General features: G+C 45.7%; 3 protein-coding genes across 4 annotated transcripts; 1 reads left to right on the top strand and 2 right to left on the bottom strand.

The window, feature by feature from the left end:
* Nucleotides 1–31591: 31591 nt before the first annotated feature.
* On the bottom strand, nucleotides 31592–34294 carry LOC103647973 (probable protein phosphatase 2C 74). The gene is made up of 3 exons (XM_008672480.3): nucleotides 33525–34294; nucleotides 32569–32784; nucleotides 31592–32267 (listed from the first exon to the last, which is right to left on the bottom strand). Exons 1-3 carry the CDS (start codon nucleotides 34095–34097, stop codon nucleotides 31767–31769), a joined length of 1290 nt encoding a protein of 429 aa, XP_008670702.1. The 5' UTR covers nucleotides 34098–34294; the 3' UTR covers nucleotides 31592–31766.
* Nucleotides 34295–63130: 28836 nt separating this feature from the next.
* Nucleotides 63131–69688, bottom strand: LOC100216612 (WAT1-related protein). 2 transcript variants are annotated; one of them, XM_008669098.4, is made up of 7 exons: nucleotides 69199–69688; nucleotides 68659–68721; nucleotides 64577–64693; nucleotides 64209–64458; nucleotides 63914–64072; nucleotides 63623–63774; nucleotides 63131–63476 (listed from the first exon to the last, which is right to left on the bottom strand). In XM_008669098.4, exons 1-7 carry the CDS (start codon nucleotides 69441–69443, stop codon nucleotides 63398–63400), a joined length of 1065 nt encoding a protein of 354 aa, XP_008667320.1. In that variant the 5' UTR covers nucleotides 69444–69688; the 3' UTR covers nucleotides 63131–63397. The 2 variants fall into 2 exon arrangements, with proteins under 2 accessions (XP_008667320.1, NP_001136497.1); NM_001143025.1 differs by having other exon boundaries at nucleotides 63276–63774.
* A 637-nt stretch (nucleotides 69689–70325) lies between these two features.
* LOC103649361 (uncharacterized) lies at nucleotides 70326–71478 on the top strand. Its single transcript, XM_008673649.1, has 4 exons — nucleotides 70326–70362; nucleotides 70877–70942; nucleotides 71059–71195; nucleotides 71338–71478. Exons 1-4 carry the CDS (start codon nucleotides 70326–70328, stop codon nucleotides 71476–71478), a joined length of 381 nt encoding a protein of 126 aa, XP_008671871.1.
* The last annotated feature ends 265 nt before the right edge of the window (nucleotides 71479–71743 follow it).

The raw sequence follows: 71743 nt of genomic DNA, 5'->3' as shown, positions 1-71743 counted from the left end.
AAAGTTCAAGGACTCATTTTGCAGAAAAGCTTACTAGAAGTGGGTCCTTAAGCCAAGTTTTATTTCACAAGTTAGTTTATTACCTGAATCTTCTAGCCTGAATCTAGCATTTTTCTAATCTAGATCATTCACTTGACCTACAATAGGTTGCTTTTAAAATCCAAATTTTGTTTCGCTTGTTATCTACCATGAAGGGTAGCGATCCAGTCTTCATATTTGAGAAGTGACGGCGATCCGAATCGATTAATACCTAGCTGGGGATCTCCAACCACACGACATATGTAACACTTAACCCTTGCATATGTCAACCATTCCCACAGATCCTCCACTACATGAACTGGTCCGCGCTACCCGGGAGCACATTACCCTACCATTCAGCTTCTTGCCAGGAGGGTAACTGCTACTCCCACCATCTCCCACACCCAGTGCACGGTTGTCTTTTCACGTATGGAATAGCCGGGTTCAAGCTTACATATGACGAGGTATGTGGCCAGTTAAAATGTCCTAGATCATCAGGCCAACAATCGGTTCGGTCCTTAATCGACACAGACGGGCGACCTTTCCTGCTCAACGTCTGGTCCCATTTTAAACTATTTTAAAACTTTGGCGCCTGACAGAGGGGCCATGCCTGGATAATGAAATTATCAACGTCTTGATGCCTTTATTATCCTAAGCCCATTTTCTTGTTTGTAAAAAAACATGAGTCATAGATCAAAAACATTTTTCTTAGTCTATCAGCATGACTAAGCATCTCTAGCTTTTATAAAACAGGTGACAAGGTATGGTAATCAATCTTTCAAGGATGGTAATGCATCAAATGTTTAATCAATCAACTCCTATCACCTAATGCAGCATATAAGTGATAAAATTTTATAAACACAAGGGAGGTAGCAAATGCACCGGGGCTTGCCTTATTGCAGGAGAAGATCCCAAAATTATCCTACTCTGGTAAGTAGTTAGATGAAACTCCACCATAGGATCAACAGGCACTGGAGTAGACTCCTCTTTAGCAACCACTTCATCTGAAATCTTCACTCTTTATTTTGGGAGCTCTACATGAAATGACATGATCATGGATGCTTATGCTTATGTAGTTAGCAAATAAGGTATTATAAAGCATTACATGATTATACCTACAAGCTATCATCATAAGTAATAGCTACCAGGGAGCTACTTATCCTTAGAACTCCTCTAACCATCCAAAACTTGTTAAACAATTTCATTCTTTACTAAGACATCAGGTGCCTTAATTACCGAGGGGTAAAACTCTTTTCCTTTATAGAGCAATAATTAATTTACTAAGCAAATCTTGTCCAAACAGTTCCAAACTTTATCCAAGGGTTCATATGCTCAAGATAAGCTTACACAATTTTTCCTATAATTTTTAATGCCTTATTTTTAAACACTCCCATCATCCAAAATTAATCGTGTTGACCTATATATCAATATAACCTATCCATACAACATGCTAGCTAGCGGGAATAGCGAACTAGCCAACCACGACTAATTCAGACTCGAAAACCATGAAACGGCAGCGATCTCCAGTTTAGCCAAAACAGCGGACAACAGGTGAGCGATGCCAAAAGCATCGAGTAAAACACAATCTAAATCATTTCTCTACCAGTCCACTAGGCACAAACACGAGATAAGGACGATAGCGCTAACCATAGCTGACTGCAATCACACAAGAACTTATTTTTTCGGACATTCTCCCGCATTTACGTATATATTTGAACCATACTTGCTCTAACACGTGGAAAGCCGATGAAGCAAGAGGAACAAGTAATGCCTCACGGAGAAAGTACGCTGAGCACGACGGCTTGCCGGGCGCGAGGAGCTGCAGGAGATAACGACACCAATAGTACTAAGTACACGGCTTGCCGGGCGCGAGGAGCTGCAGGAGATAACGACACCAATAGTACTAAGTACACGGCCGATAGTTCCAAAAAAAATAAAAATCGATGACGAACCGGCAAGGCAGGTGACTAGGGGCTTCCCGATGACACCACAAGCACGACGAGGTTGGTGGAGAGGCTGTGAGTCGTGGAAATCGACAACATGAAGGAGCTGCGAGGTTGAGCGTGGCCCACGAGGAGACGACAACCATGAGCACGTTGCAACACGCGGCATGGACGGGAAACTGCGGCGAGCACAACAAGCAAGGCTCCACTGCGAGCGTCAGCGAGGTTGAAGCGCACACACGTCTAGTGGCATGACCGAGTCCGACCGCAGCAGGGACGGCGGCGTCCGGATGCTGGAGACCAGGGAATGAGGGCGACAGAGATGTTGGAGCAGGGTACCGATGGGGCCAAATTTTTTGTTTTTTGAGTCCTTTTTGTGTCAAAAATTTTCAATTAGACCCCCAGAAAACTTAAATGCAATTTTGGACCCATTTCTCGGCGCCATGAGCTATAGCGCCGAGTTTACACATCTCGGCGCCATAGATCTTGGCGCCGAGCTACCTGCCGCGCTGTCGTACACCAGCTGACGCGGCGCCAACGTGGCACCGAGCTCGGCGCCAAGATCTATGGCGCCGAGCTCGAATGTGTAACCACAAACCTTGTCTAGCTCAGTTGGTAAAGCGCAAGGCTTTTAACCTTAAGGTTGTGCGTTCGAGCCCCACCGTGAGCGTTCAATATTTTTTGTCTTTGTCACTGATTTGTTTTTTTATTGTGCAGGCTGTAGACCTGTAGTAAGCGCAGGCGCACAGCTATGAGTAAAACTAGAGTTTAGTGAGATCAAACGGATTTAAAATATATAAACTAATTATAAAATGATAAAAGTAATATGCACTAACCACAAGCAAAAGATTTTTTTAAAAAAAGAAGCGTGTTTCGAGAACTGAGATGGTCTAAAAATGATAAGGCGTATTAAAAAAATCTCGCCACACACCGGAAACTTCTCGCTCGACCTCTCTCCGTCTCGACGCGTCTGGGGAAGGACGATTTTTTTCCGGCGACGCGACGGCGGATCTGCCGTCGGAAGGTGGAGTCCTCGCAGATCCCGGTCGGGTGTGAAGAAGACGAAGTGGAGGTCATGAGAAGGCAGTCCCGTTCGCGAGCGAAGACGAAGAGGCCTCAAATCCGCTTCCGCCGAGGCAGTCCCATTAATTTTTCTTTGTTCATTGGAGTGTTAGTGATTGGCCGTCATGGGAAATGAGAATAGTGATCGTAATAATATGTCAATGTAACAGGGATCATCAGTTTGATCGATAGATGTACATATATAGCACAACGAGTCAAAAATTGTACTCCCTGCTGTCTCCCAAATTATTATCAAATATTGTAAGTGGTTCCAACTTTCCTGATTTGATCAAATCTAAGATACTTTGAATGTAAAAAGTTAAAATAATTATAATGAAGGACGGGAGAGTACGTATACACATGCACCATGGGTAGAATGAAAGAGTTTTGATGAAGTTGTTCAAGTTAAATTTGATGGGATCTGTTAGAACTTGCTCTGTGACGCAAGGGGATCCAACGGGAGGTGTAGTGACGTAAACAGGGTTCTCGCGCAAGATGGCAATAGCTCTGTTAATCTAGCCTCTCACGAGCACTGTGCGGGGGTATTTATAGGTATCTGAGTGCCCAGCATCCTGTGTTAAGGACGCATGTGCCCTCAAACACCTAGGTTATCCCCAGAATATTCCCATAAAGCAGGGTTACAGACTGTAATTACAGGGATGCCTTTACAAATTAGGCCCGTAACATGCAGCGGCCACGCAGGGCCCGTTACAATGGGCCGGATCATAAGTGGGCCTCCGTGCTGGACGAGGCCGCACGGTGGGATGACCTCGTCGCAGGTCTTCGTCTGATGTCGTATGGGGCGGAGGGTGTCCCTGCCCGTTGTCTTGTCTCTGTTCGACCAACGACTGCAGCGAAGGCCTCGAGCGAAGGGTGGCGTCTTTGCCTTCGCCCCAACATTTGCCCTCCGAGGGACCAGTTCGACTAAGTCAACTGGTGCCGAAGACGTCGCTAGATGGCGGAGACGCTGCCCTCGCTCGAAGTGGTTCCGCGGGGGTTTTTGACATGACCGTTGATTGACACCGTACTGTTGGACTGCGGGTTTCCCGAAGCGCCGCGCCCTGTGTATAAAAGGGGGCGGGGGGCGCGTTTTGAACTTCATTTTCCGCGCTCCATGAAAACCCTAGCCGCCTTTTCCACCGTCTGGCTGCTCGTCTGCCCTCCTTGCTCTTGTTCGCCGGAGATCTGGCTCGAGTGAAGCAGACCGCCTGCCGCCGCCGACGGTACGTAGCGATGCCGACCTCTTCTTCTTCCGCTGCCGCTACGCCGCCGGCCGACGCGTCGTCTGAGGAAACGCTGAGTACTTTGACGGCGGAGGAGTTGCGCGCCGGCGATACGGTGGATTTTGGTGTGTCGCGGATGTCGTCGGTCCGCGTGCAAGATATGCAGCGACTGGGTTACTTTGGCGGCGGAGTCGCTCGTGTCCCGGGGACGGAGGAAGTCCCCGAGCCGGAAGGCGAGTTGGTTGTGTTCGAGGCGTTCTTCACCGCCGGTCTCCGCCTGCCTGCGCACCAATTTGTTGGAGAAGTCCTGCGCAGATTTAACGTTCAGATCCATCAGTTGACTCCGAATGCCATGGTGGCTCTGTCGAAGTATGTCTGGGCGACGACTTCGTACGGCGGACAACCATCAGTCGAAGTCTTCGCGAAGTACTATTGCCTGCACTGGCAGAAGAGGATGATTGGAGATGAAGTTGCCCAGTTTGGGTCCTGTACATTTACGCCGAAGACCGGCAAGACCACGATGGAGGTAGTTGAGTTGGTTCCTTGTGCCCGCAACAAGTGGGGCAATTAGCATGAGTTTTGGTTCTACGTCGCGGAGGGTACCGTCGAAGACCATCCGGGGCTCCCCGTGTCCGAGATGTGCTCACATTTTTACTCAGCATACCCGCCTTTTGAAGTGGCAGAGGAGGATGCGGATGAAGGGGCCCTTCGGTGCGCCGCCGGCCTGAGCAGTGGGCGCGATTTGGTTGAGGAATTTGTGGCGTACGGGGTATGGCCTTTGGCGCATGGCTAGGCGTTGGGCGAAGTGTGCCCTCGCCAGATGCCTTCCCATGGTGGGAAGCTGGTGCGAAGTCCTGTCTTCGCGCTGGATCTGCAAAGCCGCGATCCGGCCGCCTTTGTGCGTGAGGCGGAGGATGGGGCGGTGCGGATCGTTGGTAGGTACGTGCCGAGGATAGAGGGCCAGCGTAGCTGGGATATCCGCGGGTCGAATGACCGTTTGAACAAGGTTTTTGAATTGAATCAACTGCCGTATGGCGGTTATCCCGGCCAAAACGATGTGGGTCGTCGCGGGAAGAACCCGGTGGTAGAGTCTGGAGACGACCCCGCGCCGGCGGCCGCCCCGTCCTCTAAGAAGAGGAAACTAGGTACTGCTATGGGAGGACTTGGGGTTTCCGATGGTTTTGCTAGAGAATTGATGAAGACATGCGCGGCCCCGGGGGGAAGGATGACTTCGCCCGAGCTCCAGGAGTCTTCGGCGCGGATGCTGAGGGTTACCGGGGGTTGGTGGCCTAGGAATGTTCCTATCCCCCGCGCGGCCGGCGAAGACTTTTTTACATCTCGCATGGTTCGTGAATGGAAAGTGTTTCCTTACGGGCGGAATATTGCTGCTGTTGTGTCGGCAGTGATGGACAAGGATCACCAGGGAGCTATACAGAAGCGCCAGGCGGTCGTCAGGCTTCATGAAGCCAGGCCGAAGAGGCAGCGGGGGGCTGCGAAGGCTGCTGCCCCCGGCGGAGGCCAGCCGCCGCTGGCGGCGAAGTCGGCCGTCCCTGCATCCAGCAGGGCGCCGGAGGCTGCGGCTGCCGCCGGTGGTTCCAAGTCTGGGAAGGCTGCACCGGCGTCCAGCAGGGTGCCGGAGGCCGCGAAGGTGGGCCGAGGTTTGCCGCCGCCGGGCAAGCGCGTCGCCGACTTCGCCACCGACATTAGTGTGGATGACTATCTTGTTGGTAAGCTGTTGGCTCGATTTTCTTTTCTTTTTTTCTTTTTTTTGTAATTTGTTGATACGTCGCAGGGTTGGACGAAGGCCAACTTGTCGTTGTTCCGCCTGCCGCGGCGACCACGGCGGCTGCCGTAGTGCCAAAGGCGAAGGGCGGTGCCCTTAGTGCTAGCGGCGAGATGCCGGCACTCACTGCTGTGAGGGACGAGGCGGGTGCTGTGTCCCGCCGGTTGGTGTGGTGGTGTGGGTGGGGGAGGTACGATTTGTACTTCCTGATGGTGTTGGTAAGCGTGGTGTGGTGGATGCGGGGCGGGGGCGTGGATATATGGTGGAGGGGGTTGCTGGTAAGTGTGCGCGACAACTCTGGGGTTGTCGGCTGGCTGCGCCCGTGCCATCCTGTCTTTGGTGGCCTTCGTTTCTGGGCAGTCTTTGGTTTGGTGGGCGCAGTCTTCGCCATGGAAGAGGCAGTAGAATCGGCGCGGCGGCTGCGCACGCCCCCGACCCCTACCGCGAGTTCCATTTCCGCGGCCCTGGGGGGGATATTCCTGGCGGCGAGGGGCTTCAGCAGAGGGGTGCTGGTTGGCGATATTGTGCACTTGCTGTTGATTGCGGCCGTCTCGACCGGAGTCTTGCTGCGGAGTCCTCGTCCACGTGCGGCTGGTCTGTGGAGCATCTTTGGGCTTCCTTTGAGACTCAACCTTGCGCTGGTGGAGCTCTTCGGATTTGGCGTATTTTTCAAACAGCTGATATAATTCCTGGAGGTTCTTGGGCGGATCTCTGATGCAGTGGCTATAGAGGACGCCGGCGCGAAGGCCACTGATGGCGTAGTGGATGGCGATCTGGTCGTCGACTGAGGGCAGCTGTGACTTGAGTGTTAGAAATTTGCGGTAATACTCCCGCAGAGTCTCCTTTTCCAGCTGCTTGCGGAGCGAGAGTTCGGCCAAGGCGTTGGTGTCTGGGCGGTACCCTTGGAAGTTGAGCAGGAACTTGTCCCGGAGGCTTCTCCAGGAATCAATGGACAGCGGAGGCAACCTGGTGAACCAGGTGAGAGCTGGGCCTTCGAGGGCGATGATGAAAGACTTGGCCATTGTGGCGTCGTCCTCTCCGGAAGATGCAACGGCGACCTGATAACTCATTATGTATTGTGCCGGGTCAGTGCTGCCGTTGTACTTGGGATAGGTCCCTGCCCGGAAGTTGGCGGGCCAAGGCATCACTTGCAGATGTGGCGCCAGGGGACTTCGCTCGTCGAGGTAGTTGACCCCTTGGAATGGCGCGGCGTGCGGGAAGATGTGGTCGCGCTGGGGGAAACGCGGGTCTTCCGGTTGTGCGCGCTGTTGCAGGGGTGGCCCATGCTGCAGGCCGAGGTGGCCTTCGCGCTGCATCAGCGCGATCTCCCGCTCGAGGTCCTGGGCCTTCTGCTCTTCGTCGCGTATCATTTGCCGCACCTTGGCTAGTGCAGACACGCGCTGGCGCTTGGCCTCTAGTATCTCTTTCTGCCTCTGGAGATTGCGGTTCTTGAGGCGCAGGGCGCGCAGCTGTAGCTGTTCTTCCGCTGAGACGCCGAGGACTTCACCGTCCTCGGTGAGGTCCGCGCCCTCCAGTGGGGCAAAGCCTGGGGGAGGCTGCGATTGTCCTTCAGGGCCGCAGGTGCGGAGAGTGTCGTCTTCAGTGGCCTCTTAGTGGGTGGATTGGGTGAGGGCGAGGGCCTTGCCCTTTCTTGCGGCAAGTAGTGCTGCCTTCGCAGCCTCGTCGGCCTTCGAGTTAGCTTTCTTGGGTGCCATCGCGGGTGGTTTTTTCGTAGCACGAACGGTGGGCGCCAAATGTTGGAACTTGCTCTCTGACGCAAGGGGATCCAACGGGAGGTGTAGTGACGTAAACAGGGTTCTCGTGCAAGATGGCAATAGCTCTGTTAATCTAGCCTCTCACGAGCACTGTGCGGGGGTATTTATAGGTATCTGAGTGCCCAGCGTCCTGTGTTAAGGACGCATGTGCCCTCAGACACCTAGGTTATCCCCAGAATATTCCCATAAAACAGGGTTACAGACTGTAATTACAGGGATGCCTTTACAAATTAGGCCCGTAACACGCAGCGGCCACGCAGGGCCCGTTACAATGGGCCGGATCATAAGTGGGCCTCTGTGCTGGACGAGGCCGCACGGTGGGATGACCTCGTCGCAGGTCTTCGTCTGATGTCGTATGGGGCGGAGGGTGTCCCTGCCCGTTGTCTTGTCTCTGTTCGACCAACGACTGCAGCGAAGGCCTCGAGCGAAGGGTGGCGTCTTTGCCTTCGCCCCAACAGGATCCAAATTAAACTTTATACTATTTTATTTCTTTCCATTACAAGGACAATGTAACGCATACCGTACTCATCAACTTCCAAATGAAACAAATGACATGATGCCGCTGGGCCGGGCAAGTCCCTCGCTTTGAGATGACAGATCAGGGGACATTTGATGTGTGCATCCCAAGGGAGGGTTTAACGAGACAGATCAGGGGACATTTGATTTGTTCATCCCAAGGGAGGTTTTGACTTGGCTGAATTTTATTTTTATTTCTTCAAGAAGGAAACTGTACTCGATGAGCGTTAAAGATCAGGCCAGGCAAGCACAATTAAACTACAGATGATCATGTGTTAAGACAGTGAAGAAACAATACTATGATAATTCAAATTCGAGCATATGTTGTACTATTACCAAGGAAATGATATATAGTATATAACCAATCATCAATATTATATAATGTTAAAAAAATCTTTTGCTTGTGGTTAGTGCATATTACTTTTATCATTCTATAATTAGTTTATAAGTTTTAAATCCGTTTGATGTCACTGACCTGCACAATAAAAAAACAAATCAGTGACAAAGACAAAAAATATTAAACGCTCACAATGGGGCTCGAACCCACAACCTTGAGGTTAACAGCCTTGTGGTATACCAACTGAGCTAGACAAGTTTTATGGTTACACATTCGAGCTCGGCGCCATAGATCTTGTTGCCGAGCTCGGTGCCACGTCGGCGCCGCGTCAACTGGTGTACGACAGCGCGGCAGGTAGCTCGGCGCCAAGATCTATGGCGCCGAGATGTGTAAACTCGGCGCTATAGCTCATGGCACCGAGAAATGGGTCCAAAATTGCATTTAAGTTTTCTGGGGGTCTAATTGGAAATTTTTGACACAAAAAGGACTCAAAAACAAAAAAAAATCGGCCGATGGGGCAACGCCAGTGCTCGGACAGGGTCGACCACCGGTGAGGAATAACACACGGCAAAGACGGACAGAGAGTGAAGCAGCCACGACGATATCGGAGGAAACACGTCGCCAAAGGAGGAGTCGAGCGGTGTATGGGCCGACCACCAGACACGGAGAAGACAGCGTGCGATGGACTCATGCAGGATATACTGCGCGCGCTGGGTGAGTACGAGAGTGAAGGCACTGAACCTGGCGCTAGAGATCGACGTGCTGGTGCCAGCAGCTGCTTGGACCTGGACACATGGCTTCAGAGCACAAGCACCACGCGTGATCAAGGGCACAGCTAGGCACCAATGCTCAAATCGATAACAGGCAGACTGGGAGGTCGCCGAGGGTGGATAAGCATCGAGCTCACTGAACTCAGACACTAGAAGTCTCGAGGTCACTCTCAGTTACATCCCTTATTAAATATCCACTAACAATTCCAAGATAAATCGAGGTACGTGGAACCCAGTAATGTTGTTGAGGTATTTTTCAAAAACAATCCAAACCTGTTATGTCCACCCAAAACCTGCCCACACACTGCCCGACTGAACTCTCATCTCCCCACCCCCCGTGATCTCACAATTTTTAACGGCCAACAGAAATACTGAACTGGGTTTCAGCTAGCTGATCAAAGTTCAGTACACAGCTATCTGATAGAAAAATTGGAGCTCAATTTACTCATAAACTTCAGTGATAACAGGGAGATCTCAGTTAATCAAACTTGTTGACAAAACATGGCTCTACAAACTTGCTGCAGCAACCCTATGTCAAAAATTCAGGGATCAAAAGTTATAGTGCTTCAAAGTGGGATGAAAATACTGAAATTCAGATTCAGTTAACTGAACCAAAAACTGAACTCGCACCTGACAGAGAGAGTTTGAGCACAATTTACTCCAAATTTAGTGCAGCCCAAAATCAAACTTATTTAATAACCTTGTTCTCTGTACTATGGGCTCTAACTCTTATATGGAAACGTTAGTCCAAAACCACTTGGATTGATCACAAATGAGCTCCAAATTAGCCACCATTTACTGAATTTCAGTTTTAGTTAACTGAACCAATTTCAGTCACGAGTAACCTAACAGTCCATTTTCAGTCAACTTTTTCTCCACTTTTTGTGTAGGACCATATCCATCACCCTTAAATACATTTGTACACCACCTTATGGTCTTCAATTTCTCTATAGAAACCATAGTTCAAAACATTATGGATTATTTACCACGAAGCTCCAAAATCAGTCACAATCACTGAAATTCAGACTTAGATAATAGTCCAAATCTGAAAATTCAGAATTCAGCCAACACAATTTTGAACCACCTTTACTCCTAGTAGCATATGGGTTTAGGGCATCCCACCTAAGGCCTTGTTCGGCACTTCTGGAAAATTTTCCAGATTGGTTTTTCACCCCACATGGATTGGGTGAATCCAAGCCTTTCACCCAATCCCTTGTGGGATTTAATCCCAAAACTCAATTAACCAATGTTTGTTCGTTTGGTCCATATGGATTATATTCCAAAACCCAAACAACTATGTTTGTTCGTTTATTCCATGTGGATTAAACCCCAAACTTAAATACCAACAAAAGCCAATAAAACCAACAAAATTAAAGCATAGAACAAGTCATTTCTCAGGAAATTTAAGCATGTCATACGATTCTCGATACATATATTAATTTGTTCAAAAAAATTAAGCATGTAATGTCTCTGTGTGAGCTATATTTTGTTCAAAAATTTAAGCATGCCATACAAGTCTTGCAACAACCTGCCTTTAGGTTCTATTACATGATGAGCCCAAACATGGAGAAATGCAACATATATATAGCTCATACTGGTGTGCAAGGCTCTGCCTCCATATGACCAATATTCTCTGTCTGTAAAGTTTAAATAAGGAATAAAGCAGAAATCAACAGATAAAAATTTGAAATTTATGTAGAAAGCAAACCAAAATAATTCAAATGGTGCTAACTGTTATCAAATTAAAAGTGCAGAATAATGTGCTACCATATTAAATGAACTACAATTAGAAAAAAGCTAGCTACTGGACAAAAGCGAAGCTTTAGATAAGAGATACCAGTTTTCAGGTGCCTACACTATTTGACATTGTTGTACCTATTTGTCTGCACTATTAGATATAGAGATACCAATTTTAAGTTTTCAGGTACAAGTTTTCAGCTAGCTTGTTTGCAGATTCTCAGGAAGCTGTTTTGGTTTAGTTACATGTCAACGATCAGCAAAGCAAGTCGAGCTACTGTCACTGCATTAGTGCTCTGCAAGTATAATATAAGTGTTCACTTGTGGATTTCACATTACAGTCTTCAACCTAACAAAGTCTAAAATTAGGCTACAGATCACAAAGTCTAAAATAATTTACTCTTTTGTATAACCTTTTAGCTATTAGCCAGAACAAGGAAAAATGACATCACCTGCGATAGTGAATCATGTATCTAACAATCATAGTCAAGCATTTTTAAAAGAGAAGTTGACAGGTTAACTATGGATCTATGTATTAATAAAAGAGTGGAAAACATAATAAAAAAACATTTAAACACAAAACAAAAACAATATCTGCCAACGAAGACAGGTAGCCATACATGCCGTCTCTTCAATTAATCACATCAGGAGATTGATGTAGCAGCAGAACAGTGAAGTAGAGCCACTAGATATAAACAAGTTTATCTCTGGTTAGATGGTAGCTATTGGATCTGTAATCATGTTTATATTCAGTACAATCGTCAGTACTCAGGAGCAACTATCGGTCTTCAGTGTTCACGGGGCATCCAAAATATGGTCTACTTAAAATATGAGAAGAAACAACCATGCGGCTCGCTCGGTGGCCAGCGGCCCAGAGACTCAACTCTTCATTGCTCACGCTCGGCAGTCAGCATGGCACTCGCCGCCATCTCCGGTGACCGGTGCCCCGCGACCCCCGACCCCCTCCCTCAACCATGGCACCGCCCATCTACCATGAACACCGGGACCAAGAAATGACTCGAAACCCTAGCTAACAAAAGAGAGAGGTACCTACCAGGGAGAAGGTTGCCAACACAGTAGAAGTTGCTGGCGACGCGGAGAGCCGTCACGACGCCGGCATGCCGCTCATCGGCCGGTTGCGCCGCCGCCGTCGCTCGTCACGCGTATACATGTTATCGCTCGCTCTGGATTCGTTTCCATACCCTTCGAGTCCTGGCTCTGTTCCATGACCTCCTCTGTCAAAAAAAATCCAAGCCCATGGGTTAAAAATCCTAGTGGGCTTAACCGAACAGAAAAACGAATAGGATCACAGAAATTTACTGGGCTTGGATTTCAGCCTGGATTGGCCCCCAATCCAGACCCAATCCGGACTGGTTGGGTACAACCGAACGAGGCCTAATAGAGTTTGTTCTACAATACCTACTCTACAAGTTTGTTACAACAACCTTTCTCAAAACACTCGTGGATTCCAAACTACCAAAGTCCAAAGGTTGCATCAAATACCCAAATTCAGACTTGGTTTTCTTAGAAAATCTGACACCCAGAAATAAACATTACATTTTTGAACCACTCTTTCTACCAGTTCCAAATAGTTTCAGGGGTATGACCATTAACCAAACTTATACCCCAACATGTGGTATTCCACTTTGGTACATAAGCTTTAACCCATAGCTGTATGGATCAGCCACCAACAGGCTTTCAAAGTTGCTTCAGAATATAAAATCTTCAGTTTCAGATATTGCAGTCTGAAATTCAGATTCTGACATTCCCACTTTGGACTAGTCTTCCACCTAGTTCCATATGGATTTGGGGTTAAGTAGCTTAAAAAAATTACACATCTAGTGTAGCTCTATAGCTTTGCTACTGTGACCATCTTCAAATTTCCTATAGATCAAAAGTTATGAAGATTCAAAGGCAGCTACTTGATAATGTTTCCAGCCATCCAACCTTAGGTCCAAAAAGTTAATTTTTGAGTGTCTCCACTTCTTCCTATAAAACATGGAAATTTCTATACCTGAAAGTTGTTTGGGTTGGAGAACTCTATAAATTTGGTAATTTGACCTTTTGGCAAATTATTGCCAAATCACAAGTTCCACTTTTGGAGCTCTAAACTGAGATTTTTAAAACCAAGTCCTTCACTCTTCACTAATCACAACATCATACTTAGATTATTTTGGATCCTAGTGAATGCATTCTAAGTGTATCAAGCAAGTCAATGTGAGTGCATATGGTGACATGCCAAATTTTTAGTTCTCGTAACACCAGGGGTGTTACAAAAGCTGTCTTGGAAATATCAGAAGGCCTATTCTTCATTTGATGGTAACCCGATCGGAGATCAATCTTCGAGAATACCCTAACACCTCTCATCTGATCAAATAAATCCTCAATGTGGGGTAACAGATACTTGTTCTTCACAGTAGCATCATTAAGGGATCTATAATCCACACACATCCTTTGCGATCCATCTTTCTTCTGTACAAATAGAACCGGCGCTCCCCAAGGTGAGGAACTCGGACGTATGTACCCAGCCTCTTGTAACTCCATTAACTGCTTCTTAAGTTCTTTTAATTCTTCTACGAACATCCTGTATGACCGTTTAGAAATAGGAGCAGTCCCAGGTAAGAGATCAATGACAAACTCCACTTCCCTATCTGGTGGCATCCCTGGTAACTCCTCTGGAAAGACATCCGGAAAATCCCTAACCACACGGATGTTGTTTTGAACAAACTCCACATCTATGAAGAATGCCGCACGTCGGGTAGAGGCAGTTACTGTAATTTCAACGTCAAATCTTTCTCCTTTAGGGCTGGTGAGTTCTATTGTACCCCTACCACACTGTATAACGACCTTTGCCTTTCTTAACCATGACATACCAAGGATTAGATCTATGCTGCTTGCCTCTAATATTATAGCGGTAGCCCCGAATTCTCTTCCCATAATTGTCAATGTCAATTTAGGTGTCATATGATTTGCCTCAACAGGCCCTTTGGGTGTAATTACTATCTTGGTGTTTTCATAATTTCAGTGGTAACTCATTTGTGTTGGTTTATCGAGCAGACATAAATGAATGTGTAGCACCAGAATCAAATAATATTGTTGCAGGAATTGCATTAATGTAAAACATACCAAGTGTGATGTCATCCGCATCAGGAGTAGCATCAACACTGACTTGATTAACCCTAGCAATAGAGAATCCCTTGCCAGATCCTAGAGTCTGCTGCTTGTTCTGAACTGGGGTAGTAGCAATCCTCTGTGGGCACACATTTGCATAATGTCCAGTCTTCCCACACTTGTAGCAAGTAGTGCCTGCACTCTGTCCTGAAAATTTCGTCGGGGTGCCAGTGGCGGTAGCCTGACGAGTCGGTGGAGTCCCCTAAGGTGAGTGCTGAGTTGGGTGCTGGCCTCATCCAGTGCGAATTGGTGTACCTTACGGTGAACCGTAGCGAGGATAAACACTGCTGCTTCCCTGTCCCTCGGATATCACCTTCCTCTTCAAATCTCCCAGCTGAACACGCTTGTGTTCAATAGCTAGGGATTTATCGAGCAGCCTCTGGAATGATGGAAATGTATGAGCCACTAGAGCATACTACAGAGGTCCATTAAGTCCTTCAATAAAGTGCTCTTGCTTTCTATCATCTTCAGCAACTTCATCCGGTGCATATCTGGAGAGCTGAATGAACTTATCGCGGTACTCGCTTACTGACATGCTTCCCTGCTTCAGCGATAGAAATTCCTTCTTCTTAATCTTCATCAGTCCAACGGGAATATGGTAGTTTCTGAACCGAGTAGAAAATTCTGCCCATATGATAGTATCAGCAGCATCGTGGGCAGCAGTGTATGAATCCCACCAGTCAGCAGCAGGACCTGTCAGACGACCAGAAGCATATAGAACCTTCTCCCAGTTAGAGCACTGAGCAATATTCAGCATCTTCTCTACAGACTTTAGCCAATCATCTGTGTCCAGTGGATCAGAAGAGTTAGCAAATGTCGGTGGCTTATGGCTTATGAAATCCCAGTGCTTGTCCTAGGGTGGAACTGGTAGTGGGGGTGGAGGCAGTGGTGCTTGTTGCTGTTGCTGTTGCGCCCTTCGTTCCTGGCGTATCTCCTCTCGCTCTTGGCGCATCTCCTAGCGTATCTCGTCTCGCTCTTGGCGCATCTCCTGGCGTTCCTGCCTCATCTGCGCGTGCATATCCATCATGGTGTCTGCCATCTGTTGCATTATCTGCATCTGGGCTGCAACTGCGGGATCTGCTCCGGCTGGTGGAGGCTGTGGAGGATCAATCTCAGGTTGTTGTTGTGGTTGTCTAAATATCCTCCGAGTGTGTCGATTAGGAGGTAGATCAATTCCACCACCCTTCCTGGTATTGACCATCTGAGTTAGAAACATATGGTAAGAGAGAAAGGATTATAGACAAGGCAGGTAATTACGAGGCATGTTACTTTGGGGGATTTATTAGCTAAGCAGATTAATGTTTTACCTACCAAAGCTAATTCATTACCTAATGGTGGTACATGCTAAGATGTCCATTTATAATATCTCAATCAATCAAAGAAGCAAATCAGACATTTATCATCAGAACAATCAACCAACATTTTTAAATAGAGAAAATAGTTTTATTTTCGTCTTAGGTTCCCTATCTCTTAAGAATGTCATAAATGTAGGATTCTAATGTGTGAAACCCATCTTGTCTTAGAGTGAAAAAGATAAGAGTAACCAGAGTATGACAACAAAAGGTGAGACAGGATCAAGATAAGATAAGTATAAACTGAATCAGAATAAGGTAAGTAGGAAAGGGTTTTGTCCATTTCTATCTAGGTTTCGTCCTACAATCAACATTTCCTCTGGTACCACTTTTGTCACACCCGGTTTTAAGGGACAAAGCCGGGTGCATCTCATACATGAGCCAAAGAAGACAACACATATAATAACAGAGTGTATAGAAATAAATGTCACAATAACATCATAGTACTTATTACATAGCGGAAGTCTTACAAAAATAAAAGATAAATATAAAACGAACTAAGGATCATCCTTGGCGCAATAAAGTCAACTGGGAGACGCCACCTAGATCAGATCAAACTCCTCGTTGTGTGGCTCCTCTTGAACCACCTGATCTTCTTCTGTGGGGGTGTGAGACATCAAGGGTGAGCTCACACATGGTCATAGCTCAAAAAGTTGTGGGGAAACCAGTGTGCATGAACTCACCAAAGGTGGGAGTTCATGTGAAGTGTAAGGCTGATCAACAATAGGTGTTAAAGCTGAGCATTGCTTTTAATAAGTTGGTCAAGTTTTATTAGCAGTTACTAAATGTAAGTAAATACCAAACCATAATGAGAATAATAGAACAAAATTAATAAATAATCCCATGCAATGCAAATGTCAAATTGAATTTAAGTTCTATAAACTAATCATGCGAGAGTCCTGAGCTGCTCATGACCGTGAGCTTAGCTAGTATACCAGTTTTACACTCTACAGAGGTTGTACCCTGTACCCACAAGTCGTGTATCCCTTGTAGCCAGGGTTTGCAAGGCCCTAAGACACTATTGAGGTGAATGTCTAGGGATCCACTACGAGGCCTTTACAAAGTTCTACTAGCTTCCGAAAACCCGCTACAGTTTATGGGATAGCACTTGTAAGAATCCCCCGTCTGACCGCCATCGCAGCAAAATCAACCCGAGAACCTCCCTGCATGCAACTCTCCAACCGCCCTTGCCCCTTTTTGGTAAGGTAGCCTTCCACTAGCTTTCCTAATTAGTTAGCCAAGGGGTCCCATTCCTCCCTTGTGGAGGCACGTGTTTCTCAAGTTAAGCTCCATGTTCCAATTAAAATTAATGATCTTGACATGAACATAAATAAAATAACAAAATAATTGGAACATGGATATAATGAAATATTAACCAAAAACCATGTAAAGCAATAACATAACTACCCAAATGATTCAGGGGTAAACAAGGTAAAAAGGATAAACAGACTAGGGTGACCTATTGGGTCCCATCAAAATTAAACCTATGCATGAATAATGACATTGAAGAACATTATTGGGTATAAAAGTGGTCAAGGGTACAACATGCCTTCAATGAGCTCCAGCTCAGCAACTTCTATCTGCTGGGCACCAGAATCCTCAGCCACTGGCTCTTATACTCGCCATAATACAAACAAGAACAGTATAAAGGAGAAATTAACATCACACCAAACATATAAACAAAATACATAATAATAATCTACACATTAAAATAAGATCCTAGGAACAGGAATCATTAATTTTGGAGTTATGGATTTTAAACTATGAATTTCCAAAGGTTTTATGTGCTTGATATATGATTAAGTGAGAAATAAATTTTACTACTATTTTCATGTCAAAACAGAGACTCTAGGTGATAGACAATAATATTACAAAATTTTAGAAACCAGAATGGATTAATTTTGAGTTCATATGAATTTTCTATGATTTATACAAGTTCTAGGGTTTATTTTTGCACTAAAAACTATTTTCCCAAAGGGTTTTATCCATTTTCCCAGATCCCTGGATTGCACACACTAAAACAGAGAAAGGCAGGGACTAATCTACAAAATTTCCGAGACTCAGAGCGATGTAGCCCTGGACGGCTAGTTGTTTTAATGGAAGTAGGAGGTCTCTTATGCAAATATGCCGCAGCGAAGGGGTACGGGTGCATTTCGGCCTTCCGAATCGAGATCAAGCGCCCAGATTAGATCGGACTCGGTTACGTATCCTGCTGCGCCCACAACCATTGGATCCCAGATCCACGGCGCATGGTGCACGATCCACTTCACTCTCTCTCGACCACACGATTACTGATCCACGGTTCGGATCAACATCGCGAACAGGCACGCACGATTAGCTAATCTCGACCGCAGGCGCCAGATCCAACGGCCGCGGACCGTCGTCTTCCCCGCGCCTTGGTTCTCCCTGTCAGCCGCAGCCCGACCACGACAAAAAATCCAACTCCGACGAGACGAATCCCCGGTGATGACGCACCTAAACCTAATTAGACTAGTTCTACATGTTATGGTGATGAAAGCGGGCACAGGCTAGGAGTTCATACCAAGAATCGTGGGCGCAGAAGAGCAGACCACGGCGACCGCGAGTTTCTGGTGAGCCACGAACGCCGACGAGAAATTGCGCTCGCTTGGTACGCGAATCCAACGCGAGGGTTGCCCCAATCCTCGCGGCGGAACCCCAAGATGCCCCCGGAACAGTACGCCGCGACTGGAAGGCTGGCCGAGAGCGTATCAATGGCGGCGGCGCGAGCTCTCTGCTTTTCACTGTACTCCCTCAACAGTGCTACGGAAGAAGGGGAAAAGAGGAGAGGTGTCCATCTACTTATCCAGCGGACTACCCCGTCTTACGACCGAGAAGATCGCCCAAGCCGTTGCAGCACGACCCCCAGAATACTAGGCACGGCGCACGGCCATAGCCGCGCGATCCCGACTCTGGCGAAGGTAGGTGCTGACGCATGGGTCCCACAAGACAGCGACGTGCGTGAGGTGGGCGCGACTGGCAAATGGGCCCAATGCGTCGTGGAGGACTCGACCACGGCGCTCTTGATACTGAGACTGACAAAGTGGGGTCGAGGGGTTGGCGCGCGCGGGTGTGAGGGAATTGGGCCGCGCGGTGGGGCAAAGAAACAGCTAGGTGGGCCGAAATGTGAACAGCGAGCCCACACGCCGTTTTTCCCTTTTTCCTTTTATATTTTTCCTTTTTCCTTTTCATTTTAATCTCAAATTTGAATTTGAATCTTGTTATGAGTTTCACCTTTGAGTCATTTATACAAATTCAAACCCTAGTGTAGGAATAATATATTTTTATTTACTTATTTTTATCCACATAATATTTATTTTCTTCTCTTTTCTAAATTTTAGAATTTCTTTTAGATCTCAAATTCCACTTTGGACTTTAACATATTTCTTTTTATGTTATTTTTATATTGTCACAAATAATGCACTCACAATAAAAATTCCAGCATGATGCATAATTTAGTGACATATATTTTATAATTATTTGTTTTTAAATATGGTGTTCACATGTGATGGTACAAAAAGGTCAAACTCACACATAGATAAAGTGAAATTGTTTCTCCTTTTATATTTCCTTACAAATTGGGTTTTACATAACCAGTAGTGCAAGGAGTATGTAAACTTTCCCTAGGGTTCACCTTGTGAACCGCCCACCATGCTTTAAACTTTGGGTTTGGGTACGACATATAGTAGACATGCTCGCACTGGTGTGCAAGGATAAAATTATTATGGCCTCAAAGTAGTTCCTTGTGCTTTACTTCAGTTATGCCAAATTGTCTTTGTCTAATCCCATTATTGTTGTCGAACCAATCACATAGGAAGAATACTACTTTTAGAGTTTTGTTCCCTGCAAAATTAAACTCAAGGATGTTTTATATGATGCCATAATAATTAGTTTCTCTTCCGTGTGCATCGAGTGCCCTAGTCACAATTCTAGTATTACATGAGGCTACACGAGGACAAGACTTTTCAAATTGGTCTGAACGGAAACGGAAGCCATTCACATCGTATCAACCAAAAGTTCTGTAAGTCATCATCCCATAAGATAGTTGTCTCAAGTCCTTTTGTATGTTAGGAGTCTTTGTGCACTGCAAATGATATAGAGTTAAAATGACTACCTCGCTTAAATGATATCAAAGCAAGGGAAATAAATAGTTTACATGATCCCGAAACCAGTCCACAAAATTAGGTCTTCCTTGCCTCCCTTGCTTCCGCATCGTATCTAGCTATTTGCTTGTAGGCTGATGGGAATAAGTCCAATTTTCCTCATCAAACTTATTATACGACAAATAACTAATTAAAGTCCTTATCTAGCAATGACAAAGAAATTATAGGGCAAAAGAAAGACTCCCATGAAATATGACTCCATCTCTTCCATATTCGAGAACATGTATAGCAATGCGAACATTCGTTCGTCCATGCTAAGGGGGAAGAACATGCCTTTACTAGCACTTGTACCTCTCCATTGGAAAAGTTTGAGATCACTAACAGGAGGTTCTTCATTGCCATTGTATCTGAAAGGGAAATATGCTCTTGGGCAATTTCTATTATGTTTTGGTGATTAAGTGCCCAACACATTTAAAATAAGTTCTCATGTGCTAAATGAAGAGAGAGGTGAAAATCAAAGAGAAGGTACGTTTCTAGACTTAGTACATTGTTTTGAGTACTAACATATTATGTCTAAGTGCTAGAAACAGAGAAAATAAAAGAACCAAAAGAGTTGGCTCGGTGCAGCCAAACTCAGCTCAGTCTGGAACACCGGACAGTGTTCGGTGCGCCAAGCTGAACTCCGGTAAATAGGCCGCTCTCGGGAAAGTTTGGCGGCGTACGACTATAATTCACCGGAATGTCTGGTGGTGCACCGGACTGTCCGGTGACCCAACGACCGCCAGCGCAACGGTCGGTCGCGCAATCCAAGGGCGACGCGTGGCCCGCGCCAACGGTCGGCAGGGGGCACCAGACAGTGTCCGGTGCGCCACCTGCCACGAATCTACAACGGTCGTCTGCGCCAAAATAGGAAGGAGATCACACACCGGACATGAACAGTGGTTGTCCGGTGGTGCACCAGACTGTCCGGTGCGCCACCCGATAGAAGGCAAGGATAGCCTTCCTTGTTGGTCTCCAACGGCTCCTAGCTGCCTTGGGGCTATAAAAGGGACCCCTAGGCGCATGGAGGAGCTACCCAAGCATTAAAGAAACATTCTAAGCCTCCAAGACTCCAACTTCGCGCATTTGATTCTTTGAGATAGTGACTTGAGCTCCATTTGAGTTGTGAACTTCGTGGCTTGTGTTTTGAGCTCAAGTTGTGACTTGTGTGTGTGATTGTGCTAAGATTTTAGTCTTGTGTGTGTTGCTCTCCCCTCCCTTACTTCCGTTCTTCTTTTGTGATCATCATTGTAAGGGCGAGAGGCTCGAAGTTGTGGAGATTCCTCGCAAACGGGAGAAAGTCAAAGAAAGGAAAAGTCGTGGTATTCAAGTTGATCATTGGATCACTTGAAAGGGGTTGAGTGCAACCCTCGTCCATTGGGACGCCACAACGTGGAAGTAGGCAAGTATTACTTGGCCGAACCACGGGATAAAAATTGCATGTCTCTTGTGTGCTTTACCTTTGATCATCTGTGTTCACAAGAACTCATTTCAAGCTACTTAGCCATTCTAACTTACATAACAAAGTTTTGTGGCTATTAGTGTTGAATTTTACAGGATCACCTATTCACCCCCCCCTCTAGGTGCTCTCAATTGGTATCAGAGCCGTTCTCTTCATGTAAGGGACTAATCGCCCGAAGAGATGGATCCTAAGGGAAAGGGGATGGTGGTCAACGACAAGGAGAAAGAATCCATCTTCAACGAGCCAAGGGATGACAAGCCCATTGACTCTGGCTCGAGTCATAAGAAGAAGGACGGGAAGAAGAAGAGATGCATCAAGAAGATCGTCTACTACGACAGCGATGAATCTTCTTCTTCACCAAGAGACGACGACGATGACGATCCCTCTTCAAAGAAAAAGACGGTTAATCAAAATTACTCTTTTGACTATTCTCGCATGCCGTACAATACAAATGCACATCTACTCTCTATTTCACTAGGAAAACCTCCACACTTTGATGGAGAGGACTACTTATTTTGGAGTCATAAAATGCGTAGTCATCTAAATTCTCTCCATCCTAGCATTTGGGAAATAGTGGAAAATGGGATGCATTTTGATAGCACTGATAACCTTGTATTCATTAATGAACAAATTCATAAGAATGCCCAAGCTACTACTGTCTTGTTAGCTTCGCTTTGCAGGGATGAATACAATAAAGTTAGCGGCTTGGACAACGCCAATCAAATCTGGGATACCCTCAAGATCTCACATGAGGGAAATGATGCCACCATGATCACAAAGATGGAACTGGTGGAAGGAGAACTGGGGAGGTTTGCCATGATCAAGGGAGAAGAGCCAACTCAAACATACAACCGGCTCAAGACCCTGGTCAACAAGATTAGGAGCTATGGAAGCACAAGATGGACGGACCACGACGTCGTCTGACTAATGCTAAGGTCATTTACCGTAATTGACCCCCATCTTATCAACCTTATTCGTGAGAATCCCAGGTACACCAAGATGACGCTCGAGGAGATTCTTGGGAAGTTTGTGAGCGGGCGCATGATGGTGAAGGAGGCTCGATATGTGGACGATGCACTAAACGGTCCACTACCCGTCTACGAGCCTCAACCTGTGGCACTTAAGGCTACTAGCAGCAGGGAGACGCTACCAAGCAAGGTGGCACAAGTGGAGGTCGCGGGCCTCAACGAAGATGAGATGGCGCTTATCATCAAGCGTTTTCAAGACCGCATTGAAAGGGCGCAAGGAGTATCCCAACAAGAACAAAGCAAAGGGAAAGTGATCCTACTTCAAATGCGGTAAAACTGGTCATTTCATAGCACAATGTCCCGATAATGATAGTGACCAGGAACAAGAAAAGAGCGGGAAGAAGGAGAAGAAAAAAAGCTATAGGATGGCAAAGGGTGAGGCACACCTCGGAAAGGAATGGGACTCGGACTGCTCTTCCTCCGACTCCGACGACGAAGGACTCGCAGCCTCGGCCTTCAACAAATCTTCGCTCTTCCCCAACGAACGCCACACTTGCCTCATGGCCAAGGAGAAAAAGGTAAGTGTTCGAAATACCTCTAAGTATACTACTTCTAGCGATGATGATTCTAGTGATGATGAAGTAGATTATACTGATTTATTTAAGGGGTTAGATAGAGCAAAAGTAGATAAAATCAATGAGTTAATTGATGCTTTAAATGAAAAAGATAGACTGCTATAGAGGCAAGAGGACATTTTGTATGAGGAACATGACAAATTTGTTAGTGTTCAAAAGTCTCTTGCTTTAAAATTAAAAGGAATCAAATGCTATCTTCTGAATTATCTGCTTGCCATGAAACTGTCTCTAGCTTAAAGTGTGTAAATGATGATTTAAATGCTAAGCTAGAGGAAGCAAATAAATCTAGTTCCATGTGTAGAGCATGTTAGTATTTGTAATAGATGTAAATATTTTGATGTTGATGCTTGTAATGAACACCTTATGTCTATCACTAAATTAAATGATGAGGTGGCAAGTCTTAATGCTTAACTTAAGACTTGCAAGGTTGATTTTGATAAGCTAAAATTTGCTAGGGATGCCTACACTATTGGTAGACACCCCTCTATTAAGGATGGACTTGGTTTTTGAAAGGAAAACAAGAACTTAACAAGCCAAAAGGCTCCCGTTCTCAACAAGGGGAAAGGGAAGGCCCCTATGGCTAATAGTGCTCAAAGGAATCATGCTTTCATTTATAGTGATAGAAAATTTTCTAGAAATGCTCATAGGAGTTATGATCATGATGTCTTTAATTCACATGCTATGTTTGCTTCTAGCTCTACTTTTGTGCATGGTAGAAGTAAACCTAGGAGAAATCATGTTGTGCATCATGTGCCTTGGAAAGTATATAATGAACCTTCTACAATTTACCATGCTTGCAATACCTCTTTTGCAATTTGTTGTAAGAATGAAAAAGTAGTTGCTAGGAAATTGGGATCCAAATGCAAGGGAGATAAGACTTGTATTTGGGTTCCAAAGGCTATTGTAACTAACCTTGTAGGACCCAACAAGAGTTGGGTACCTAAAACCGAAGCGTAAATTGTCTTGCAGGTTTATGCATCCGGGGGCTCAAGCTGGATTATCGACAGCGGATGCACAAACCACATGACGGGGGAGAAGAAGATGTTCACCTCCTACGTCAAGAACAAGGATTCCCAGGACACTATCATCTTTGGAGATGGGAACCAAGGCAAAGTCAAAGGCTTGGGCAAGATAGCCATCACCAACGAGCACTCCATTTCAAACGTGTTTCTAGTAGAGTCGCTTGGTTACAACCTCCTGTCTGTAAGTCAATTGTGCCACATGGGCTACAATTGTTTGTTTACAAATATTGATGTTTCTGTCTTTAGAAGGAGTGATGGTTCATTAGCAATTAAGGGTGTATTAGACGGCAAACTCTACTTAGCTGATTTTTCGAAAGAGGAGGCTAAAAGTCGCCTAGAGGGGGGTGGATAGGCGAAACCTGAAAATTATATTTCTAAATACAAACTAGATCCCTTGATGAGTGGTTAGAACAAGAATCACAATTATCAGAGTATAAAAACTAAGTCCTTTACTTGCAACGAGTATTGTTTTCAAAGAGTGCGGAATTTAATCAATAGCAATACTTCTAGAAATGTTAGTGGAGAATAATGCAAGAGGGCTTAGTTAAGAAGAAGAAGATAAACACAAGTTCTTTCTTGTAAGGAGTTGCTTCTCTAAATGAGAATTTAACTTGAAGCAACACAAAATAATGTTAGCAAATAGTAGCGCAAGAGAACTTAGAAAGAGAGAGAGAACAAAGAAATCACAAGCAATAAACACACGAGACACGGGTGATTTGTTTTACCGAGGTTCGGCCCTCGAAGGCCTAGTCCCCGTTGAGGAGTCCACTAAGGACGGGTCTCTTTCAACCCTTTCCCTCTCTCTACCGATCCCAAGATCGGCGAGCTCTTCTTCTTCTCAAGGATCACTTAAGACCCCGCAAGGATCACCACACACTTAGGTGTCTCTTGCTAGCTTTACAAGCCTCCAAAACTTTGGAGGAAGTTCAATGGGAGTCAAAACTCCACGCACAAATGAACGCAAGATGTAGCACACACTTTCTCTCAATGAATCTCACAAGGCACTAGAGCTAAACTCACACGAGAGGCTTTCTTTTGCTTGCTCTCTCTTTTGTGGCACTTGTGTGGGTTGTAGTGGTCTAAATCTTGTGTATAGAATGGATCAATGAATAGAGGTGGTTGGGAGGGCTTGGATATGTCAACTATATGACTTGACATGTTGCTTGGGCTCCCTCTCTTTGAAGTGGCCGGTTGGGGTGGTATTTATAGCCCTCAACCACCCATATAGTTGCTGTGGCGCATCTGCCAGAAATTGCACTGGCGGACGGTCCGCGGCTAGGGCCTGGACGGTCCGCGGCTAGGGCCCGGACGGTCCGCGACCCTCCAACGGTAGATTCTGACATCTCCAACGGATACGTCTGACAGATCAACGGCTAGATCAACGGCTATCTGCCTCGGTGAACCCACGCGGATGGTCTGCCCTTGGTCCCCGGACGGTCCGCGCCAGCTCTATAATTCCTTTTGCACAACTTGTCACCTTCGAGCTGAACCAGGACTTCACATGCGGACGGTCCGTGAATTATAGCCGGACGGTTCGCGCTGTATAGTCGGACAGTCCGCAGTTTAGTCGGACTATCCACAATTTTCAGTTCCTGGCCAAAGTCGAAACGGTGTCGCGGACGGTCCGCCAGAAGGGGCCGGACGGTCCGCGCTAGGCAATTTCAGAACTTGAGTTTCTGAATTCCCGTTGATCTTTGAACAATCTTCTCCAAGTTGCTTTGGCTAAACTTGAGAGAGATCCTATGACTTAGAAAAATATCTCAAGTGGTTTTCCATCAAGTCTAAGTCATGGATTATAAACATTTTGATTCTTTCACTCATATTTCTTCTTTTTCTCAAACCAGCTCCAAAATAGCGATATGTTGATTTTGAGCTTCCCAACCTTTCTAGAAGTGTTGAATACGTTCCTTGGGGTATTTTGAACTAATCCAAAGAGTAGAACTATTGGTAGTTCATCTATCTCATGTTTTACCCCTATTTGGTTGAGTCTGAGCTGATTGTGACTTAGAAACTGAACTGTTGAATCTTATGAACCTGTGAATCAAAGACTGGGCAAACTAGTTAGTCCGAATGGTTGTGATGGTCATCAAGCACCAAAATACAAGAAATGATTTAAGGTCATTTCCCTTTCAGAGGTCGATCTAGATGCATGCTTAATAGCTAAGACTAGCATGGGCTGGCTGTGGCATCGCCGTCTAGCACATGTTGGGATGAAGAACCTTCATAAGCTTCTAAAGGAAGAACATGTGTTAGGACTATCCAATGTCTGCTTCGAGAAAGACAGACCTTGTGTAGCTTGTCAGGCAGGGAAACAAGTGGGAAGCACTCATCACAGCAAGAATGTGATGACAACGTCAAGACCACTGGAGCTTCTCCACATGGACATCCTCGGACCCGTCGCCTACCTTAGCATCGGGGGAAGTAAGTATGGTCTTGTAATTGTAGATGACTTTTCCCGCTTCACTTGGGTGTTCTTTTTGCAGGATAAATCAGAAACCCAAGGGACCCTAAAGCTCTTTCTAAGGGGGTCAAAACAAATTTGAGCTCAAGGTGAAAAAGATAAGGAGCGACAATGGGCCCGAGTTCAAGAACTTACAAGTTGAGGAGTATCTTGAGGAGGAAGGGGTCAAGCATGAGTTCTCTGCTCCCTACACACCACAGCAAAATGGTATCGTAGAGAGGAAGAACAGGACGTTTATCGACATGGCGAGGACGATGCTTGGAGAGTTCAAGACGCCCGAGCGGTTTTGGTCGGAAGCTGTGAACACAGCTTGCCATGCCATAAACCGGCTCTATCTACATCATCTCCTCAAGAAGACCTCCTACGAACTCCTTACCGGTAACAAACCTAATGTATCTTACTTTCGTGAATTTGGGAGCAAATGCTACATTTTGGTGAAGAAAGGTAGGCATTCCAAATTTGCTCCCAAAGCTGTAGAAGGGTTTTTACTAGGGTATGACTAAAATACAAAGGCATATAGAGTCTTCAACAAATCATCGGGTTTGGTTGAAGTCTCTAGCGACGTTGTATTTGATGAGACTAATGGCTCTCCAAAAGAGCAAGTTGATCTTGATGATATAGATGAAGATGATGTTCCAACGACCGCAATACGCACCATGGCGATTGGAGATGTGCGACCACAGGAACGACAAGAGCAAGATCAACCTTCTTCCTCAACGATGGTGCATCCCCCAACTCAAAATGATGGACAGGTTCATCAAGAAGAGGCGTGTGAACAAGGGGAAGCACAAGAAGAACAAGTGATGGAGGAAGAAGTACCACCGGCCCCTCCAACTCAAGTCCGAGCGATGATTCAAAGGAATCACCCCGTTGACCAGATTCTAGGTGACATAAGCAAGTGAGTAACAACTCGCTCAAGATTAGCTAATTTTTGTGAGCATTACTCGTTTGTCTCTTCTATTGAGCCTTTCAAGGTAGAAGAGGCCTTGCAAGATCCGGACTGGGTGTTGGCCATGCAGGAAGAGCTCAACAACTTCAAGAGGAATGAAGTTTGGAGCCTGGTGCCACGTCCAAAGCAAAACGTTATGGGAACCAAGTGGGTGTCCGCAACAAGCAAGACGAGCACGGGGTGGTGACAAGAAACAAGGCTCGACTTGTAGCAAAAGGTTATGCCCAAGTCGCAGGTTTGGATTTCGAGGAGACTTTTGCTCCTGTGGCTAGGCTAGAGTCTATTAGAATATTATTAGCCTATGCCGCTCACCACTCTTTCAGGTTGTTTCAAATGGATGTGAAGAGCGCTTTCCTCAACGGGCCAATCAAGGAGGAGGTGTACGTGGAACAACCCCTGGCTTTGAGGATGACAGGTACCCCAACTATGTATGTAAGCTCTCTAAGGTGCTCTATGGACTTAAGCAAGCCCCAAGAGCATGATATGAATGCCCTAGAGATTTCTTAATTGCTAATTCTTTCAAGGTTGGGAAAACCGATCCCACTCTTTTCACTGAGACTTGTGACAGTGACCTTTTTGTGTGCCAAATTTATGTCGATGACATAATATTTGGTTCTACTAACCAAAAGTCTTGTGAGAAGTTTAGCAGGGTGATGACTCAAAAGTTTGAGATGTCAATGATGGGCGAGTTGAACTACTTCCTTGGGTTCCAAGTGAAGCAACTCAAGGACGACACCTTCATCTCCCAAACAAAGTACACTCAAGATCTTCTCAAGCGGTTTGGGATGAAGGACGCCAAGCCCGCGAAGACACCTATGGGAACCGATGGACATGTCGATCTCAACAAAGGAGGTAAGTTCGTTGATCAAAAGGCATACCGGTCTATGATAGGGTCTTTACTTTATTTATGTGCTAGAAGACCGGATATTATGCTTAGCGTATGCATGTGTGCTAGATTTCAATCCGACCCAAGGGAATGTCACCTTATGGCCGTTAAGCGGATTCTTAGATATTTAGTTGCTACGCGTTGCTTCGGGATCTGGTATCCAAAGGGGTCTACCTTTGACTTGATTGGATACTCAGACTCTGATTATGCTGGATGCAAGGTTGATAGGAAGAGTACATCAGGGACGTGCCGATTCCTAGGAAGGTCCCTGGTGTCTTGGAGTTCAAAGAAACAAACCTCCATTGCCCTATCCACCCCTGAGGCCGAGTATGTTGTCGTAGGGCAGTGTTGCGCGCAACTACTTTGGATGAGGCAAACCCTCCGGGACTTTGGCTACAATCTGAGAAAAGTCCCACTCCTATGTGACAATGAGAGTGCAATCCGCATGGCAGATAATCCTGTTGAACATAGCCGCACTAAGCACATAGACATCCGGCATCACTTTCTGAGAGACCACCAACAAAAGGGAGATATCGAGGTGTTCCATATTAGCACAGAGAACCAGCTAGCCGATATCTTTACCAAGCCATTAGATGAGAAAACCTTTTGCAGGCTGTGTAGTGAGCTAAATGTCTTAGATTCACGTAACTTGGATTGATTTATAGCATACATGTGTTTTAGGCCTTTGATAACGTTACATTATGCATTTATGTGATTTATTACTTATTTATGGTGCTCAAGTTGTGCAAGGGATCCCCGGACCTCACAAGTCCATGTGTGAATGATGCACATATTTAGGGGGAGAAGTGCTACAACTTGACCCTTTGAGACTAACCTTTGTGTTTAAGTGTACTTGATGTAGTCTCAAAGATGAATTGAAAGGGAAAGGTGAACTTGGACCATGCAAAGACTTCCACTACACTCCGGTAATAGTGTACTCACCTCCAAGTTCATTCTTATGATCTTATTGCCTTTTTGCTCTTAATTGACAATTTTGGTGAGGCAATGAGGTTAAAGGGCCAAAAATGATCCCGTTTTGGTGCTTAATGCCAAAGGGGGAGAAATTAAGGCCAAAGCGAATGGATCAGCTACCACTTGAGAATTTTGAAAAGAGTAGAGTTAGAACTTTTGATTTGTCAAAATACTCTTACTGCAAAATTTGGTCTTGTGTGGGGAGATTTGATGATTATGGGAAAAGGGGGAGTTTTTAGATCTTGATCAATTTCTCTCTTGGAATATCTCTCTTTATACCCAAACAAGTGAGTTTGACTTAGAGATAGGAAAATGAATTTGATTTGCAAAAACAAACCAAGTGGTGGCAAAGAGTGATCCAAATATGTCAAATCTTGTCAAAGACAATGTTGTTCTCAATTGCATTAATGTTGCACTTCTTTTTGTTGCTTTTGGATGTGTTGGCATAAATCACCAAAAAGGGGGAGATTGAAAGGGAAATATGCTCTTGGGCAATTTCTATTATGTTTTGGTGATTAAGTGCCCAACACATTTAAAATGAGTTCTCATGTGCTAAATGAAGAGAGAGGTGAAAATCAAAGAGTAGGTACGTTTCTAGACTTAGTACATTGTTTTGAGTACTAACATATTCTGTCTAAGTGCTAGAAACAAAGAAAAGAAAAGAACCAAAAGAGTTGTCTCGGTGTAGCCAAACTCAGCTCAGTCTGGAACACCGGACTGTCCGGTGGTGCACTGGACAGTGTCCGGTGCGCCAGGCTGAACTCCGGTAAACAGGTCGCTCTCGGGAAAGTTTGGCGGCGTACGGCTATAATTCACCGGACTGTCCGGTGAGCCAATGGCCGCCAGCGCAACGGTCGGTCGTGCAATCCGCGGGCGACGCGTGGCCCGCGCCAACGGTCGACAGGGGGCACCGGACAGTGTCCGGTGCGCCAACTGCCACGAATCTGCAACGGTCGTCTGCGCCAAAATAGGAAGGAGATCGTGCACCGGACATGAACAGTGGCTGTCCGGTGGTGCACCGGACTGTTCGGTGCGCCACCCGACAGAAGGCAAGGATAGCCTTCCTTGTTGGTCTCCAACGGCTCCTAGCTGCCTTGGGCTATAAAAGGGACCCCTAGGCGCATGGAGGAGCTACCCAAGCATTCAAGAAACATTCTAAGCCTCCAAGACTCCAACTTAGCGCATTTGATTCTTTGAGATAGTGACTTGAGCTCCATTTGAGTTGTGAACTCCGTGGGTTGTGTTTTGAGCTCAAGTTGTGACTTGTGTGCGTGATTGTGCTGAGATTTGAGTCTTGTGTGTGTTGCTCTCCCCTCCCTTACTTCCATGCTTCTTTTGTGATCATCATTGTAAGGGCGAGAGGCTCCAAGTTGTGGATATTCCTCGCAAACGGGAGAAAGTCAAAGAAAGGAAAAGTCATGGTATTCAAGTTGATCATTGGATCACTTGAAAGGGGTTGAGTGCAACCCTCGTCCATTGGGACGCCACAACGTGGAAGTAGGCAAGTATTACTTGGCCGAACCACGGGATAAAAATCGCGTGTCTCTTGTGTGCTTTACCTTTGATCATCTGTGTTCATAAGAACTCATTTCAAGCTACTTAGCCGTTCTAACTTACATAACAAAGTTTTGTGGCTATTAGTGTTGAATTTTACAGGATCACCTATTCACCCCCCTCTAGGTGCTCTCAGTATCGCATCGTAGGAGCATAGACATTGTGTTCCTTTGTGAAATACACACTCGTGAAGTATAAAACCTCCTTTAGCAAAAAAAAGCTTCGGCGATGCATCCTTCTACTCTAGCCTTATTTCGAACCATGGCTCACAGGTCAGGTCTACCAACCTTTGCCTCATATGGAATGTGAATAAGTAGATGCTACATCGGATTGAACAATCCAGGTGGGAATATTTTTTCTAGTTTGCATAGCAATACTGATATTTCTTTCTCCAACTTCTCCATCATATTTTTACTTATGTCAGTGACCACCGAAAATAAGGAACTATTTTCGACGGTCAGGGCTCGGTCGCCAAAAATTAACATGGCTGCTGGAAATGGTGTACAGTAGTGTTGTATTAAATCGTCCTTCTCCCCCTCGACATTTTTAGAGGAGAGAAAAACTTAACTCCATAATTATTAAAAAAACTAGAGTAATAGTTTTTTAAACTCAAAGTAATAGTTATTTGTCAAAATATAATAATTGCATTCATAATTATTTGGACGCTCAAATCACCGCATTCGTAACTTAACTCTGTGTCAGTAGCCGCCGAAAATAAGACTATTTTCGGCGGCCTCCGTGCGCCGTCGAAAATCAACCCCTAGCCGCCGAAAATAAGGTTGGCCGCCGAAAATCATGTGCAGTGTTCTTGAGGGTCAGAAAAAAAGAGAGATGATTCCAGGAATTAATTTGCTCCCCAGCAGCAGGGATGCAAATAAAACTGCATGTTAAATATCTACAATCAATGAACACTCTGTGCCAGTGTGGTTCACTTTCACCTTCCTCAATCAAAACCCAGGTGAACTTGTTGCTCAATTAGTGTCTCCAACAGCTCCGATCCATCAAATATCCTATCTTACGAACCTCTGGAGGTCGACTACCATGACGGTGACGTCGTCCCGGCTTCCCCTGCGGCGTGCCATGTCCACCAGGTCCCTGCAGGATGCGGCGCGGCTCCGGCCGCCAGAGACGGCGTCTATGGCCTCCTGGTTGCTGACCTTGTCCCAGAGCCCGTCGGACGCAATGACCAAGAACTCGCAGCCGGCGGCGAGGGGCACCCTCGTGACCGCCGGCTCCGAGATGACCCACTGCTTCAGCGCGCCGTCTCCGAACGCGCGTGACACGGCGAGGCTCCCCTGCACCCGCCACACGCCGCTGCCGCTGCGGCTCACGTAGCCACCCTCCCGCTCGATGCGCGCCCTCTCGTCCTCCGCCGCGCAGGTGTGGTCCGCCGTCAGCGCGACCGCCGCGCCCTCGCGGCTCAGCACGACGCGGCAATCGCCCAGGTGCGCCACGTAGAGGTCGCCGCCCTTCACCACCGCCGTCGCTGCGCATGCACCTCCGCTTGCACCCTGACGTCAGTTCAAAAGGTGAAAGAAATCAGACAATGTTTTTACTTTGTTTTTCACATTGAAATTCAAAAGCTTTTCTGGGGGTTTTGTTTTTAGCAGCACGACGCTAGGGACACGGCAAGCAGTGCACGTGTCCGGCCTCGAAACCCTAGTCGCAATCACATGACTACATGAGCATCCAAAATCCAAAAATGAGAAGCTTTTGACGCGTTCAACGTCGGAAAGTGCGTAGACAATAGACCTGGTAAACAAAGGAAGGAACCTATAACGTGCGTAGGCGTCACTGTCGCGCGGTACGCACCTGTTGATGCTGCGTGAGGAGCTCGCTGTCGGTGGCCAGATAGGCCGCTCTGATCGCCGCTGAGACGGCGTCGTCGTCCCCCGACGACGATGCTTCGCAGCGCGTATCCTTTCCTGCGGCGGCGAGCACGGCGGACACGACGTTCTTGCTGAGCCGCTCGGAGACGAAGTCCACGGCCGCGCGGCCTCCGTGGCCGTCGAACACACCGTAGAATGCCTGCGAGATGAAGTTGACAAAGATTTTAATAAAGCTTTGCAATTACATATTATCTGCTCAGTGTAGAGTGCAACTGTAACGTCGGTCTTTTTACTAGGTCAAAACCGAAAACATATAGGATTTGATATACTGTCTTCTAGTGGAGCCATATGCTTCGGTCAGAGTAGTGACATATATATGGAGCTTTCTTTACTGTGTTATAATACTATGTGATATTTGATCATGGAGTGTGTCTGCCGTCTGACTTCCTACTGTTTGGGACGCACATCGATGATTTGCATCACACCTAACAACAATAATTTAATTAAACATTAATTATTTTTAGAACAAAAAATATATATGTGTACCTCTAACAGTACTTCATATATATATAGTTGTGTGCATATATATTTCCAATCAATTACCTAAATGATTAGTTAATTGCAAAATTTAGTAAAATGACATAATCCCACATAAACAAAAAAACAACAGTATAATAGAGTACTAAATGGCCATAGCAAGAGTGGATTTCCTATATTTATATGCACTGATTTTTTTTGTTCTAGTAGTAAATAAAGATATTATTGTTTCTTCTAAAAAACTTGTGAATGAAACCCTAAAGTATTAATTCTTATCTAGACCAAAGTAATGGTAGGAAATCACCTATGAAAAAAATAAGTGTGAGTGGTGAAATTTTGCCCGCAGATATTAATGAACCAAATATTTTTTTCACGCGAGATGGCAAAGATTAATTGAATTACCAGCTGAGAATCTGCGTCAGTCACCACAGCATATGCATCCTCCATCGCATGCCTCGGTCCTGCCCTACTCGCCAGCGAAAACCCCTCCCCCTCCACCTCCACGTCGGCCTCCTTCGCCGGAGCGGCAGCCGCGCCCCAGCCGGCGGCCACCTCGCCAGCGTCGTCCCCCACCGGTATGACGAGCCGCGCCGGCCTCCTCCTGGCCGCCAACGAGGCCTTCTTCATCAAGCTCTGAGCTGCTTGTTGTTGCTCTACCATCGCGGCCTCACTGACAACGTCGGACACCTTTGCAGGAAGACCAACCACCAACGATGGTGGCAGCAGCGTCGTCGGCGGCGCGGCGAGAAGGTTCTCGAGGATGGCAACCCGGGCAAGCGTTTTCTTTCGCTTCGGGAGGGGCGTGGAGGCTATCAGGTTGATCGGAGACGCCGCCGGCACGGTGGGTGCCGAGAGTATCGCTACAGGAGACGGAGAGCATGCGGAAAGCATGACGCCCGCCTTGCGGAGCTCCCGGACGAGTCGCGCGAAGGCGGCGACGACGGAGCAGAGGAACCGGACGGTGCGCAGCAGCATATCGCGGGAGCTCTCGATCGGCTGCTGGATGATCCAACTGGTTCGCTCGTTCTAGAATCTAGAGCGAGCGAGGGAGACGAAGACGATCGATGGGAGGCCAGGCCACTGGCAGGCAGGATGTGTTTTTATACGTAGGAACTAGGAAATGGAGAAGGGAAACAAGGGCTGGGTCACTGATGCTTACTGGTCAATGCAGTGACCAGATCATCTGTGCTGGCCGTTGTACATATGTGTTTTCAATATTGTTACCGGGGATTTTCGTTTACTTAATCCGGACGGCGGACGGCCGTGCACCGGGCCAGTACCGTGCCGGGTCCTTTATCATCTCATCCGACCAATAAAAAAATTGCTTTTGCACCATCTTGCAAGGCGTGCATGCAGTGTAATAGCTGATGCCCTCACCAGCCAATTAATGTAGGCTCAGATCACAGCAACCTTTGTTTTAAAAACAGTTAAAAAAAAACTAGCTAGGAACATATCGGTTTCCTTTTAAAAAAACTGAGCATCACCAATAGTTAAAAAAACAGTTAATAATAAATCAATAAATTTGAGAAGTTCCATAAAAAACTAGCTAGGAACATATTGGTTTCCTTTTTTTCAGTTACTTCTAATATTTTACTCTTAGAAGCTAGTAACCTATTTTGCATTAAAAATCCTAGACAGTTTTCAAGCCACTCCGGTTATTTTTGTAGTATTCTCTCTCTTATATATTTGGCTCAGGAGCTTTATCTTCCTTTTTTATTCTTCCCCCATGCCATTCCCAATTCTAGATTGGCCAATTGGATAGATTATGCACATATCTTTCTCTTCAATTTGATCTATTTGTCTCGAATGAGGAAAGATCGGGAGTTAACATAAAAAGTTATTGGAGAGAGTTTTTAATCTTGCCAATAAGGGCTAGTTCAAAATGAAGACAACGAGTCTCATAGGGATTAGAGGGGATTGGAAAAAATAAAGAATAAACCTTCTTCGATTGTCCATGTTCATCCCAGGAACGTTTACAGATGATCAAAACTTATATAAATTAGACAAATGATTTGGCTAGAAACCATTTCAAGCTATAAATCCCTACGAACTCAATCCTCTTCAATCAAGGGGGATTGAGATGAAAACGATCAGCAGGCCTCGTATGGGCTTTGAAAACTCTTGCAGATTCTCTTTCTAAATGCTGACACTTTAATTAAGTATAGCTGGGGACAGGAAGTAGATATATAGAGACTGACAAATTGGCAGCTATTATAGAAAAATAAGCGCAGTGGCCAAAAGTGGCAAGCGAAGAATGGTTCTACTCCGTATTTGGTTAAGAAAAAGTCTTGATCCTTATAGTTGGCCATATGGACCTTTGTGCATGGCACTGTGTAAAGACATGACAACTCTAACACTACTGGGGTCAGAGAGTATTATAGTTTATTTCTCTACTAGGAGAACATGTTGGGATATTGGCTAAACAAGACGTGACCTGTCACATCCATTGTCTTCTAGAAGAATGTAATGTTTAATTCCCACCATCTCAAACATGGTGTAGATCAATTTTTTACTTGGATTCCTGTTTGTGAATGTGCATGAAGTTATTTGATCGAAAAAAAGAATTAATGCTCATGCGGGTTGTACAGTAAAAAAGGAAAAAAAGGTGTGCCCGAGAGAGGTAGGGCTTGCATGCGGGCATGGTCAGGCCCGGGAGAGGTGTGCCCGAGAGGCGTTAGAAAATAGCTATTTTCGACGGTTTATACCTTATTTTCGACGGCTTAGGCCTTGAGAAATTCCTTCTTTTGATGTTGTGAATATTCATCAATACATGGTATGTATGGGGTACCATCGATCTCTCTGGGGTTTGTTTGAGATTGCAAAAGGAACATCCGAGGGAGCTTTGGGCCAGAACCCGTCGAACTAGTTTGCTGATATATATTCTCGAAGAAATAAAACTAAGAATTTGACGCTTTGCCCCACACCAATTCATAGAACTTGCTCCAACTATGTGTCCAAGGGTAGAATTTCGCTTCTACTACCTCTGTACCAAAATAAAATTCGTACGTATTACCTTCTGTCCAACGGAGTACTATACAGCAACGCACAAAATTGCTTGGTTCATCTTGCAGCAGTTAGCAGGAACAAGTATAGCTATACTGAAGAGTCAAAACCAGCTGAAAACTTCGACGGCGTCCAGCATTGCAACCAGCGTACACCTTATCCAACACTAGCATATTACTAGTAGCACGTGCGTCTTGACGTATGTCTTCTGAATCCGTCAAGTCTTGTACCTGTCTGCGTAGGTATTTACGCAGTCATCCTGCCAGGCCGGCGAGGGAGAAGGATTAGCAATAGCGCGCAGCAGCTCCTCTATTTTGATCCAGCCGGAAGCTGGCCGGCTCGCCGGCTGACGCAGTCCTCTGGATTTGCCTGGTCCGTCCGACGCCGTCCGCATCTGATGTGACAGACAAGGACAGGTTCGTCCATTTCTTCATTCTTTGGCTCTGGTCTGGTCTCCATCGAATTCGTTGCCAACCGTGCTCATCGATTCAAAAAGGATAAGGAAGTGGACTGGGCCGTAGCCTAGTTGGTTCGTTTGCCAAGCGTGTGACGTAGTTTCGATCCCTAGGATTTTACATGCTTGTGCAAGTTTAGTGGTACTATATCAATGTTTCTTACACGCTAGGGTCTAATTTGAAAGCCACAAAAACAGAGAAGATTAGAGGGCCTCGAATTTTCTTTTTACCCCACTGATTTTATGGCTCTCAAACTAACACCGGAGGTGGCGTCCTTGTACCCTATAAAAAAATGAATAAGTTACAAATTATAACAAACTTTCAAGATGCAGCGGGTAAAGTAATCCATAAATATTCTCTAACTTACAATGCATCTACTTGGCCAAAGTATAAATAAACAAGTACTTTTTCCTCACTTGAACTTTTTCATTTCTTATTTTATACTAGTAGGTTACCCGTGCGTTACGACGGCTTACAACAATACCCATATAAATTATCCATAAAAAAATTCAAGATTTTTTATTGATTGTATCCGCTCTCCGTATAATATATTTTTTTTTATTTGGCTAACTGATGATATTGTTTACTCCATCCAATATGTTTTGGAACAACACGACCAATAAAATGAGCTATTAGAAGAGAGTTCACGACGACTGACTGAACGAACACAGATTATAAAATGATATAATTCCACCATACAGATATCAAATAAGAGAAAATTTGTGAGTTCAAGTTTCTAAAATAAGTCACATGAACTCAAACTTATAAAAAAGATAGATCAAAATATGGAGCGATTGCTAAAGTCAGGCATCAATAAAAACTGGATGCGCTTCATATAAATTATGCTACTCTGTAGCAATTACTAACGTTTAAAACCAACAAATAACCTTTCATTTTACTGTTAGTGTGACAAATCATTGTTGCTCCATCCAATTCAGCAACTTCAAACACCATGGAGTCCATTGCACTAATGTGGTCTCAGAAACGACCTAATGCTTGCAAGAGTCAAGGAGCAATGATCACAAGAAGAATTGTTGCAGCGGCAGTTTCAGTTTACATACAAATGAATGATTTTAGTAAGTAATAAACAACTGAAAAGGAACAAAAGTATGCAATCGAGATTTTGTCAAAGAGCCCAACTAAGTTTCTCAAGATTAATGAGATGGTCATGGCACTCATCTAAACCAATTGACTCAAACTGATTCTGCTCATCACCCAACTAAGAATATAATTAATGAGCCCACACCACAGTTAAGAACAGTAGGAAAGAACATAGGGAAATAAGAAAAAATAGACAGCTTACTAAATAGCTTCGATCTTGCTGTGCAAGGTTATTGGATGATATCCAACAGCTCCCAATTAGAGACACCAGATATTCGTATCCACAACAGAAAACTAATGTAGCAGCATCGGGAGATCAGATGAAGATGTACACTCATCAGGAGATTAGATGAAAGAGAACACACCATTAATGAATTGAAGGTAAAGGTGGTTGTGCTTAAAGGCTATCCCAGTTTATATTGTTTAAAAATATGCAGGTATGACACAAAAGTGTAAATAAATCATTTGTTACAGAAGAAATTATTAGATGCAGTTACTATGGCACACTATTAGACAATAAAAAGAAGCAACAAAATTGAAACATGACTATATAGGTACTGAGATTTGCTCAAACAAAATTGCAATTTTGTCAAAGAGCTCAACTAAGTTTCTCAACATTAATGAGATGGTCAGGGCACTCATCTAAACCAACTAACTCATACTGATTGTGCTCATCACCCAACTAAAAATATAATCAACGAGTTCATACTACAGTTCCCCGGCTCCCTGCATGCGTATATTATCGACCTCCAAGCAAGGAGCTGCTGGACCAAACAGATTTTGGGTCAGATCGCATGACATAAATCAAGAATCTCAGAAGCACCAGCAACACATTCCATCTATGGTCCAAAGGTTAGCTCGTCAAAAGGATAAGTGGTTGAGCTTCAGTTCGATGCAATGAAAAAGTCATGACAGACCTTTGTCAAAGAGCTCAACTAAGTTTCTCAAGATTAATGAGATGGTTGTGGCACTAATCTAAAACAACCGAATAAGAATTCAAGTTTGGTTTCAGGATAATGCATCATTGCATCTGCCTACTCTAGAACATAGTTATTAGTAATAGCAGAACTGCTATCGTATGAACACTTGAAAAAGTATCTGACAAACCACACCAACCTCGGTGCCAACTTTGAAGAGGAATGACAGGTAGGCGAGCATCCAGTTGCAGAGCAGATCATCACGCTAGTGGCCTCGAAGCAGCCTACACAGATCAACATCAAAGGAATGAGAAAAAATGACCACATCTGAATCTTACAGACAAATTCCTTTTGAGGACCTATAGACCGAAGTAGCGGAGGACCTGTAGACATTTGGGAGGAGGGGGTGGTCCTTGTCCGATGGCGCGACAAGGCGGCGCAACCGTCGATCCGGAGGGGATTCGTGGCCCAGCGGGGAGACAACGTCGGTGGGAGCAGGGCACGAGCGGAAGCGCCACGGAGTGGGACGCAGGATCCGAGGGCTACAGGCGCCACTAGGGTTTCGTGGTCCAGCGGGGAGGCGGTGCCGGTGGGTCCGGCGAGGCATGGCAACGGAGGACTCCGACATCTTGGGGAGGTCCAGGGCGAGGGAGAGGGTGCACCCAGAGGTGGAGGTGGAGAGAGGAAGCGGTTGCTAGCATGCGTGTTGCTCGTGCGGACCGGGGAGGGCAGACAGGAGGCGACGCACGTGGGACGGCCGGCGGATGACACATGAAAACATGGCTTTGGGATGGACGGTGCAGATTAAGGGAATGGAGAACCAGAAGAGGCAGAACGCAAGGGAGGCAGGCTAACCTTGCAGCCTTAATAAGTAGTATATGTATATATGTATATATATATATATATACACACGTGCACACACACACACACTAGCTAGTTGCCCGTGCTTTGCTATGGGTTTTATATGTCATATAAATAGGTAATAAAGTATTTATTTAAATATAATTATTGTTTACTTCTAAACATTAAGGTATGTGTGGCATGGTGGTTAGCCCCAAATTTTTGGAACATTAGTCTGGTGGTAGCTGCACGGGCAGAGTCGGGTCCATATGGTAGTAGCTGAGAGAGTGATGCGTGGGCGCTAGGCGTGGGCCCACATGGCACGACGTCGAGGCGGGCCCAGTGCCAGTGCGGAGGGTGAAGCCGTTGTTTCACAAGGTGCCCACATTAGATTTTTAATGTAGTATATATATATATATGCACCCCACCCGGACTCAAACCAACCCAGCCTAGTTTCATCTGGTGTATGTATGTATGTGTTTGTGTTAGTCTACTCCTATAAATCATCAGGTTTCTTTTGTCTACTCCTATGGAGCATCAGGTTTCCTGGTTTCTACTATCGTCCCTTCTATAAAAAAAGTCCTTACACTTCTTTCTAATCTAACTCGCGGTCCAAACATCTCTACTAGCGTCGTCGTGCGTCATTAAGTGACGTGGGTCATTACCTCTTAGATGGGCCATGAGAAAACACATTAGCCCAACATGACGTGAATCCGTATGCAACACAACGCTCCCAGATAATATTACCTCGCTAGTTGAATGAATACGAGCGATCGAGCTAGCTATAAAAAATATGCATGTCTCCTTTTCAATTCATATATTTCTCAAACGTTTGGTTAAGATAAAGTGTAGTATTTGTAATTTAATACTACCTCCATTTTTTATTTGACGCTGGTTAGTGTAATTTTGTACTAAGAAACGTCAAGTATAAAAATGGGAGGAAGTATTTGGTATGTAGTCCATATATCTGTTGGATCTTTTATGGGCTTGGCCCATTTATTCAATAAACTCTATGGTGTGTAATAGTGGAGAATACCAATAGTACCATATTGGAAGTCCAAGTGTCGTTGGCTTGACTTATGGTGGGAATTATTCCACTTAATTTGAGAAGTCAAGAAACGAACAAGGGCGTGCCAAACGCGCGCGCGCGCCACCGCCGGCCGGGCCGGGCGTGGCAGGCAGGTAGCGAGCGGGCATGGTGTGGTTGAAAGCATCTAGGCCCCTGGTTGGTTTTAGTGATTAATGACAACGTAATATTATATGTGACTAACGTGTGTTTTGCAGAGACAAATGGTAAGTTAGGTCGCATGACAGGTAGAAGTACTACAACGGTGAAAACAATCCCGGTAATAAGAACTCGAAGCGACGGCTAAAACGACGGAACAAAAGGTGAAGGTCTACGGAGTCCGAGTGTCAAGGAGATGTGGACACTCGCGATTTAGTTAGGTCTTTTATTCTCTTTTAGCCGTATTATAAAGAGGGGTTGTCGATGAGTAGTTTGACCAAGAGAGTTCTAGTGTAGTGTTGGTACACAATCACACTCATATACAGTGCTAGGTGTCACTCTAGAACTCACACACAAGTTAGAGCGAAAACCGATTTGAAAATCAGCTGAAAAACAAGAGTTAGTGTTTCTGGCCTTGGGGCACCGGACTGTCCGGTGTGCACCGGACTGTCCGGTGCACCCTCTGCCAGGTGAGGCCAGGCTGGTCCACGGCAGAGTGTTTTCCCTTCGTAGAAACCCGAGAGCGCAGCGTTCAGAGTTGAATTTTAGTGGCACACCGGACACCGCACCGGACTGTCCGGTGTGCACCGGATAGTGGACTGTTCACTGTCCGGTGCGCCATGAGTCCAACGGCTCTCTGTCAGAACTAGCCGTTGGAAACGACCGTTGGCGCACCGGTGGCGCACCGTTGGCGCACCGGTGGCGCACCGTTAGCGCACCGGACTGTCCGGTGCGCCATCGCGCAGTAAATTGCCTGTAACGGCTAGTTGGTGGGTGAGGGCTATTTATACCCCCTCCACCCACCATATTCAATGTCTTGCACTCCACATTTATTCTAGCACATTGCTAGAGCATTGCAAGCACCAAAAGCCTAGTGAGGAGATTAGAGAATCATAATCCGCGCTTGTTCCTCATTAGCGCTAGTAAGAGCCACCTAGAGCACACACCACTTGCATTAGGCTTCTCTTGGTCAAGCGAAAGTCTACGGCTTGTTACTCTTGGTGATCGGCATCACCTAGACGGCTTGGTGGCGTTGGGAGCTCGGTGATCACCGTGAAGATCTTGTTGGTGACCCGACTCAAGTTTGTAAGCGGTCTCGAGGGATCCACCGCGCCGGAGTGGCAAAGGATCATCTCGTAGTGAGCACTTGGTTCTTGCGAGGACCAAGGGGGAGCGATACCCTTGCGCGGGTGCTCCAACGAGGACTAGTGGAGAGTGCCGACTCTTCGATACCTCGGGAAAAATTGGAGGAGTCTTCTAAACTTTGCTTTACATTCCGCACTTAATTCAAGCACTTTACATTGTGTATTTGTTTAGCAAGTATTTGAAGCATTGTCTTAGCTTTGTTACATTTCTAGTATTATATTCTTAGTGCTAGTTGTTGGGGTGAAGTTGGGCTCTTGTTTAGCTCTTGCTTAGGTTTTAATTAGTGTTGATTTTTAGAAAAGCCCAATTCACCCCCCCTCTTGGGCATCGTGATCCTTTCAATTGGTATCAGAGCCTTGTTGCTCATAGATTAGCTTAACCGTTAGAGTTACGATGTCCGGTGGGGATGGACCTCCTCCGGTTTTTGATGGTGACGATTTTCCTTATTGGAAAATTCGTATGGAAGCATACTTAGAGGCTATAGACATTGGTGTCTATAAAGCCGCCACACAAGGGTTTCCCCAACCTAGAGATCCCACAAATCTTGTAGGTGATGAGTTCAATTATGAGAAATGGAATGCTAAGGCCAAAAACACCCTTTTAGAGGCCTTTGCAAAGATGTGTTCAATAGAGTAAGGAATCATAAAAATGCTCATGATTTGTGGATGGACATTTGTGCTCTACACGAAGGAACTAGAAGTGAACGTGAGGAAAGATATCACATAGCCATGCGAAAGTTAAATTCTTTTGAAATGCTTACTAATGAAAATGCAAACGCTATGTACTCACGACTTAATATTCTTGTAGAGGAAGTCAATGGATTGGGGCTTACTCAAATCTCACAACCGGATGTTGTGAGGAAGATTCTCAGTGTCCTCCCAATAGACAAATATGGACACATTGTCACTGTGCTACATCAAATGGATCTTTCAGTTACCACACCTACACAAATTTTGGGAAAGATCAATGCCCATGAAATGTACATGCACATCAACGACAAAGAAGAATCATCTTCCAAAAGAAAGGATTTGGCTCTCAAAGCAAATCATGAAAGAAAAGGAAAAGCAAAAATACAAGTTGAGGAAGAATCCTCAAGTGATGATGACCTTGATGCAAACATTGCCTTGATGGTAAGGAAGACTACCAAGATGTTGAAGAAGCTAAATAGAGAAGGCATCAAATTTGATTCAAGAAAGAAGAAGTTCTTTTCCAACAAAAGAAAGCCCATTTCTGAGATGGACTGCTACAACTGTGGTGAGCTTGGTCATCTTGCTCATCAATGCAACAAGCCCAAGAAGAACAAGTTCAAGGGCAAGAAAGAAGATGACAGCGATGATGAAAAGAAGGAAAAGAAATTCTTCAAGAGGAAGGATGGAAAGCAAAAGAGGTTTCACAAGAAGAAGAATGGAAAGGCATACATTGTTGGCGACTGGCTCACCGACATCGAATCATCAAGTGGGTCTTCTTCAAGTGAAGAAGAGAATGATGAAAAAGTTGCTGCCATCGCCGGGGACCTCTCTTCACCACCACCATCGCCATCATCCACTTCTCACCTATGCCTCATGGCTAGGGTTGAACGGAAGGTACAAAATGATATTAATATTGCTGATGATAGTGATAGTGATAGTGATGAAGAATTTGCTTCACCTTCATATGATGAGTTAGCTGACTTACTTAAAGAATATACTCAAATCATTAGAAAGTCAAAAGCTAAATGTGATAGGTTGAAAAATGAAAATGAATCTTTAAATGCCAAGTATGACATAGTTATAAAGGCTAGTGATGAAATAAAAGAAGAAAATAAAACTATGTCATCAACTGTAAATGAGCTCACAAACTCCCTAAAAGATGCTAAGGAAAAATATGACAAATTAAATGAAGCTAATAGGGAGTTGCAAAATAGACTAGTAAAGATCAAGGAAGACTATACTCAAATTAAATTTGATCATGACAATCTTCTTGTTGAAAATGAACTCTTATCTTGCAAAACACATGAGGCTATTAACCCTGTTGTTAAGCTTGATGTAGCAACCTCATGTGATGATTTGATTCAAGAAGAGCAAACTAGTCTACATGCTGAATTGACTGAAAAAGTTGAAGTCCTGACTTTAGACAACCAAAAATTGAAGAATTACTTGACTGATGCAACTACTAGAGGAAAAGTTGCTATTGAGAACAATGATTTCAACAATGAGTTGGCAGTGGATAATCAAAGGCTTAAGAATGAGGTCAAGAAACTAAAAAGTGAAAATGAACATCTTGCAACAAGTGTGCAAAAGTTCAACAAGGGTCAATACCTCCAAAATGAGTTGCTTATGAACACTGTTATGAAAAATAACAAGAGTGGTATTGGATACAATGCTTTTGTGCAAAAGAAAGCTATCACTCAATACAAGCCAAAGTAGACTCACAAGCCAATCAAATGCTTTGAGTGTGGAAATGAAGGTCATTTTGCTCACAACTGCAAAGCTAAACCACCAACTCCCTTGCCTAAGCACTCAAGACCATTTGCTTTCAATGCTCACTATGTTCTAAGAAAGGTTGCAAATGGAAAGATTAAGGTTACATTCCTAGGTCCACCAAATAAGAGTAGACCTAGACAAATCTGGGTGGCAAAGTCCTTAATTGAGAGAGTCACTGGTCCTATGCAATATAGGGCCCTCAAAACTCAAGCTTGAATTGTCTGTGAATGTAGGTGAACTACAAGACCGGTGGGAGCCATTGAGTTATTGACAGTGGATGCACACAACATATGACAGGCAACCCACGGATGTTCACCTCACTAGATGAGAATGTTGATGGTCAAGATAAAATCACATTTGGAGACAACTCAAAAGGAAAAGTGCAAGGACTTGGCAAGGTGGCAATCTCAAATGACTTATCAATATCAAATGTTCTCTTAGTTGCACCCTTGAGCTTCAATTTATTATCAGTGGGACAACTCTGTGATCTTGGACTTCAATGCTTATTCACTCCATCAGAGGTTATTGTAACAAAAATGGATGATGAATCAATGGTATTCAAGGGATTTAGATACAACAACCTCTACTTAGTGGATTTCACTTCAGAAGATGCAGACTTAAGAACTTGCCTCTTCACCAAAGCTTCTCTTGGATGGCTTTGGCATAGGAGGCTTGCACATGTTGGGATGAGCACACTCAAGAAGGTATTAAAGAAAGATATGGTTAGAGGATTAAAGGATGTGGTGTTTGAAAAAGACAAGCCATGCAGTGCATGTCAAGCTGGAAAGCAAGTTGCTAATACACATCCTACTAAAGCTTTCATGTCAACATCACACTACAGGAAACGCCTAAATTTTCGTGGGCCAAAAACCCACGAAAATAGGCCTAAACCGACGAAAATACAGTATTTTCGTCGGCAGGCCGACGAAAATAGCCGCCAAAAATAATTTCGACGAAAATAGGCATCTATTTTCGTCGGTACCGACGAAAATCACCTATTTTCGTCGGCATTGAGCAAACCGACGAAAATAGTGAGGCGACCATTTATTTTCGTCGGCCTAGGTGGCCGACGAAAATAGCTCAGGGTATTTTCGTCGGCATAGGTGGTGGCCGACGAAAATACCCTGGAACATATTTTCGTCGGCCTGGATGGTGGCCGACGAAAATAGCCTGGGAACATATTTTCGTCGGCCACCATCTAGGCCGACGAAAATTGATGGTTCCCCCCCCAAAACAGATTTTTCTGCACATATTAATAATTCACAGCAATATACACAATATCACAATTCACATATACAGATTCACAAGCCTAATACATAATTCACAAAACACATTCACATATACATAAGTCTAGAGTCCATAAGTCTAGACACATTCACAGAGTATCCATAAGTCCAAAAGTCCATTGTCCATTCAAATACACAATTCACAAAACTCTAGTCCATAAGTCTAGAGTCCATAAGTCCATAAGCTACTAACTACTCGCTACTCACTCCTCAATGATCACTCCGGCGGGCTGTGGGAGTTTTGGCCACTCCCTCCTCCGCCACCAGGAAGGTGGCCACTCCCTCCAGCACCATGGACGAGGAAGTCTTGGACGTTGACACCACCCTCTGATCCATGAGCATGTGACGCTGAACCCTGCAATTCATCAATCATTCAAATAAGGCTGTATACATATACATTGCTGTGTTTGGTCAATATTTGCATAAAACTAAACATGGAACGTCACCTGTGATCCATGGTGAGGAGGAGGTTGTCCATGCATCCACGGGTACTGTTGTGCTGGCCACCCCATAGGTGGTGGCACCCACCCCATCGGTGGCGGTGCCATCCACGCTTGAAATGGCTGAGAGCCCGCCGGTGGCTGCGAGACCGGTGGCACCCATCCCGGGACTGGCTGCGATCCTTGGGGTGGAGGCGTCCAAGTGCCTGGAGGTGGCTGCGTCCACCCAACACCGGTCCACTGTGGCTGCGACGCTGGAGCTTGTCCTGGCCACTGTCCCCATCCTTGTGTCTGCGAGCCATTTTTGATAATAAAAAAAGAGTTGCTATGGAATTGAAGTGTTCAGATAGTGTTACCTGGGGAGGGCGAAAAGCGGGCAAGTTCATATCAGGGCCGAGTCGAGTAGTCATTTCCTGCAAATGGATGCAACGTTAGAATCACAACATTATACTTTGAATTCAACGACGACACGTGATGAGATAGACGGATTACCTGAAAATAAGAAGCCATATATTGCGTCAGCTGTCCAACCTGCTCCTGCGCTGCTCGAGCCTGCTCCTGTGCTGCTCGAGCCTGCTCCTGTGCTGCCCGAGTCTCCTCCTCCAGCTGAGCCTCTCGAGCAGACCTGGAGGAGCGAGAACTCCCTCCCGAAGACGATGCCTTCCCTTGACCTATTGTCCTGTTATATTCCACAACGCCGGTGCCAAAGGCAAACCTGCATGATACACATAGTTGCGCCATTAAGTGGACACATTCTTGTTAATGAAATCGTCGAATCAAACACAAACACCTCACCTGCCATGCTTTCTACCCCCACCACTGTGGTACAACGCCGATGCATCTAAGTCTGAATGCATCCAGTCGAAGTCAGGCCCATGGCGTTGAGTCATTTCCTCCCCATATGCATTCTGCAAAGAAAGTTAGAGTTGGAGTTAAACACAAAACATGCAATTTAATTCGTAAATACAAACTTGTTTACCATTTTCTCCCTTGCCGCCTCACTGCATAGCACATCAGGGTTCGCCGGATCAGGGCCACGGTGACCACGGACGTAAACCTCCATAAAACTTGGAGAAACTCCACTTTCAGCTTCCTGCATGAAAAACAAGAGTTAAACCATATAATTTTCATAGATGTAACATACAAGTTTGATTTATATACTTACCATGCGGCGTGCGGTACCAAGGTGTCCATCGGCGCCGTACCTGTGCCCCGGTCCTTCAGTGCCACGGTTGGCACGGTGCTTGTTGGACTCTGCAATCCACTCAGGCGACGCCCATCTCTTAGCCAACCACCTCCAGGCTTCCATGTCCTTCGACAGCCAATCCACAACGCTCTCCAGGTACTGCTCCTCTGTGAGGTAGATCTCATTGGCCCCTAATGCTTTGCTCATTTTCTGACCCTTTATCTTCTTGTAGTAGTAGTTGACGGCCGCGATGCGAGCATTGTACATGGCATCCTTGATTATCTTATCAGCGCACTTCCGAAAGTGCCTCTTCACACGTGTCCACTGAGCCTGATCCTCCTCGATGTCATCCGGCAATTGGAACCTCCCCTACATATCAATGGAGAAGTTAAGTTAAAGTAAGATTAGGAGAAGCAATAATTCAATGAATTGCTTATATACGAAAGTAAACTCACCCAGAACTCGTCCCACACAGCCACCTGACAAGTCCTTCGTTTTTTTTCCGAACTTCCCCCTCCGCTACTGCTTTCCCCTGACTCCCCTGGCTCGACATAGTCCTTTAGACCCCAGTCAGCCCACTGCATAGCCGCGAACCTCTCGCCATTGAGCTCCACCATGCCAGGGTAGTAGAAGCGACAGAGGCTACCCAACACCGCGTTCACCTTGGGACGTCTGCCTGTACCGTCCCAAGTCAAGTCTTCCCATGACCTACAAAAATTAATAAAACAAGTAAACTAGTGCAATCACGTTCACATTAAAAAATTAACACAACAGAAATAAGCCCCACCATTCTCCATGCGGCCGGATGAGCCTCCTCTCGGCAGGTCTCGGACCAAGCGCATTGCTCTTCTTATACCTAAGTATACAAGTAAATTCAATATGATGGAATGATTAGAAACTAATATCAATTAAACTAATATGCATAATAATACCTGAAGGACGTAGAACCATCTGACGCGTCGCCCGCGCTGCCTGCCCCCATTGGGTCAACCTCCTCATCCTGCTCACCCTCGTCATCCTGCTCACCCTCCTCACCCTGCACATGAGCATCCTGCTGAGGAGTCTCCTGCTCACCCTCCTCACCCTGCACTTCGTCTAGACAGTCGAGAAGTTGCTGCTGCCTCTGTCGGCTCTGTGAGGTGCCCTGAAAAAGCCCACTGCCCGAGCTGTCCTCGCTGGCCGCGCTGCCCCCACTCCTCCTCGATCTCCTATGCCTGAACATGTTCAACTGTAGATAAATTAATGTCAAACCACAGTATATGAAACAAATAATATGAAAATTAATAATGTGGAAATTAGAATACATAGCTTAATTGATTAACTAAAAGAAACATACTAATCAAAAGTCATCTGCATCCGATGATGCTTCTTCGGCTCGTTGTTTATTCATACGCTCTTGATTTCGTTGGATCCTTACTGATCTTCTAACGACGACAGGTCGTTTGCGCTTTGACCTAGGTTCTTCAATTAAGTCGCTTGAATTGCAACAGAGATTTTCAAGTCCTTCTCCATTGGTCACATGGAATCGGTGAGCTATGTCTTGATTCGACGCCGCTTCTGGTTGAAAAACAGCATCATCGTTGTCCCTGCTTGTACTCACGTAGTCAGCACTCTCTGGAGCGATGACTTGTGGGTTGACTTTGATTGCAACCCACCAAGCCCTAAGGCTTGGGTGAGGATATGGCAGGTAGTACACCTGTTTTGCCTGATTTGCAAGGACAACATCGCTCATACTGCTCGGAATCCTAGAGCTATGCTTCACCTCGACATTACCATACTTGTCGACACGAGTCCCACTATGAGCATCAAACCAGTCGCACTCGAAAAACACGACTTTAAGTTCTTTGGGACCATCGAAAATCAACTCTACAATGTTTTGAAGAACACCGTAATAGTCCACTACTTTGTCATCGTCAACATATGAACTTGCCAACACACCACTATTGGTGGTGGCTGCCAATGGTCGACTCTTCTCCAATTTCGCGGTTCGGAAGCGATATCCATTTACATCATAGCGAGTATAGTTTCGGACGGACACAGAGGTATGTGCCATTTGCTGCAAGTCCGGGTGCACAGAGTTTTTGGAAACCTATACAAGTAATTAGTATATGCATTATATCTTCCAAGTCCAAAATTCAAAGATTAAGTATGGACAATGAGAGAACGACAATTACTAACATAATTACGAAACCACTGCACGAAGTTTGGTCCACCTTTCAACCCATCACGTCGAAGATTTTCTAATTGGATGGCCGTAGGTTTACTAGTAGATTTCCAACATTCTTCATCAAACATGCTGGTCATATTACAAACATGGAGATTACACACTATAGAAATTATGAGATGAGAAAATGGACGTAACTATGAGGATAACTTACTCGAACGCCTCCTGTGTGCTGTCAATATTGCTATACATATATAGCATTAGTGTGTTCAAATCTGATGCTTCAATGTGACGTACACTCCCTTTTCCAACTGCTTTACCCGGATTCGCAAAAATTTGAAGGGTGCTTTGGGGTGATTCATTATCGACATGAAGTCGCACTGAAGGCGCAAACACATTGTTGGCTCGAGCGAAATACCTGTTTGAGAATTGAGATATCTCCTTAAGGGCAAAAGCCTCCGCAATACACCCTTCGACTCTAGCCTTGTTCCGAACAGACGCCCTGAGCTTTTTCAACGCCCTTTCTATAGGATACATCCACCTGAATTGCACTGGTCCGCCTACCAAAGCTTCCCAAGGCAAATGCACAATTAGATGTTGCATCACATTGAAGAATCCTGGCGGGAAAACCTTTTCAAATTTACAAATAAGAATTGGAATTTCTTTCTCAAATTTCTGCATCAACCTCTTCGATACCGTCTTTGCGCATACTTCCCTATAGAAGTAACTCAACTCTGCAAATATGCTCCAAAGCTCATCCTTAAAATAGCCTCGAAACATCACGGGCATCAGCCTCTCCATAATAATATGGTAGTCATGGCTTTTCAAACCGATCAATTTACCGGTCTTCAGATTGACTGCCCGTTTCAGATTTGCCGCATACCGATCTGGAAATTTCAGATTCTTCAACCACTTAAATATTTCTTTCCTTTCATCCGGCTTGAGGCAGTAATCAGCTCGCGGCCTACTTTCATGCCCTTTATCGCTTACTTTCAACTCGAGCATCGGCCTCTTACAAATTTCAGCCATGTCTTTTCTTGCCTTCATATTATCTTTCGTTTTATCAGTCACATCGAAACATGTGCTTATGATGCTTTCAGCAACGTTACGCTCTTGGTGCATCAAGTCTATGTTGTGCGGCATGATCAAGGCTTTTGCATACGGAAGCTCCCATATTGATGAAATATGGGTCCAGTTATGGTCCTCCCCGTAGCCTTGGAACCTATCATTTTCTCCTTGCTTCAGACATGCATGCCATGCCATTATCTGCGGTGCAGTTTGCCTCTTTGGTGGCCCATTTCTGATTTTGGCTCCACCTCTGAATGCAGTAAGTGAATTCCTGAAATCATGCTTGAATGGAGTCCAACGTCGATGAGCATCAAAGAATGACACTTTCCCACCATGCTTCAATCTGAATGCATCCGTATCATTCATACATATGGGACAGCACAACCGACCATGGACACACCATCCAGACCAATCTCCATACGCCAGCAGATCATGCACTGACCACAAATAAGCAGCGCGCATGGTAAACTCCTTTTCAGTATGGCTGTCATAAGCCTTCACACCTCTCCACAATTGTTTCAGCTCTTCGATTAAAGGGCGAACAAACATATTCAGCTTTGGCCCTGGATGCTCGGGGCCTGGGATGACTAGTGCAAGGAACATGAACTCTTCTTTATTGACCAACTCAGGAGGAAGATTATATGGCACAATGAAGACAGGCCAACACGAGTACGGGCTTGCACTGGTATTGAAAGGTGTGAATCCGTCCGTCGATAGACCAAGCCGTACACTCCTAGGGTCGTTTGCAAATTCGGGATCAAACTCGTCAAATGCCTTCCACGCATCACCGTCCGACGGATGGACCATTATGTCTGGATCAGTGACGAGTCGTACACCATTCTTTGGCCACGTCATATGCAGAGCTATTTCCTTGTTGAGGAACAACCTTGAAAGCCGAGGAATGATGGGCAACCGACGAAGTTGCTTAGCTGCGACCTTCGTAACTACCAATTCACCCTCATCATTTGTCACCTCGACATATCTAGAAGCTTCACAATGCTTACAACGGTCCAGCTTGTCATCCTCCTCAAAGAATAGCATGCAACTGTTGGGACACACGTCGATCTTCTCATATGTCATCCCAAGACCAGCCAACATCTTCTTTGCGAAGTACATATTTTTTGGCAACTTATGATTCTCCGGTAGAACCTCACCCATAAGTTGGACGATGTCGTTGTAAGCACTGTTTGAAATGTTGTGCTTCGACTTTATCGCCATTAGTCTTGTGAGAGTCCCAAGAACTGACATCTGAGTGTGCTCGTGCAGTCTCTCTTCTCCCGCGGCGAGTAGCCGGAAGAATTCTTGAGCATCGCGTGGAAGCTGCCCCGGCTCCTCAGCGTTCATTTCAACCTCCCTACCAAGATCATGCAACATATCGTCCATCTTATCATGATCGTCATCAAGCTCCACCTCCGCGTCAACGTGTCTAATAGACTCTCCATGCCGGTACCATACAAGGTAGTTCGGCATAAACCCACTTTTGCAAAGGTGTTTCTCCATTTCTTCCTTCTTCTGAGGCCACTTGTTCTCGCAGCGATTGCAAGGACACTTCACTAGACGACCAGTTGCATCTTTGAAAGCGTGCTCAAGAAAAGCCTTTGTTACACCCATCCATTCATTCGAATGTGCCCCATCCTTTCTCCACCCGTCATACATCACCCTCCGATCACCGTCCATTTCAAAGGCTAAACAAAAGTCAAAGAACATCAACGATCGTCCGTGGCTTAATTAGGTGAACTCCCTATTAGGTAAAGGCCCTAAACCCACCCAAGAGTGTAGGCTGATGCTTGTGATTTATGACGTGTAGCCTACGATTGTCGCTAAATTTCGGCAGCATAACCCCGCTGCTCTCCAAGCACACGCCTGAACATGGTGTGTTGGAGAACAACTGGGTTACACAACCAAAATTCCGCGTCAATCGTAAGGCACATGTCACAAATCACAAGCATCGGCTTACACTCTCAGGCTGTCCAAAATACGTGGACAATTCCGGAACGGCGAACCTCACAAGCCAATGTGACGTTTGCCGTTCCCGAACGGGTGACGCATACGGTTCGCTACGGTTAACGATTAAAACTGAACTCTAAACATTAAAAAATATCTCGGAGATTAAACAAAAGACATCACCCTCCGATCACCCTCCGAACGAGTGACTAATAACTATATAGTAAATAATAAATGACACATTAACCGAAATTACGAAAACAATGTATACCTGAGAATAATGTACGAGTCCAGCTAACACGATGGAGAAGGTCAAGTCGAAAGAACACCTATGTACAAAAATTACTATTGTTAATAAAAAAATCGGCAGCACCTCCACTATAAAGTGATGTTTCTAAAACCTGCAAAAAACAACAACACGATGGTTGCCAACACAGAATACATTACTCGTTATTCTAAACCCTGATTATGCATTATGTCACACGCTAGTGGTCTTATTATACTCCTAGAGTAGTTATTAGAGCTGCAATGCAAGCTAGAGATTAATCTGCAAAAATACATATCTGGGGAACACTAAAGAACTGTCCCCGAGAAGGGAAATAAACTAGTACAGTTGATAAGGGCATCAGGCTCCTTGTTTTGTCAAGGCCAACCTGTTAATGATGATTGCCATGGTGCTAGGTCTACTGTGTATCATATAGCATTATGTGTGTGTACATCTGTGCACATACGTGCTTGCAAATGCCTGATAATTTCCAACACAGAAAAGCACATACGTGCTTGCAAATGCACATACGTGCTTGCAAATGCCTGATAAGCGTGCATTTGCATCGAACATATGTCATTTTGTATACCTGTTCAAAGTCCCCTACATCCCACCAGGCAGTAATAACAACAGCACGGTGGAAGGGATTGGACATACCTTGCTATGGTGTGCGGGTGGGAGCGGGAGCTCCTTCTTCGTAGCCGACAGCGGCACAACTCCGAAGTGCGCAGCGCGACGGCGGTTGCGCGCGGTGGCGGGCGCCGCGTGGCGGGCGCGCGGTGGCGGGCGAGCGGCGGGCGGGCCGCGGCGCGGCGGCGTTTGCGCGCAGCTGCGGGCGGGCGCACGGCTGCGGGCGGGTGCGGGCGGGCGCGCGGCTGCGGGCGGGCGCGCGGCACGGCGGCGGTTGCGCGGCGCGGCTGAAGCGGCGGCGGCGGCGGAATGCGTGAGAGACAGAGAGGACGCGTGAGAGACGAGAGAGAGAAGGCCGGGATGGAAGATAACGGCCTGTATTTTCGTCGGCCTCCTTGAGGCCGACGAAAATAGTTGCCCGTTAAAAGTTTATTTTCGTCGGCTGGGCTGGAACCGACGAAAAAAATAACGTATGTTCGTCGGCCGATAGGAAACCGACGAAAATACAGAAAATATTCGTCGGTTTAGAGGCCGACGAAAATAAAGGTTCGTAAATTCGTCGGCAAACCGACGAACATACAGCCTGACCCACGAAATTAGGCCGAATTTTCGTCGGTCACGAAGGCCGACGAAAATAACCTTCTATTTTCGTGGGCCGGCCGACGAAAATATATCGGCCTACGAAAATTTAGGCGTTTCCTGTAGTGTCAAGGCCACTGGAACTACTTCATATGGATTTATTTGGACCTACAAATTATGTCAGTGCCGGTGGCAACCTCTACTGTCTAGTGATTGTTGATGACTTCTCAAGATACACTTGGGTGTTCTTTCTCCATGACAAATCTGAAGTTGCATCTATATTCAAGAAGTTTGCCAAGAAAGCACAAAATGAATTTGATTGCAAGATTAAGAAGATTAGAAGTGACAATGGCAAAGAATTTGACAACACCAACATTCATGAGTACTGTGATGAAATTGGGATCAAGCATGAAGTATCTGCCACATATACACCTCAACAAAATGGAGTTGTTGAAAGGAAAAATAGGACCTTGATCACCCTTGCAAGAACAATGATTGATGAGTATAACACACCGGAGAGGTTTTGGGCCGAAGCTGTCAACACTGCTTGTTATGCATCAAACAGGCTATTTCCTCACCGGCTACTTGCGAAGACTCCTTATGAACTGCTAAATGGGAAAAAGCCAGACGTCTCTTTCTTCCGGGTATTTGGGTGCAAATGCTACATCTACAAGAAACGCCATCACCTAGGGAAGTTTCAAAGACGTTGTGATATTGGTTTTCTTTTGGGTTATTCATTAAAGTCCAAAGCATATCGAGTATTCAACCATGCCACTGGCGTGGTAGAAGAAACATATGATGTGGAATTTGATGAGACTAATGGCTCCCAAGGAGCACTTGAAAATCTTGATGATGTAGGTGATGAGCCACTTAGGGAAGCAATGAAGAACATGCCTATTGGAGCTATCAAACCAAAAGAAGATGAAGAAGAGGTGCAAATCATTGACAGGCCTTCTTCATCAAATGTACCACAAGATGATGAAAAAGATGAGAGGCATGCAAATGAAGATACATTTGTCTCTCATGAACAAGCAAGGGTACAAGCCGAAGATGTTGATGCTCCAGGATCTTCTTCCCAAGTGGTTGACAGGAGAAACTCATCACTACTTCAAGCTCATCCTCAAAACCAAATCATCGGGAGTCCTTCACAAGGGGTTATTACTCGATCACATAGACATGCTAATTTTATTGAACATCACTCTTTTGTTTCTTGTGTTGAGCCTACTTGTATAGATGAGGCGCTACAGGATCCGGACTGGGTGAATGCCATGCATGAAGAACTTAACAACTTCACCCGTAACGAAGTTTGGACCCTGGAGAAGCCCCCACAAGATGCAAGAATCATTGGAACAAAGTGGGTGTTCAGAAACAAACAAGATGATCAAGGTGTGATTGTAAGAAACAAGGCAAGACTTGTCGCAAAGGGATTCTCTCAAGTTGAAGGCTTAGATTTTGGAGAGACCTTTGCACCGGTTGCTCGACTGGAAGCCATCCGTATCCTACTTGCATATGCATCATGCTATGATATAAAACTTTATCAAATGGATGTAAAAAGTGCATTTTTAAATGGCTTCATAAATGAACTTGTATATGTTGAGCAACCGCCTGGATTTGAAGACCCTAGATATCCTAACCATGCTTACAGGTTGTCCAAGGCGCTTTATGGGCTAAAGCAAGCTCCAAGGGCTTGGTATGAGCGTCTTCGCGACTTCCTCATCGAAAAGGGCTTCAAGATCGGGACCGTCGACACAACTCTCTTCACAAAGAAACATAACGGTGATATTTTCATTTGTCAAGTATATGTTGATGATATAATCTTTGGCTCGACAAATGACCATCATTGCAAGGAATTTGGTGAGTTGATGTCGAAGGAATTCGAGATGTCAATGATTGGTGAGCTAACATACTTCCTCGGCTTTCAAGTCAAGCAAATGAAAGATGGTAACTTTCTCTCACAAGAGAAGTATACCAAAGACTTGTTGAAAAGGTTCAACATGGAGAAGTGCAAACCAATCAAGACTCCCATGCCTACAAATGGACATCTCGACTTAGATGAGGGAGGTAACCCGGTTAATCAAACTCTCTACCGTTCTATGATTGGTAGTTTATTGTACCTTACCGCATCTAGGCCCGATATTATGTTCAGTGTTTGCATGTGTGCTAGATTCCAATCTAATCCTAAGAAAGCTCATCTTCGCGTTGTTAAGAGAATTCTTAGGTATCTCAGGCACACCACAAGCGTTGGTCTGTGGTATCTCAAAGGAGCTACTTTTGATTTAATTGGCTATTCCGATTCGGATTATGCCGGTTGCAAAATTGATAGGAAAAGTACTTCTGGGGGATGCCATCTGCTTGGTAGATCACTAGTTTCATGGACATCCAAAAAGCAAAATAGTGTTGCCTTGTCAACTGCCGAAGCGGAATACATTGCCGCAGGTGCTTGTTGTACACAGATTTTATATATGAAACAAACTCTTCTAGACTATGGCGTAGTTCTAGAAAAGGTACCTTTGTTGTGTGATAATGAGAGTGCTGTTAAAATTGCTAATAATCCTGTACAACACTCTCGCACCAAGCACATTGATATCCGTCATCACTTCCTTAGAGATCATGTTGCTAAAGGAGATATCATTTTAGAAGGAGTGAGGTCGGAAGATCAATTAGCGGATATTTTCACTAAGCCACTTGATAAGACCCGCTTTTGCATGTTGAGGAATGAACTAAATATTCTTGATCTCAGAAATTTTATGTGAAATGTCAAATGGTGTTGTCAAGCTTGCATTGCATAGTTAAATTCCTTGTATTGCATCTAGGACTTGTCTAACCTAGTTGAGATAACCGCCAACAAAGCGAGTGAAAAAGCTTAACTCGGGTCAAACCTGACAAGTCTTAGTTTTAAGCTTTTAGCACTTAAATTCTTACTTTTTATGCAATTATTGGTTCTTGAAATATGCATGAGGTACTGCACTTAGGGGGAGTATTCAAAACTCAAATCATACATGAAAACCCCTAGTGCAAACCAAAATGCAAATTTCACCATTTGCCTATTTTCTCTAAAAATTATCTAGCCTGTGGCAAAATATTTTGAAAAGTATATGAGGGTGCCAATACCTGTCCCAACAAGTGTTATTTTGAGTGATTATAAGTTGGGATTTGGTTTGGTTGGGAGTTGGATAGAAAAATTCAAATTTTTTCAAACTCTCCTCTGTCTGGGCTCACCGGACAGTCCAGTGAGCACCGGACACTGCACTGTGCAATGTCCGGTGCACCGGCAGCCGCGCGCTAAAATTCATTTTTCCTGTGCGCTGTCCGGTGGTTCACCGGACAGCTACTGTGCGCTGTCCGGTGTGCACCGGACAGGCACTGTAGACTGTCCGGTGCGCCCATATCGCGTTTTAAAAAAAGGCCTCCAGCCCGCATCCGAGCCAGAGGCTCACTCTTTTCCTCCAGCTCCCGCTGCTCTCTGTTCAGGCGATTTCTCCCCTCACCGGCGATCTCCCCTCACCGGCGGCGACTCTCCGGCGACCCTGTGCCTGCGCTCGTTCTCTCCCTCTCTTGGTGAGCTGCACTCCGCTCTCCTCTCCCCTTCTCTCTTGTTCTCTGACTGAAGGCAGTGAAGCCCTTCTTTCTCTCCTCTTGCGCAAATCTCGAATCTCTGTGAAATCCAGTGAAACCATGTGGCCATTTGTGTTCCTATGTGTGCCTTAAACATCCTTGCAGGTTCCTAGCTCCTTCGGGAGGGTTTTCACTTCTCAAATAGCCGTTTCACCGAAACCCTAATTCCCCGCACGCCACGTGCTCGGTGAAATGCCCAAACCAGCCAAAAATGCTCCAAGTGAACCCAAATTTTTCAGGCACCTTCACAACACTTCCAGTAACCTACTTGCCAAATTTCACGCCAATCCGAGATTCCAGGCTTAAATTTCACCAAATTTCCCGTTTAGAGCGATCGTTTCCGAGCCGAGTGCCCAAATTCCTTTTTCTTCGCCTAAATTCAAACCAAGCACACACTTCACTCATATTCACCTATATAAACCTATTCGTGAAGTATCGGCTCAATTCCATATCGTCTCGTGCCTCAATTCGAATTCCAAACATCCTATGACACTATTTATCCGTCAAACGTCGTTTTCACGTCATTTGACTTCTTGATCGTCTCGTCTCGTGCCATATCTCTCTGTGTATGTATTTATTCACATTTCATATGCTTATGACTATGTGACTAATACGTGCTCACCTCTTCTGTCATTTCAGTGACCTTGATTGACCGTGTGCTGTCTCTCGTCCTGCCTGGATCGTCACCTCTCGTGTGAGCTTTCCAGGTAGACGTCTCATTCTTTGCTAAATCTATCGGCCACTTTTGCTCTGTGCTTAGTCTCTCTCTCTCATTTGCAGACATCAGATCAGGATGCCACGCACGAAGAATGCGTCGGCGCCAGGGGGTGGCAATGATGAGGATCCTCGTCGCCCCTTCAGGCAGGTCAAGGGCAAGACTGTCTATTTGGAGCAGCAAGAAGCGGCGTACGGACAGAGAAGCCCGTGCAGCGGCAGCAGCTGCAGCAGCCGCTGCGCAGGCCGCACTTGGAGATCAGCCGCAGATCCCATCCGATCAGATTGCATTCTGTGCTCGTCGTCTCACCTCCCGGTCTCGCTCCTCCTCTCACACCTCCGCTTCCACTCCGCCACCCACTCTGCCTGCTCCCGTCACTCCTATTGCTCCACCCACCTCCACAGCCATACCCACTACCTCCTCTACGCCAGCTTCCACTGCTTCCCCTGCTCCCGCTCCCGCTTCAGCTCCTCCTGTCCCTCCACCTCGATTCCGGGAGCGTGATGAGACTGAGGTCCGTCCTCTGGTTTCGGATCCTCGTCTGTTTGATCTTCAGCGTGCTACTGCGGCACGGGTACGTCGGTTCAGGTACGTACCCGTGGAGTCTTGGCTACCAGCTCAGAGAAACCCTACAGCAGGTGATCTTTTCAGCACACGGATTCAGGAGTCATTCTTCAGAGCTCAGATGTCTGCTCAGATAGATCTGCGAGTGCACCGGCTTTTGGATCTTCTAGCTTTTCTGCTTGCAGCCGGTGCTGACTCTGAGGCGCATCTCACCTATCTGCCTGGCCTTCAGACCCTTCTGACTATCAGCGGCAGATATGTTGAGTGGGTCCGAGTCTTCTACGCCTCTGTTTGGATTGACCCGGATCATCACTGGATGAGGTTCCGCTTTGGGCGAGAGGATGTCACGATCACTGCCAGTCAGATCCGTCAGCTCTTTGGATTCCCAGAGTCGACGACTCGCCTTCACAGCCTCTGCTACGGCTCTTCTGACCCTCCTCGTCGCCCTCACGGCGGTGTGGCTCCAGGGACAGCTCACGTCGCGGCTCTGTTCCGCCCGCCTTTCACAGATGGGTCGCGACGTTCACCAGCAGACTTTACTACAGCAGCAAAGTACTTATATGAGCTCATCAGACGGACACTTCTGCCGAGGATGGGATACAGGGAGGCTACCACTCATATTCAGCTTTGGCTCCTTGGTGCCCTGGTCTCCCACTCTGAGTTTGACGTTGTGGACTTCCTGATTTGTGAGATCGAGGACACCGTTCTGGATGGGATTCGTGCTCGTCGGCAGTTGCCTTATGCTCACTACTTGTGCCACATCTTTGCGCAGCTGATTCAGCCCCCTCGATTTCAGAGCACCCTTGAGGCCTCTCGCCTTGTTTTTGGATCCTATCGTCCTGCGCCTGAGATTCCTGTGCCAGCTTCTTCTTCTGTGTTTGACTCTCAGGCCGAGGATGCAGCTCTTCGACAGTTTGCCACTCAGGGTACATCAGCTGATGATGATGATGATGATGATGATTTTGGGGTTCCTCCTCCGCGTCCGCCTCCTATGCCTCCACGCTCACATGATCATGAGGCTGGGAGTTCTCGTGCTGCCCCTGCTCCTCCTCCGGCTATGGACCCTGCTCTTGCAACGATTCTGGCCAACCTGGCAGCCGAGCAGGCCCGGTTATCTGAGACGATGCTCTCGATGTTTCAGAGCATGCAGGACAGGCAGGATGCTCTTCAGCAGCAGCTACTTCAGGATCGGGCTGAGAGTAGGGCATTCATGGCTCTTATGCTTCAGCATTCTGGTATCTCAGCACCTCCAGTTCAGTCTGCTCCACCTCCTCCGCTTCACGCTCCAGTGGTGCCATCGATTTTGTCAGGACCCCCTGTTGGTACCTCTCCGCTCCGGCCGGTCACTTTGGCGTTCACCTCTCCGGTTCTCAGCTCTGTCTGTCCGCAGCCGCCAGTGCCACCAGCATCTGCTGTTACCACTACCGCTGTGGCAGTATCTGTGACCGCTTCTGTTCCGGTAGCTCCTGCAGCGTGGCCTCAGTCCGAGTCAGTACCAGCTCCAGCTTCTACCGCAGATCCTAGATCCGAGACTGACTCTGACCCTCCGTCGGCGTTCGCTTTGCTACCTCGACCACGACCGGATGCGCCCCCGCCGCCTCCTCCTGCTTTAGATGTTTAGGTTCAGGTCTCTTTTGGTGTTTGACGCCAAAGGGGGAGAGATATGAGTTGTGAGAGCTAGGGGGAGTTAGAGAGTTAGTAGAGAGTCAGAGTCATTTTGATGTAATATATGTGCTTGCTACTCTCCGTACTAGCTTGATGTTTTTGGCTCACAAACTCGTCATATACTCTCATTGCGTATGATTGACTGTGTGTATTATGTTTTCACCTTATATTTTATCACCAGTCTTCTAGCTCTTGTTTCATTAATTTAACTTCACTTTTATATGAACAAGAATCTTATGATGTGTATGCGCTCACTCTTATTATTATGGTACACATTCTTTCTGTCAAAGATTGCTGAGTATAACTAACCATTCTTTCTATTGACAGAATCTTCAAAACAAACTACTCTCACAAAACTTGTAGGGTTGTCATCAATCACCAAAAAGGGGGAGATTGAAAGCATCTAGGCCCCTGGTTGGTTTTAGTGATTAATGACAACGTAATATTATATGTGACTAACGTGTGTTTTGCAGAGACAAATGGTAAGTTAGGTCGCATGACAGGTAGAAGTACTACAACGGTGAAAACAATCCCGGTAATAAGAACTCGAAGCGACGGCTAAAACGACGGAACAAAAGGTGAAGGTCTACGGAGTCCGAGTGTCAAGGAGATGTGGACACTCGCGATTTAGTTAGGTCTTTTATTCTCTTTTAGCCGTACTATAAAGAGGGGTTGTCGATGAGTAGTTTGACCAAGAGAGTTCTAGTGTAGTGTTGGTACACAATCACACTCATATACAGTGCTAGGTGTCACTCTAGAACTCACACACAAGTTAGAGCGAAAACCGATTTGAAAATCAGCTGAAAAACAAGAGTTAGTGTTTCTGGCCTTGGGGCACCGGACTGTCCGGTGTGCACCGGACTGTCCGGTGCACCCTCTACCAGGTGGGGCCAGGCTGGTCCACGGCAGAGTGTTTTCCCTTCGTAGAAACCCGAGAGCGCAGCGTTCAGAGTTGAATTTTAGTGGCACACCGGACACCGCACCGGACTGTCCGGTGTGCACCGGACAGTGGACTGTTCACTGTCCGGTGCGCCATGAGTCCAACGGCCGTTGGAAACGACCGTTGGCGCACCGGTGGCGCACCGTTGGCGCACCGGACTGTCCGGTGCGCCATCGCGCAGTAAATTGCCTGTAACGGCTAGTTGGTGGGTGAGGGCTATTTATACCCCCTCCACCCACCATATTCAATGTCTTGCACTCCACATTTATTCCAGCATATTGCTAGAGCATTGCAAGCACCAAAAGCCTAGTGAGGAGATTAGAGAATCATAATCCGCGCTTGTTCCTCATTAGCGCTAGTAAGAGCCACCTAGAGCACACACCACTTGCATTAGGCTTCTCTTGGTCAAGCGAAAGTCTACGGCTTGTTACTCTTGGTGATCGGCATCACCTAGACGGCTTGGTGGCGTTGGGAGCTCGGTGATCACCGTGAAGATCTTGTTGGTGACCCGACTCAAGTTTGTAAGCGGTCTCGAGGGATCCACCGTGCTGGAGTGGCAAAGGATCATCTCGTAGTGAGCACTTGGTTCTTGCGAGGACCAAGGGGGGAGCGATACCCTTGCGCGGGTGCTCCAACGAGGACTAGTGGAGAGTGCCGACTCTTCGATACCTCGGGAAAAATTGGAGGAGTCTTCTAAACTTTGCTTTACATTCCGCACTTAATTCAAGCACTTTACATTGTGTATTTGTTTAGCAAGTATTTGAAGCATTGTCTTAGCTTTGTTACATTTCTAGTATTATATTCTTAGTGCTAGTTGTTGGGGTGAAGTTGGGCTCTTGTTTAGCTCTTGCTTAGGTTTTAATTAGTGTTGATTTTTAGAAAAGCCCAATTCACCCCCCTCTTGGGCATCGTGATCCTTTCAGTGGTTATGTTAATTTTTAGCACTCATTAACCGTGAGAGTTTCAACTCCGGGTTAAACCTTTCAGTTGTCCGTCTCTTCGTCAGCCGTATGCGAGACTCTTCTCCTTCCGCGCTTCTCCTTCAGCTTCCCTTCCGCGATGATAAAAGGGAGAATGCCTGTCACTTAGCACATGAGAGCAGAACCTTCAGAATCATAGTCCAGCCGCAAGTGTGGGTGTTTCTATCTCGTAACTCTGCGCGCACAGAGAAGCGAGAGGGCAGGTGCCTCCGAAGCCCTTGCCGTTCGAGACCTTGCACGGGGGATCGACAATTAGGTTTTTAGGGAGCGTCTACGCGACTGCCCAAAATATCTTCTTCTTCCTGGCGACATGACAAGAGAAGCTGGACAAGGATCTGGATCCTCAGAGCGTATGAGAGGTATGATCAATTTATCTCCTTACTGTTTTGCGTTCTGCAGATTATATATGTTCATATATTCATCTCTGCTGTTTCATATGTAGTCATGAATTTATCTCATCTGTTCTCACATATTATAATATATTATATATGTTTGCTTTAATTTTACAGTCATGTTGTTTATGTTGCTATCTGTTTATTTTCAGTTGTTCCATCATAATACATGTACTATGTTTATATGCTTATTATATTTATATGATTCATATGCTTTATGTTTTCATGATCCATATTGTTATGGATATATTTGAGATCACGATTTTTATGATTAATTATCTTTTATATGTCATCATCATAATGTTAATTTATGGAATTAAAATGATATGGAAAATGCCTATAATTCTAACAATATCCACTTTAGTTTTAAATTTATTTTTTATGAGAAGAGAAATATGGTTGATGTGGCATCGCAACGCACATGTATTGTATTAATATGTATGTATAGTAATCTTGTATGGTGTACATAATAACTGGCAAGATGACCTTGAGATGATCCATAGCTTTAAGCTACAAAATGTTTGGAACGAACATCGTTTTTCTGTGCTTTAATGTATGGGTCATTTTCTTTATATATCATTTGTTAATTTATATTTGTAATGTTTACATATTAAACAAGTTGGCCTCTATTTGTGTCTCCATTCTGAGTTCCATGGAAATCTCTATGAACTAAACATGTGCTCCCTGACATATTCACTCTTGATGTAGCTCATTTGCTTTGGCCCATAGGAAGGTGTAGGTCCCAACAATCACCATAACCGTCCCGACGAGGCTGCACATTCATAAGAAAGAACAACGCAGACAATCAACCGTGACATAATGCCATAAAATATGACCCTTTTTTTGTGGGTGTGCGCGCTTACTCAAACAGGAGAACAGATCATAGAGAAGGGAATAGCTACAAAAAAGACAAATGACCTTCCGATTGTGATGTTGTCACCGATGAAGATAGAGCCCAGCACAACAGTGAACACCACAGACAATGGGCTGAACATTGCAGGGTATGATGGGCCTTTCCTAGATACAGCCCACGAGTTGAGGCTGTATTTTAGTGCCGTTGCAAATGCCCCCTGCACCCAATATGTTGCTATGTCAGAATTGTCAATCATCTCGAAACGATAATTGTTTGCAAGGCAAACTATCGTCAGTGCATATTGTCAAAAAAAAAATAAAAAAACTTGTTGCAAAAAACATGTATAGATAAATTACAGAGTAGACGATGGTCACAAGGTTTATATCCCATCCTATCTTCCAGGCATTCTTGTCCCTCCGAAGTATGACTCCAGCAAGTGCTGTCTGAAACCCTCCAACCAAGCAGGTAGCCATGGACGACCAATATTTGTACGGATATACGTTGAGAACCTTCGCCTGCAACCACATATGAATACACAAAAAAAAATTACATTATGATTCACAAAACAGAACACATTGTGAGCTAGTTAAAATGTCTTGAAAATTAAACATGGCAACAATGACGCCACCAAAATAAGCACCGTTACGTTACCTGAATCAGGTACCAGCAAGCAAGCATGAAGCTGCTGCCTGCCAACAAGATTGTTCCACGTAGCCGATGATGGCTTGCAGCATCCACGGCGACGTCGTGCTCTTCGTTGTGATGGTGAAGAATATGGTTGCTCCATAGATGCAGGACCTTTCCCCTGTATAGGCTGATGATCATCGTGCCCCCGACGGACACCAGAACTCCTGCAATCTTGAGCGATCCTGACGTGCTCATGATTCGCAATGCCTCCATCCTAATACAAGAATTGAGTATATAATGCATTTTCCATGGAATCCAGAGTGAGCAGGAGTTGTTATAAGAGCTATCAAGATAAGAGGTGAATATTTTTTGTAGAAATAGAGAAGTTATACCTGAAAGCAAAGGAGAGAATGAAGGTTGTCAGTGGAATTAAGTTGAGGAATATAATGGCGTATGACGCCGTTGTGTCCTGAAGGCCGTAGTAGTACATGCTCATTGGTACGGCGTATCTGCAGGACAGTTTGGCAGCACAAGTACACACAAGTCATGTACAAATTGATATGCCTCTCAAGACTTTAAGCTTTCAGTACCAAAAACTTTCTGAAACATGACCGTCACATCCAATGTATGTATGTGTTGGGCACCAAAATGAGCGGACGGTCCGGCCCTTGGGCCCGGACGGTCCGCGTGTCCCGAGATTAGTTTAACTCGGATATTTATCCTTATCTCGTGCGTGGTTATCCATCTAATCACGTGAGAGTTTATTGGCTATTTTTTAGGAAAAGGTCCAGACCTCATCCCCTATAAATATAAAGGGGTACGGTCGATTGAGAACCCGAACACATTCCAATCGAACCAATTACTTTACCTACTTTTTCTGCCCTAAGAGTGGATGTAGCATAGTTCTAGTTGTAGTCTTCCACATATCCACTTCCACCCCTATTCGACTCTACGTTATCTAGATCCGTCTTGGGTGGCCTGCCGATCCCAAGACGACCCTAGGATCTCACCCCTCCCAGGGGGCAAGATCTAGTTGTCCATCCAAGACCTCTTCCTCGAATTGATCTCTTAATTCCTAGGCGACTCCACGTCGTCTGGGGACACCCCGGGTGACCTGTCGACCCGGAGCACCTTAAGATCTTTTCCCCCCAAAGGATGAGATCTAGATTCCAGCAAGGAGGAGGAAGACGACCCTGTCGCCAGGTCGCGGATCGTCCGGCCCTAGGGCGCGGACCGTCCGGCCGTCAGGCAGGGAACCCGAGCTCCTGCACCAGGTCGCGGACCGTCCGCGCCTGACCAGAGAGCACCCTAGCCTCGTGCCAGGTCGCGGACCGTCCGGCCCTGTGCCGCGGACCGTCCGCGCCTGACCAGAGAGCACCGCCACCGGTTCTTGTTGAGTGATTGGCGCCCGAAAAAGGCACCAACATACTTTTTGGCGACTCCGCTGGGGAAGAAGTTGCAGATCTACAAAATCAGGCTTACATGGCTGATTCTAAAGATCTCAACGGTGCTTCTCCAAACAGCAACAAAAGGCTGACTAATTTATCGGCCATTGAGCATAAAAGATTAGAAGATGACATGAAGAAAATAGACGAGGAGGCCCACCGACAAAAGGATCAGGTGCTCAAGGAGGCGGATAAGTGGTACCTCTCGCACTTCAGGGTAGACTGCCACCAGAAGACCGTCCAAGAAAGGGAGATAAACGCGGAGTATATGTTAGCCGTGCTGCAACAGCTCCCCACGATAGGTGATGGCAGGTCAGCCGATGATATTCCATCTATTAAAATTTCTTTTGATAATCGGATTAAAAGTATTACGGAGGATATAGAGAGGATGGCACATGCATTAGGAAAAACTCACATGCCTGATTTTTTATCACATAAATTAGGCGCTGAAACAATTGCGCCAAATACATCGACGACAAATGGGTTTTCCCAGCCATATTCTGGTGTGCCGATGGACTCATATCCAGAACGACCGTCACCACCATCTTCGCTAAATGGTGAGTCAACCCTAAGCACGGCCGGACCGTCCGCACACAATCGCGGACCGTCCGGCACCCTACGCCGGACAGTCCGGAGTTACACAGAGCCCACCGCAAGGGTCACAGGTGTTGCCTGACGTGACCGGACAGTCCGAGGATAGTACCGGACAGTCCGATCCACCCGCAGACCATCCGACTGTGCAGGTCGGACCGTCCGGAGCACCAGAAGTCACCTGCGATCCGTCTAGTGTGGAAGGCCAGCGTACATATAACCGGCCACCCAAGCCCCAAGAACCAAAAAAGTCACATGTCCCTGAGCTTGTTTGGCCCACTAAGGCCAAACCTTCTGTTCGCTCTCACCCGCACTCGACACAAAAGAAAAAGGTTAAGTTCACATTTAATATTACTAAGTGTGATAAAATATTTGATGAGTTGCTTAACATGGTAATATTAAACTATCACATATAATTCCTCCGGTTGAAGAATTAAAAGGGCGTATATATTGTAAATGGCATGACTCCTTTCTTCATAACACCAATGATTGTGCTGTCTTTCGTCGGCAAATACAATCAGCTATAAACGAAGGCCGGTTGAGGTTTCAAAAGGAGGTGAGGATTAACAGGCCACCTGTCCCTGCCACCACATTAGAGCCGACAAGCAAAAAAGTCATAGCTTGGCCCTGTGCGGCCGATAAAAGCAAAGATAAAAATATCGTCATTGGTGATCCCCGTACACCAAATATGTCACGCATAATGGTTACTCGGAAGACTCTGGACAAAAGAAAGACCGGAGGCACCGGGGGGCAAGCACGATCGGACACCCGATCATGGTCACCTGTCCTGCGTACGCCAGACGATCCGGGTACTAAGGCTGAACAGTCCGAGACAGTAGCGGACGGTCCGGCTATAATGGTCGGACAGTCCGCAGACAGTCAGAAGCAGCAACCTCAGACCACCGGACCACAAGGTTCCAAAACAAGTGTTAGGAAACAAAATACTATTAAGACGTCTGGACGACTCAGTAGAGTCGGCCCTACTTTTGGTCAGTTGCTTGCCAAATATACGAAGAAAGCCGTTCCACACAACCGGCCAATAAAGCAGACAAAGTCAAAAGGGCGGTCTGTGCGAAAGCAAAAGCAGACTAAACGGACCCAAAAGGTAGCACAACCAAGATCGCCTTGTCATCCTCCTCCAGGGATAGCATGGTGCGTCCCGTTCTATCCATCGACGATGTGTTGTCCTGCTCATGTGTGGGGTGGTACGGCGATGAATTCGTATTATTGGCCCAATCCGTTTGCTTATTTGGGCCGGGGGGCACCACAAGTTTTTGCCTATTGACAGGTTGATCAGGTAGACATGGCCGAAGAGGATGCGATCCGAAACGGCCTCTGTGCATTAAAGTTCCATCAATTATTTATATTATCTGATCGCAAGAGCCGATGACTTGCATCGAGCTGAGTCCTTACATCGGAAACAAAAGCTCATGAGGTCAATTATTTCCGAAGTTTTCACTGATGCTTTTGGTTCGCCAAGCTCCACCAAAAGGCAGGGGGGCATATGTTGGGCACCAAAATGAGCGGACGGTCCGGCCCTTGGGCCCGGACGGTCCGCGTGTCCCGAGATTAGATTAACTCGGATATTTATCTTTATCTCGTGCGTGGTTATCCATCTAATCATGTGGGAGTTTGTTGGCTATCTTTTAGGAAAAGGTCCAGACCTCCTCCCCTATAAATATAAAGGGGTACGGCCGATTGAGAACCCCCGAACACATTCCAATCGAACCAATTACTTTACCTACCTTTTCTGCCCTAGGAGTAGATGTAGCATAGTTCTAGTTGTAGTCTTCCACCCCTATTCGACTCTACGTCGTCTAGATCCGTCTTGGGTGGCCTGCCGATCCCAAGACGACCCTAGGATCTCACCCCTCCCGGGGGGCAAGATCTAGTTGTCCATCCAAGACCTCTTCCTCGAATTGATCTCTTAATTCCTAGGCGACTCCACGTCGTCTGGGGACACCCCGGGTGACCTGTCGACCCGGAGCACCTTAAGATCTTTTCCCCCAGGGGACGAGATCTAGATTCCAGCAAGGAGGAGGAAGACGACCCTGTCGCCAGGTCGCAGACCGTCCGGCCCTAGGGCGCGGACCGTCCGGCCGTCAGGCAGGGAACCCGAGCTCCTACACCAGGTCGCGGACCGTCCGCGCCTGACCAGAGAGCACCCTAGCCTAGTGCCAGGTCGTGGACCGTCCGGCCCTGTGCCGCGGACCGTCCGCGCCTGACCAGAGAGCACCGCCGCCGGTTCTTGTTGAGTGATTGGCGCCCGAAAAAGGCACCAACAGTATGCCTCAATGATATTTTTCTAGTGCAGTAGCTCTTTTTATGTTATTGTCACAACCAATCGGATAAGCGCCCGGTACGGTGTGATTACTCAAAAAAAAAGTAAACATCGATTACGAGACGTAATTATGCAAAAACAATGCTAGCTTATTTACCCGACAAACGCATTGAGGAAGATCCATCCGGCGGCGTGCCAATCCATCTCTTTCCACTTCCCCCTACAGATAGAAGGGTTCTGGACCAAAATAAGAGTATGTAGAGATATCTGTTTGGAACTATGAAATTCAGTTTATTGTATTTTGCAATGGCAAACAGAAAAGATTTCTCCCAATTTCATTATGGCACTACATCATTCAATATATCCAATGTTGTTCTCTACATCACTGCCGGGCCTCCATGATTTCAGAAAAAAAAGGCTTCAGCGAAAATTACCTAACATCGTCAGAGATGATATTGATGTACCTAAAATCGTCAGAGATGATGTACGTATAAATATATTGATCATCTAGGTATTTCCTTTCTGTTCTTTTCTTATGAACCATGATCAAAACTAACACAGAATGTGAATGTGTATATATATCAGTTATCAGAGATGGAAAGTGTATCTGGTTTAGTTTGCGCAGGATGATGGACATCGGCAGGGGATAGGGATTGACGACAACCAACCGACTGACGTGCCGAAAAACCAGACGCACCTCTCTTGGAGGAGCGCGACGGGGAGGATGATGGCGGCGCCGAAGAGGCTGCGGTAGGTGAGAAGTGCCAAGACGAACATGCCGCCGTCGATGGCCACCTTGGAAAGCAGCACCATACCCGTGTTGGACAGCTGCACCAACAACATCGCGGCAGGCGCCTTCCACGCCGCCATCTCCGCGTCTTTCTCCTCCACCTTCCTCGTCACTTGAGCCGCCGCGGTAACGACGCCTGCCTCTTCGTCCATCCTCAACAACGAGGGCTGACGTACTGGCCGCCTCCAATCGATCGATCTGCTATAGACTGTACGCTCTCCAGCAGTATCTCTCCGCCGGCGGCGGTCCAGTCCGCCCACGTACGAGCAGCTCACTGTGCACCATCAGGCCGCCGGTCGACTATACGGCGCCGCCATTGCAGAACGTATATGATGATAGATGTTATTATATAACGCGCGCGATTTCGTGCGTCTGGGCCGGGGGCGACGTGTGCGTTTGGGTTCTGCAATGAAACGCACCCTTCTCTTCTTGGGGGTTTCTATAGGTTACATCGCGCGCGTTGCGTTGCGAGGCCACTTTACTTTGGCCCTCCGAAAAAATAAAACAAGAATTAGCACATGCAGGAGCAGGACAGACGATTGTTTGGCACGATTAAAAAAAAGAATCCTAAACGAATTAGCGGCCTCTAGATGATTTCACACGATTGTTCGTATTTTTCTGAAACTATTATCCAGGGATGCATATCTACCACGAGGAGGCCACATTCAACCAACCCCGAGACTAGGCTCGATCCAGTGTTTTTTATTTTGACTATACCACCCACTCTATCCGCTGTTATTTATCATAAAGCTTTAGTACATAGTCTTTACTATTAGTTTATAGCTACATCGCTTTATTTCATACTCTTATTTTCAATCATTCGAAAAAAATCATCAATCGCATAATTAAAAATACTAGCAAAAAAAATACTAGCAAAGTGTCCGTGCGGTTTCTATTTATGATTGAGTATAGAATATAAAACACAAAGACATGTATATTTTGTTGGTTTTTCAAATGAACGACCATGTTTCAAATTCTCATTTTTGCATAATTTTAGCTTTTTTACCAACTAAATGTGGTGGGACATGACCACGATGGAAACCGTGAAAACTAGTGCTTTATATAGTATAGGTACAAAATTACATAATTCAAACAAAGTAAATAAAATACAAAAATTAAAATTACATAGTTCGTAAAAAAATAAAACTCATTTTCCTCCTCCATCTCTTCCTCATTTTCTTCATCATCTAGCCTTGCTTGTTTGGTCATTTTTTAGTAAACCTATGGACCCTATTTATATCATTATTTATATCGATGATTGACTAATTTAGTAACTTGGTGAAGTGTTCGTATAATTTTGATTGATTCATCTTATTGTTGGCCTTGTAGAGATTGTTCACCATAATCTTCTTCTCGGCTGGAGACTAAATGCTACTTGTTGCTCACCCCTTACCTTTATGTTGTGCTCTTGCTCCATCACAGCCCATAAAGCGTATGGATTCGACACTTTTCAAAATTGTGGAGCTATAATCGACCTTCATATTGAGATGAGATCATTTGCTCGCATTGCTGGAGTCATTGTCAAAGTGTCACGTGCACCACTTGGGTGATGATGAAGAGCAAACCACATGTGCTCTAGCTTGAGGTTCGTTTCATCTTTCTGCTTCTTCTGATCAGAGCGACAGCCAGGTGGAGGATACATTTGAACTAGGTATGACTGACATAAATTGTATTGAGATATAGTTGCCTCTTGTTTACATTGATTTCACTTTTGAGGTGATTAAAATCAACTATGTTCTCGTGAACCTTTTTTTAATATTTGGTCAGATCATTCAGGAGATGAACTATTTGCAAAATTTTATGCTGCACTTGATGAAATCAATTTCTTTAAGACATCACCTGCTGGAGCTGAAGATCCTGGCCTACTTTCAAAAGCAACACAATACTTTGATGATGCATTACTGGTAAAATGATCTCTCTCCCTTTTTCTGTTTTTTCTCTTAGGGAACTATTAGTTGGTCAGCATCTATTTCTCTATTTTCTTGGGCTGGTTGTTCTTGACATATTTGCACAATTAATAATTGTGGATCTTTTTTTCCTGTTTAGGCGATGCAGAAGTTGGGAAAGAAAAGGGCAAGCTTAGTAGACATTGCAGAGTCCTTTAAATCAAGAGGTATGTGGTCTGCATCCAATGCCTATCTAAACTCTGTACATTTTTATGTGTTGTTCTGTTACTCAGAAAATTAAAATGTTGGTGTCATGGGGCTGAGGAAAAAACACAAGATTTATGAAAATGTACCACCACCACCACCAAGAGTCGACGTCTACCACCAAGAGTCTTCCCCAATGAAAATGTTGCCCGTCAACGTCTACCACCACCACCACCAAGAGTCGACGTTGACGGGCAACAGCGTCGCCACCGCCGGCGAGAAGCTGGGCGTGGAGCGGTTCGAGCTGTCGCTGATCTACATCTCGCTGTCACGGAAGGAGAAGGACGACGATTTCCTTGCGA

This window comes from Zea mays, chromosome 2 (genome assembly GCF_902167145.1).
Source record: "Zea mays cultivar B73 chromosome 2, Zm-B73-REFERENCE-NAM-5.0, whole genome shotgun sequence".
Lineage (NCBI taxonomy): Eukaryota > Viridiplantae > Streptophyta > Magnoliopsida > Poales > Poaceae > Zea > Zea mays.
Note: the sequence above shows the minus strand (reverse complement) of the source record. Positions and strands in the feature narration are given on the sequence as shown.

Bases quoted from the DNA above. Each gene is read 5' to 3' on its own strand.
- LOC103647973 (XM_008672480.3), bottom strand. From the start codon at position 34,097: ATGCTGCTGCGCACCGTCCGGTTCCTCTGCTCCGTCGTCGCCGCCTTC. The intron at 32,785-33,524 runs GTAATTCAATTA...TTCATCTCGCAG, and splicing joins CTGACGCAGATTCTCAGCTG to GCATTCTACGGTGTGTTCGA. The intron at 32,268-32,568 runs GTGCGTACCGCG...AACTGACGTCAG, and splicing joins TCCTCACGCAGCATCAACAG to GGTGCAAGCGGAGGTGCATG.
- LOC100216612 (XM_008669098.4), bottom strand. From the start codon at position 69,443: ATGGACGAAGAGGCAGGCGTCGTTACCGCGGCGGCTCAAGTGACGAGG. The intron at 68,722-69,198 runs GTGCGTCTGGTT...TTCTATCTGTAG, and splicing joins GTCGCGCTCCTCCAAGAGAG to GGGGAAGTGGAAAGAGATGG. The intron at 64,073-64,208 runs GTAACGTAACGG...ATGTGGTTGCAG, and splicing joins CTTGCTGGTACCTGATTCAG to GCGAAGGTTCTCAACGTATA.
- LOC103649361 (XM_008673649.1), top strand. From the start codon at position 70,326: ATGGAAACCGTGAAAACTAGTGCTTTATATAGTATAG. The intron at 70,943-71,058 runs GTATGACTGACA...ATATTTGGTCAG, and splicing joins GGAGGATACATTTGAACTAG to ATCATTCAGGAGATGAACTA. The intron at 71,196-71,337 runs GTAAAATGATCT...TTTCCTGTTTAG, and splicing joins ACTTTGATGATGCATTACTG to GCGATGCAGAAGTTGGGAAA.